Source organism: Ursus maritimus, unplaced genomic scaffold (assembly GCF_017311325.1).
Source record: "Ursus maritimus isolate PB19 unplaced genomic scaffold, ASM1731132v1 scaffold_11, whole genome shotgun sequence".
NCBI lineage: Eukaryota > Metazoa > Chordata > Mammalia > Carnivora > Ursidae > Ursus > Ursus maritimus.
Genome location: NW_024423453.1, coordinates 14675842 through 14747930, shown reverse-complemented (window position 1 = coordinate 14747930; position 72089 = coordinate 14675842). Strand labels below are relative to the sequence as shown.

At 40.2% G+C, this 72089-nt stretch overlaps 1 protein-coding gene across 1 annotated transcript; it reads left to right on the top strand.

The window, feature by feature from the left end:
• The first annotated feature begins 22746 nt into the window (after window positions 1-22746).
• On the top strand, window positions 22747-63472 carry NDNF (neuron derived neurotrophic factor). Its single transcript, XM_008689478.2, has 4 exons — window positions 22747-23061; window positions 49578-49766; window positions 59361-59485; window positions 61455-63472. Exons 2-4 carry the CDS (start codon window positions 49579-49581, stop codon window positions 62846-62848), a joined length of 1707 nt encoding a protein of 568 aa, XP_008687700.2. The 5' UTR covers window positions 22747-23061; window position 49578; the 3' UTR covers window positions 62849-63472.
• Window positions 63473-72089: the final 8617 nt, after the last annotated feature.

Genomic DNA, 72089 nt, shown 5'->3' with positions numbered 1-72089 from the left:
TTCTATGGTATCGAAGACAGTTGGTGAAAGGGCAAGAATAATTACCCTCTGACTCCCAGACAGGAGACTTCCAAGGGCTGAATCACTGAAGCACTGTTTTACAATTGCAAAGTGGCATTTGTCACCACACAAATATATGGGAATCCCAGGAGGGCTACTAGCTCACATGCCTAAATCGAGACTAACATCAGGAATCCCTGGGATTGGTTCCAATATGAACAAAAGAGGTACAGAAACACGACTTAAGCGAAGGCTACCTTGGTGCTCAGTGTGTGTGCTCTGGGTTGAGCCAGTCATAGTCAAGTTAGAGAAGGGAATACAAGCGAGTCAGAAATGCCCTGCTTAATCCGAAGACCCTTGCACCTGGACACACAGTCTGCACGTTTTAAACGATTTACTCAGACCTTAATCATTTTAATTTTAAACCAAAGTAAATAATGATTCAATCAACTGTTTTGCTCTTTTGAAATGAAATTCGCAATAGGTCTATTTAACAGAGCCATTCACAGAAGAGTCAGGTTTTAAGTTCAGGAGGAAAAAACAAGAACTGTGACTTAGGCTTACTTTATTGCAAGTGTTTAGAAGTTTACTCTGTAAGCCTTCAATCTGCTTTTAGAGATAATGTAATTAGAAGTAACACTGCCTGATCAATTTAAAAACCCAACCATATTGATGCTTAGGGAAACGTCCAGATGATTAATATTTGAATGAAACATCTAAATAGATGGGCTCTTTGTCTATTGTGTTGCAAATTAAGCCATTCTCAGAGGTCAAGTTTTTATATGCCCAGTAGTTCGTACTGCCAGTGATATCGGTAGGTAGACCCTCTGGTGCCCTAGGACTAAAGCAGCTGTCAGTATCCTAGGTGCTAGAAAGGACCAGCCCAGAGCTGACGTGGAAGCCAATAAATGCTTTTGCTGAAATGAATAAATAAATGAACGATCTCCACTGCTTTTACGTTTGAAAACACCTGTACCAGACTCATCTCAGTCACTCCGTCACTCCAGTGCCATGGAGTTTGGGCCTCTATGCTGATGAAATGAGCCCAATCTTTGCAGAATTTCTCTTGTGTTCTTAAGCACAGGAAAATGTTTTCTTTACAAGTAGACATTTTTGTGTTTTCCAACGTAATCGTTTGGTTTCTAGTTCATTGTTTGTGAATCTGATATTTAAAACAAAGTCTCTCTGCTATTATTCCAGTTATTTTTTTCTAATGTTGATTTTGTTAAAAGGAAAAAAAAGAAATAAAAAAAAAACCCTAGCATTTGGAATCAAAGGTTTGTTTCTAAGTAAAATGTCCACTAGATGGAACTATTGTTTCAAAAGAATGAGAGCGATGCCTTGGAAAGCCCATTTCCAAAAACTTTCTCACTGGGAGTTACATCATAAAAACAGATAGAGAATGCCCGTTCTTTTTCTGTTGTTGTTGTTGTTGTTGTTCTTAACAATTTTTTTTATAAAAATGACAATAGCACTTAAAATGAATCCTGTTTGACAACTTACCTTCTGAAAACCTTTGCATCTCTAAGACTTTTTTAGTTAAGATGCCTCAATACTGAGTTCTATTTTTTAATTTTTTTTCCTGTGTATTTCACAGGTTTAATGAAAACAAATGAAAATATCTTCGTTGTAAAATCTGCCTTAAAATAAGAATCCTGGGAACTTGCTTAATGAGTCAGAAATAATTCACAAAACTTAAATAAAAACCCTAAAGCTAAAGGGCTTAGCAAAAAAATTAATTAATTAATTAATTAATTAAAACCCTCAAGTGTGGAAACACACACACACAGAGATTAAATGTGAGTGTCTATTAGGTATGTCTGTCAAGTGCTCAGAAACACAGTACTGTTGTCCATTCACATACTCTTGTCCCGAGTACACAACTGTATTTAAAGGGCCTGTTTCACTATTTGTTAAGGCAAATGACGCAGTGAAGTTGCAAATTACATTCCACTCCTGTTTGCAGTTTCTGACATGAATATAAAAATTCTCTTTATTAACTGAAATTTGTCATGGTTCGCCCTTAGTTTTGTATACTGAAGGCAGCTTCTAAAGCATTTTTGTTGTTTTCTTACTATAATGTTTATGACTGATATTTTTTAAGTGTTTACTTAATGTCTTACGGCATATTATGTTCCATAATTAAACATAGCTTTCAGGTTAATTATTACCTTATCTTTAAGAAGTGTAATTCTGAGGAAACCAAGTTATGATACCGTAGAAAAGCATTTTAGTTAGAGGCTTCAAACCTCCACCCTAATGACAAGCTTCCTCTACACGTCATCCCACAAGTGTAATACTTTCAACAATTGCTAAAGAGAAATCACTCAGCCCCTCGGCAAACTCTTTATAATCGGAAATATCAAAGAGTAGGTATTTCATACAGCAAGTCTGAGTCACCATGATGTCATTGAAAATACTTTGGTTCTTTTTTGCTCTATAAAAGCAGAGGGAAGTTTTTTAAATAATTAAACTGAAATAGTTATAATACTTTCTTAAAGTGCTTCTTAAGGCCCTCGCCATTGAAAAACATTTTTTTAAGTCTTAAGAGTAAATATTCTTCCTTGCATAATTCACTTGGCAGTAAAACTTAGCAAATAAATTAAGGTTCTCAAACACTAACATAGTAATTTTATATTCTTCATTTAAATCTTTCATCAAAATGAAGTTTCAAATATTAGGTTTTGATGATCGTAAGTACAAATACAACAGCAATTCGTACTTTATCCAGTTTACTTTTAAAACATCTAGAAGCTGATTTTCCAGTCCTAAGACTAGCCAACTAAATTGCCTAGGAGGGGATTGTGGCCAGTTTGTTACAGAAAGGACTGCACCCCGTTGATGTTTGGTATAAATAGTAGACATAGAGCTGAAGGCCGCCTCCTCGTCCTATTTTAGCAGATAAGTGCAAAACAACACGACCCTTGATTCCAGTAAAGGGAAGAGTACGAGGTAGAGTACGTTTTGTCAAACACAAATCGCTCGTGTTGGTCATCCTAATGAGCACATTCTGAACGTTCCATTCATGTTATTTTTTTCATTTAAAAATGGTTTTCTGATTAGGTAAGGGCAAATGATTCATGCAAATTGAATTTAAAATTAAGGCAAACTGAACCCAGGGAATAACTGCACGTTCCCTTACTTGTTCATCCATCCAATTACCCCTTCATTCGTTAATCAATAGTTCTCAAATTCCTAATATACCTCGTTTAGCATTCAATGTTTTCCATGTCTTTATATTTAGTATGCTGTCATACCTTTCTAATATGATTCCCAAATATTCTGCTTTTTAAGCACTAAAATACATATATCTTCTATAACTTCCCACTACTCACTGAAAACAAGTCCAACTGCTAAGTCTTGGGTCTGACATGAGCGGCTTTCTTCAACAGAGCTCCCACTTACATTTTGAGATTCGTGCCTACTATGCCATGTATCTTACATTTCACTCAAATATTATCTACTCACTGTTTTCTAAACACCACCTTCACTTTATCGACATTTTCTCTTTGCGTAAACTCTTCTCTTGCTATATAATGGTCTACACCTCTGAGTTTCTTGCATACTTCTAGATATAGTTAGATTTTACCTCCTCTATGAGATTCTACTCCATCCCAAATCAGAAACCATTTCAATCTCTGAGCTACCATTCATTGCCTTTTATTTCTAAGTCATTCATATCATGTATCGTTTTCTACTTAAGAACAGATGTATTTGCATATGTTTTATCTCCCTCCTCTAACCTGAGAGAGGACTGGGATCCTGGTGTGTTCATCTTTGTGTCTTGAAAGCTCTTATCACACTATCTCCTGTTACTCAACAGCCTGGACCATCATCACTCCTTCCTCCTGCTACTTGGAGGGATTGCGTTTTCGTGGTGGAGGCTAACGCTTCCACCACCATCTCATGCCCTCCTTCTCACCTATTTAGGGATCTCCTGCCACTGGCTATTCTCTTCTTTATTGTCTTCTTTGCAAGGGCATCTAATTATGCTTAAGTCTCCTCTAAGGCCTGCTTTTCAATCTGATACATACTTTCAACTAACACTCGATCTCTCTTCTCTCTCTATAGTCAGACTTCTTGAGAGGGTTTTCTACGCATGCCGTCACCACGACTACAGCCCCCACTCAGTTCTGAACCCTATGTGATCTGGCTTCCATCCCCATCACTCAAGTGAAACTGTTCCCACAGGAGACACCAATGACCTTCTGGTTGCTAAATCCAATGGGTACTTCTTAAACCTTTTCTCATTTGGCCTCTCACCTAACATTATTGACCATTCTTCCCTCTTTCAAATGCCCTCTTATCTTGAACTTCTGTGACATTTTGTTTCTGGATTTCCTCTTGTATCTTAACCCATCTCTTAAAATGTGGGCTTCAATCGGTGTGCTGTCCTTGGTCTTCTGTTCTAAGCCTACACACTTTCCCTGAATGATCATCTAATCCACAGCTTCAAATGCTAGATTGGTGACTTGTGTATCTTTGTTTGATCTCCATCCTAGCCTTTTCTTCTGTGCTTTACACTCAGATGTAGATTCTTCTGTGCTTTACACTCAGATGCTAGATTTTTCTGTTTGAATGGTCCTTATGCACCCAAAGTACAACATGTTCTAAGACAAACTCATCATATTTTCTCCCTTCACCCAAATCTGTTGCTTTTTGTTGTTGTTGTTGCTCCTCATCATATTGAAAGGCAGTACCAGTTGTCAAGCTTTCCAAGCCAGAAACCAGAGTATCTTCCCTGGATTGTTTCTCTCTTTTATTCCAAAAAATCTGTCAAACACTGAGCCCTGCTAATTCTGCCAACTACAAAACTTTTGAATATGACCCCTCTTCTCCAATCTTTCTCCCATTACCCTAGTTAAGACCACCATACTTTCTCACCTGGATTTCTACCATGTCTTCTAACTCACTCCACTTCTAGTCTTGGTTTCTGAAAATGCATTTTCCATGCTGAAGGTTAAGTAAAATTGACAAATACAAATCTGATTATCTCCCCTGGTTAAACATATCAATCACTCTAATGACTTGTAGAACAAAATCCAACTTCCTTAAAATCGTTTACAATAGTGTCCATAACCTGAGCACTGCTCACCTCTCTGGATTCATCTGTCATCACACCCCTTCAAGCCCAACATTCCAGCTCTTCTAAGGTCTTCAAGTTCCCTCAACATACCATGCTTTCTCACCTTGGGACCTTTACACATTCTGTTCCTCATGTCTAAATCATCCTTATTCTTACCTCTTAACCTCTTTGAAAGGCTAATTCTTTCCCATCTACCAAGCCTTTCAGCTTATACATCTCTTCTTCCAGAAAGTCTCCATTTACCTACTGCACCTGGGTCAAGTATTTGTCCTACATACCTCCAATGGCATCTTACACTTTTTAGATTATACTTAATTGTTCTTGCCTATTTACAAACACCGGTATGCTTAGGAATTGGTACACAGGGACCGTGTCTATTTTTTGCACTGCCATAACCACAGTGCCTAATAGGGTACCTGGCACAAGCAGTGAATGATACATATTGAAACGATTGTAGGTGTTCAATAATGTATACATATGATGAATTCTGAAAAGTAATCAAACCTACCATACTGGGGAGGAAAAGGTCAACTGTGGTTGGTTAAGAGTTTTTAGTTTTCAGGTGTTTTTTTGCCATGTGACCATAAACAATAGTGATTTCACCTAAGAAGTTAACTACATGGTCATACACATAAGCTCTACCCTGGAGTAGGAGATCAATTCTATCAAATTGTAGTTTGACAAATACATAGATATGCAACTCTACACAGGTTGCCACGTCATAGCATGTGGGTCATCCTATGGTAATCAACAACGACCTTTAATAGGATCAAAATAAATGAACTGGCTAAGAGACGGCCTGTACATTCCATAGATTTAAACCCAGTGTGTGTATGTATTTATACATTGTAACATTTGACTTGAAGAAGCAATTTATTTAGGTTGTACTGAATTACTGGAGAAATCATTTTACTTTGCGCTGGACAATTCCAGTCATTCACAAATTAAAGTGAATTCTTCCGCTCAGTTTATAGATTCACGTGAAATGTAACATTTTTAACTGTCTAAAATAGCTAACTGCATACAAGAAATAAATAAGTAACGGTGTGTTTTAATCCTAGAAAGTATTCAATACCTAATTGGCAATAGCTGGACAAGAGAGGGTCATCTTTCTCAATTCTCTCACTGTATAGATGAGGCGAAAGGGGTCCCAAGAGGTCAGATTTCATTGTTCAGGTCAAGAAGCAAATCCTTCATCTCGTTAGTGGGATCATAGCGAAACCACTGTCACACTTTCCTACGCGGGGCTCTTCCCATCACACTATGTTGTTGTTGACCTCCCTCATTTCCCTTCATTTGCATCTCATGTGAATGTCCTCTGCCAGCTCAGAATTTCTCAGTCTTGCAACACTGAGAATGAATTTCAATAATATGTGTTGTCTGGCTGCGTTTCTTTAGAAATATGATGACTACTAACAATAAAATCTTATCTGGAACCACAATAAGAGAAAAACAAAAACAGATAAAATGAATGCATGAGTTTCCCAAGCAATTTAAGTCTTTATTGTGGAATCCCTGAAGCCTTTTTCGAAGGTCCAACATATCTAGAGAGCAGAGCTGGAAAACTACTCTAGCCTGAGGGCAGTGGATATTTGGCAACTGGAGTCCTGGATTCTGCCATTCTCCTTGAGCTTGAAGAGAGCTGGCTGACATAACAAAGCATGACTTTGGCATTCTTAGGTGCCCTGATAGTGTTGAGGATTGTTCTGTTTTGTTCTGTTTTTATCACAAGCAAGCACTAAGTAATTACCACAATAAGATGCTAGTGTAACTCAGAGCTCATCCAAGACAAAATGAGAGAAAATTGGGGGAGCGGGGCTCCCGTGCTTTCTTTTCCTTCTTTGTTGCCTTATACGCAGTCATTCAACATTTTTTAAATTATTTGTTTGTTTGTTTAGTATTCTTTTCCTTTGAGGGGGTTTGGTCCCCAGCATCTCAGCTATTACTCTTGCTGCTTCGAGACCTGACCTCGGGGAAACAACAGACAAATTTTTCTTTTTATTAACATAGTTTATGTTTCAGGCACTGGCCAGCCATAAAAACATTACACATTTCATCTGCAATGCGTCACTTTCCTCCTATTCATGACTCCAAGTCCACTCCACATTTCAATTTCTCGGTCGTTCTTCAACGCTTATTTCGCATCCTATCTTTCTCATGAAGCCACGTCCTATGCACCCAAAGGAGGCTGAGATTGCTTCCTCCTGTAAACCCCATGCCGTTTTGCTCAGACTTATCATGCTTGGGTTCGTCACACAGCTTTTCAGTACTTGTCTTCTCTCTGCTCTGCCATCCACCTCTCTACAACGCACGCCTCTATTTTTTTCTTAAGACTTTATTTATTTATTCGACAGAAAGAGAGAGCATGAACAGGGGGAGGAGCAAGGGGAGAGGGAAAAGCAGGGTCCCGCTAAGCAGGGAGCCCGACGTGGGACTCGATCCCAGGACCCAGGGATCTGAGCCGAGCCAAAGGCAGGGACACTCAACGGACTGAGCTACCCAGGCACCTTGCACACTTCCATTTTTAAGACATTTGTGCTGTCACTTACCTATGATCCCCCAGAACAACTAGCCTAGCCCAGTGCTTTGAAAACAGAATGGGCTTTGGGAAAGACGAACCGAAGACAAATCCTAGCCTTACAATTTTTTTAACCTCATCTGTTGGTGATGTAACTTTTCTGTATCTCAATTTCCCCAACTACAAAATGGGGAGAAGAGCTATTTGTAATACTTTGGCTAAGACGGCAAATAACACATATAAAGTCCTCAGCCCTGAACTAGGGAGGGAGGGATAGCATTACTTAACGTATTATTGGTTTAACTCACATAGCATGGAGCTTTGGTCTGCTTTCTGGTCTGCAGTTTACTGTGGCTGCAGTAACAGTCTTTCAACCAGGCATCGAGGGATACATGGCCCAGAGACTGGCCTGTAAACTCTGGTTTGTAAAGGCAGATTTTTTTTTTTCTTTCTTTTTTTTTTTTTTAAGATTTTATTTATTTATGACAGAGAGAGAGACAGCCAACGAGAGAGGGAACACAGGCAGGGGGAGTGGGAGAGGAAGAAGCAGGCTCCCAGCGGAGGAGCCTGTTGTGGGGCTCGATCCCAGGACTCTGGGATCACGCCCTGAGCCGAAGGCAGACGCTTAATGACTGTGCTACCCAGGCGCCCCTGGCAGACTTTTTTTCCCTATCCAATCTGTTTTGTAATCCTTTGCACACCTAAGGCAGTGCAATATGATGGAAAGAATAATTTGGAGAAAGAAACCCTTGTTTTTAACCTAAGCTTTAACTGATTGCATGATACTGAGGAAGTCAGACATTTGCATTCTCAGTTATTATATGCATAAGATGAGGAGAATGCTGCCATATTTACCTCACTGGCTTTTTGTAAGGAGCAGGGAGAATTATGGAGGTTGGAGCCATTTGGAAACTGTAGAGAGCAATACAAATATGAATTAAACATTCGGGTTTTTTAAATTTTGAATAGGTAATATATAAACTTTGCATAAATTCAAAAAATACAAATGCACAGTAACAGGCAAGTCCTCTCCCAGTCTTGTTTCCAGCCACTCAGATCCCTCATTCAGGACAAGAGACGTCATCAATTTTTAATTTATACTCCCACAGATATTATATTTATAAGAAATTTATTACGTACCTTTTAAACTCTTCAACTGCCCCCCACATCTTTCTCCAACCGAAGATTCCACTTACCACCTTTAAAGACAGCAACACCCAGGGCTGACACCTATAATTGGCCTACTTGCTCTGTTAACTGTATTCACTACTAGGAGTCACTCAGTCACTGAGAAAAATTCTGTCACAAGTCTGAAAAGACCATCACTCTCGGCACACAATCCCCACAGGGAACACAGGGCGCAGTGAAGCCCAAAGTTCCTACATCTTCTGCTCTGAACCATAACAACTTAAATGGTCCCTATTCTCACACATTCCAACGGAAGCTGCAATCCGCTGGAAATCAGTTGTTTTATTTTTTTTCTACATGCTCTTGCTTAACTTAGATGTATAAAAATGATTTATTTGGATTTTCCCCTCTATTAGCTTGAAACAAGCATTCCTGAAACAATCTCAATCTTTGGCTGACACGCATGTGATATTTATACCCTATCACATTCACAAGATTATTGTGCAGATTAACTAACTGAATTGTCTCTATTACAGAGCGCTTCCAAATCTGGAGGTGAGAAGTCTGCATTATGTTATGTAGTTTTCATATCAGAGAGTCTCCTTAATCTTAAACTACTCCGAATGTGGTAAACCCTGAAACTTCTTACAGATTGGATTCTTTATAAAGCCTGCTGGGAGGTACACCCCGAACTTCAGTGATGGTGCCTAAAATGGTCAAGATTACCGTTACGTTGTTATTTTATCATCTACGTTACTCTTCAGTCACTTTGTTGACAAAATTTCTTCAGTAAGAATGGAGCCGATATAAAAATTTGAATTTCTTTTCAAATAAGTAATAATGTGTGTCAGTCAAGGTTCATCAGAAAACAGAAATTAGATCTGTTCTTTAAAACAGACGGAATTTAACACCGCCAAGTATGAAAGAATTGGAAAGGGCACACCAAGGGCAAAAAAAAAAAGGGGGGACACTGAGGGCTCATAGAGGTAGCAAGTAAGAAAGCAGTGGGTTCCCATGGGCGCAAAGAGAAGAGGTGAAATTGTCAAAGCCGAGAGCCTGGAGTAGAAGCGTGGAGGGTCTCCAAGCAGCTGAAATGCCCACTCTGAGGGCGAGGCCCAGTCAGGCTCACGCTGCTCTCTGACAGGTGGGAGACGGCCCCAGGGGCCTGCGAACCCCAACCCGGACTGAACCCGGACCCCGAGGACCCGCGGCGCTGGTGTCCCTGAGGGGGTGTCACGAGGGTGCCTTTGTGGCCTGGGAACACTGCTATCTGGGGCCAACTGTTGCTACTGCAAAATCCAGCCCCTGCCAAGGGGAGAAGTGGTGCTGGGTGAGGCAGGGAGGCACAGGGAGGAAAGCAGCGGGGGAGTAAAACAGAAAGCACTGAGGAAGCAATGTGCTCCTTTCCCCTCCAGTCTTGCACGTTCCCGCCTTCACCGCTCTGGCAGAGCCCGGAGCAGTGGCAAAGCAGAAGTGGGTTCTGCGCAGTCCCAGCCTCAACACCACAAAACAGGGGAGGGAGAGGGAGGTGGGCACAAAACGGAGTGAAAACAGCTTAATACCAGGCACAAAATCACATATATTATATATGCAACATACACATTTATATATTCGGAAGGGAGCCTCAGATATGTTTAGACTTCAGGAAAATCATCATTTCCAAGCCCTAGCTATGAGGTAAAAAAATGAAAGTTCTCTCATCGTTTTAGGAAGATTTGTGAACTTTCCACTCCTTCTTAAATATTGGTCAATACAATGTGTAAATTACTCTCTTCTCTACTTTTGAGGTAATAGTAACAGTCTGGAAGTGTTCAATGACACACTCTAATATTACTCTTAGTTAAGAATTAAGTGGAGTATAAATCCTTCCTCCATTTCCATTCTGAAGTGGAGCTATTCTTCTACCTTAAATGAATATTTGCTTCTTTAAATGCTTGAATTAGGAGTTTCACCCACAGAAAGATATCATAAAAACAAGACATTTTGTGTTTACTTTAGGCTAAAATAAATTAAGTTGGCCTTTAATTTGGTTCTTCCTATTCATATTATAAAAACGATTTTGTAGTTTGGTGGAACAAAGATAGTGTAAGAAACCTACAATAAACCTGGAGGGGGGTGTGTTTACATGAGTGTGCATACTTATGTCAAATAGGATTCGTGAGAATCCGCATCTCGAAATAAAAACAAGAGTTGGAGTTAAACTGTTTATGCCTCAAAAAAAAAAAAAAACCCAAAATATGAAAATGACTTTCCAGATTCATATCACCTCTTTTGAATTATGTTGATGACTCTCTGTTGAGTTTTTGAGCCTGTGATTATATGAGTCGAGATGGATTTAAAATGGCCACAAATTCTTTGCAGTTCATCCCATGGAAGAGTGGAGTCTTCTTCCTCACTTCTTGACTCCGTGCTGGTTTTGTGAGGTGCTTTGATCAACAGAATGAGACGGAAGTGGCAGTACGAGAGAGACCTCCGTACCAGATGTCAAGGGGCCATTTCCTCATTTCTGCCCCCTCTCTTCCAGGCCTTGGGGCTCACTGCCCATTGCTTTCCTGTATTTCCTGTCTCCTTAGGATCTTGCACGAGGTTCCCAACACTGTAGGTTAGACATGATCCCTCCTGCCTTCTTCTCCTCTTAGGACTATCTCACTTCACGTGTGTACAAAGCAGCAATGGCATGAGATACTGCTTTAGATTGGTTCCATGGCAAATATTTTATTTATTTAGTGTGTATGAGAAAAGAACATAACCAGTATATGAAACAGATATTACTGTTTAGATTGTTAATTTCCCTTTTAAATAAAATATTTAGTAAAAAAAAGAAGGTCTACAGTTTAAACAAATCAAGTAATAGTAGAAGCTGTGTTTAAATACAGAGAACTTTGGGGAAATTCTGCTTTAAGGCATATTGGCTCAAATCCCACTTGGTGCAAATATACAATCCAATTTAGTTTCTCTCCTTTTCCTAAAAGGACTCCTCTACCTTCAAGGTCTTTTCTGCCTCAGCTTTCTATTCCTTTCCTTTCACTCAGACAAAAACCAAGCTCTTCTGTGAAGCTTTTCTAACTGGTAAGGAGACAGAAGTTCTTGAAAAATGCTACCCTGCCCACACCCACCACCAGTAAATGTCACTGTCCTTACTCAGCTTTGTTTTCCGTTATATAAATATTGGCTTTACGGTGTTATCTCTAGATTTGGTGCTAAGTCATGTATCGCCCCTTTTTTACTTGGATTTCTCCACTCCTCTGATGCATTCGCTCTTTCTTTTCTTGCCTTCTTCCCTTGTTAAATCTTCCGCCTCCGAGCCCTCTACCACTGTCCTGCGCCTTAACCATTCTGTTACCTGTCTTTCCTTTCTCATGACTCCCTATTTTAAACTCTTAATCACTGCTCTTTTCTCTTCACTCTTCTCTCCTCTCTATCCCTATTTCCCACTGCCTTTCTTCTCCTTTTTATTGTGTTTCTTCCCCTACATGTGTCTTGCTGGACTTGCTTCAAAATACAGAGGAAGAGCAAGTAGGGGGCTCATAAAGTGTGTGTTCATGCAAGCATAGAGTCAGACATTTTAGCACTTTTGAAGGTCTTTCTGCACTTGGATCCTGCTGGATTTCTTTCACGTATTCCCTTAAGAACTTTCTCAGTCAAATTACAAACATTCTGGTGTAGGATATAAGATCATCTTTAGTCTTTGAATGAGACTCGGTGTTTAACACAAATTACATATTCCTCATAGGTCAGTGTGCAATTTCCCACATAGATAAGGTCATTGAAAAGTTCTTTCAAAATCAGAATGATTTTCCTATGTTTTGACAGATGTACAAATGAGTTTTTTGGAGTTTAGTATTTCAAATGACCTCTGAATTTCCACCCTATTTGAATGTTCATGATGTTATTTTCTTCTAATTGCAGAAAAATGTCCAACCCCTCAGTTCGCAGTTTCTTCACAATGGGATTCCCTCCGATTTTCACTGAGTAGTTTCAGGCTTAGGGACTGGAATAGATACAACACCACTATGATTATCACGTTCAGAGAAATTGACGTCCTTAGAAATACAGACAGAAATACTGACAAAATGCTAGGAAGACAAGAGAGGAAAAATTCAAGGTTCTATGTTGATTATATTCTACAGGGAGAAAATGTCATATAAGGATTAATCCGAAGAATGAAGATGATTTAGGTTAAATCGTCTAAGCTTACATTAGCAAAAATCATAATTTTCCTTTATAACACCAGGAGTTTTCAGAGTCACATCGGACTCTGTTGGAATGAAAGCTGTTTTCCCAAAATATTTCCAGTGATTCAATTACAACTTATTATCCAGAAAAAATGGCTTAACTCCTTTTACATGACCCGAAATAATGCAATCTTTTTCTTCAATAGAGCATAATGAGAGTTGAGAAGTTATGCTCAGAAAATGAGAACCGCCTCTGTTTCTCATTACCTTGAACACACAGATTTTGAATTTTACAGAGTAGTGATTGCTATTTGATCAGTTTTACAGCAGAATCTGATCTGGCACACTGTAGTAAATATTAATACATTTCTTTCTGAGACATGGTATTGAAAACTAGAAATGTGACAAAATCCAGCCCGAACTTCTCTAATCCAATAAGGAATTTAGTGTATTTGAGTCTGATAACACACAAAGAAGCTTAACGGAATTTTTAAATAACGCTCTTCTATTCAAGACAAGTTTTATGTTCTCAAAGGGAAAATGTTTATAAGCAATAGCTAAAAATGGATGTCGATATGACTGGAGTTGACTTGTTCTTTCATTATTTGGTTCATTCCCTACACTTGTGAGAGACCACCTTGAATCTATTCCAAAAGGGGAGAAGACCGTGTCACAGAAGAAAGTGCTGCCTGGGTTCAAATTTCTTCTTGGCAAAAATACGACAAATTCTGACAGCCTCGGTAGCCTCATCTCTAAAATGGGGATCATAATAATACCTCTGGAAGGTGGCTCTTGTGGGGACTCCAAGAGCAGTAGCAGTAGCAGGCATGTAGACACTCACTACAAGGATTAGACAGTCAACGGGTTAATGAGGAGATGCTTTTTTTTTTCCTTAATTGAGCTCTAGGGTTAACAAATTACTAGTAATGAAAACTGGTTGAATCAAAAGTACATATAATCATATGTCTTTTTTTTAATGAGCTGCACATGTTAAGATTTTTTATATTATGTCAGGCCTCCTATCCATCCCATTTTTCATAGACAGCTCATTTGTTAAGTACGTTTAGGGAAGGACCTACACTGTGTCAATAGGATGGAGTTTAAATATGGTTGTCTAGTAAAAGACTCCGACAGCTAGCTCAGTCTGGACTACTCCACCTCTGTCTGGTTTAATCTTCCAGACTTGGGACTGGAGACGTCTGTGGCTAGAACTGATAAATCCGGACGCTTTTGTGGAAACAGTACGTGGGGTTACGTTTGCTCTTATGGAGTGCCAACAAGGAGCCACCAAATCAAATTCTGCGGTAAGATCCTCTTCTAAAAATTGCCCATTAACACGACAGCACCAAAAGGAGAAAAATGAATGTGTGAAAATAGTTGTGGAAAGGCTCCAAGTAATATATCAGGAGAGCCTGGAGGGTTGGTTAAGTGCAGGGACTTGGGATCAGACCCCAGCCTGGCCAGTTATGCCTCTAAGTCTGTTTCCTCATCAGAGAAATATGGAAAATTATGTCCTTTTCACTGGATATTTTAAGGAATAAACTAGATAAAATTTATAAAGGGAAGAGTACTAGATATAGTACATTTTGTCAAACACAAATCACTCGTGTTGGTCATCCTAATGGGCACATTCTGAATGTTCCATTCATGTTATTTTTTTCATTTAAAAATGGTTTTCTGATTAGGTAGGGGCAAATGATTCATGCAAATCGAATTTAAATTTAAGGCAAATTGAATCCAGGGAATAAGAACTGCCAATTATTTAGTACGTATTTTTGTATCAGATACTTTACATATTTAAAACAGTCTAATTCTGACAACAGCCCTATGAGAGCAATTGTATTATCCCCATTTTACAGATAAGAACACAGAACTTCAGAGGGATTAAATAATTTTCCAAGTTCACAGTGACAGAATTATTAAGAGGCCATGTAAGAAATCATACCCAAGACCTCTGACTCAGAAGCCTGTGTTTTTCCCACTCTATCTCATGCTATTCAGCTTCACAACGTTTAAAAAATAACCAGGCTTTGTGTCTGTGTGGCCTTAAGGCATTATGATATCACTGGCATGGAACTGTTGGGCACTTGGGCCAAACTGCCCGCACGGAAGAGTTTTCTTTTTAGCTGTGCCTAAATAAACCACGAGAGATAGAAAATAAAGCAATTTTTTTTAAAGATTTTATTTATTTATTTGACAGAGAGACAGCCAACGAGAGAGGGAACACAAGCAGGGGGAGTGGGAGAGGAAGAAGCAGGCTCCCACTGGAGAAGCCTGATGTGGGGCTCGATCCCAGGACTCCGGGATCACGCCCTGAGCCAAAGGCAGACGCTTAACAACTGCACCACCCAGGCGCCCCAGAAAATAAAACAATTTTTAAATGATCCCACATTATAGGAACATATTAATCACATACCCCTGGACTCCCTGTTATAGCAAAGAATGCATCCTTACCCCTGTTTCTTTCAGCCCTTTTTATACTCCAGACTTTTCTCATCTCTCTATTTTTGTGTGCATATAATTTTACTATCCTTACAATATTGCTACTCGCTGAGGCTTGCACTGTTGGTCATTGTAATTGATCTGGTGCAGGGTACTGAAAACAGCAAACCATGCTGATTTGGTCAACGAGCCTGGACCAAAGAACAGTGATAGGATATCACAGGCTAAGACTCAATGTCATCAGTAGATTCTTTCTTCTGGAACATAGGAGGTTCTCAGGAAATGTTTTCTGGATTGACATTAAAAAATATTTTAGTTTTTCCAGCACATAACTGATAAAGTGTAATATGTCAGAAATGTTGCTTTTACTAATTGATATATTAAAATATATATTGAAATGCACGGCTATATTGAAATGCAATGAATGGATATATACTTTGAAGTAAGACAAATGGGGATATTTTGTAAGAGGAACTCATTTACTAGAATCCAAAGAATGCCTCTTTTACAAACCAGGAGGGCTCTTCTTAAGTGCGGCAAACGGTGCTTGCTTTAATGTTTTATTTATCTAAGTTTTCCCCATTGCTAAGAAGATCAAGTCCAAACCTCTTCTAATATGGTCACTCCAATCTACCCAACCTATGTATCTAATTTCTTTTTCTTTATTAATTCCATTAGCAAAATCCATCCTAGTCAAGCTGTACTCTTCACTGCCTCTTAATGCCTCTTGGTATCTCCTTCCTCTGAACCTTTCCCAACTACTTTTCTGTGGCTTCAATGCTCTCACTCTCTTCTCCATAGATCCAAACCTTTCCCAAGGTGAATAAGTTCTATTTTATGATGGTTACCACTCCCTTGGCAATCACCCCTTGGTGTCAGATGTTGTGACCAAAATTTGAAAGCCAACTAATTATGCACTATTGTGCTGTAAGCTCTCTGCGGGCAGGGGCAACTTCTGTCTTTTTAATAATACAGCCTCAGGATCTGGCAGATAAATATTTATTGAATGTCTAAAGAAAGGAAAGAAAAAATGTCTGAACTCTCCTTGCAGAGTTGTTCTGGGAAAATACTATTCTATGTATTTTTTGGTATCTCTTTCAGCAGTGAGCACAGTGTCTTGAACAAAGTAAGAGTAATTTTCTTTTCCATGTACTAAACTAATCTTTGAAAATCCATGCAAAATTATGTTTGAAGTTTGTAATAAAATTTTAAATATGTTTTAATCCAGTGATGCTTTTGTAAGATAATGGTGATTCTGATTTAAGTTAAATGTATTTAAATGTACTATAGTAATTTTTAAATACACCATTCTACTTCTCAAACAAACTAAAACTCAAGAAAGTTATGCTGAGCTTATCTACACCTTTATAATTAAAGTGATTTAATTAAGGCAATTTTCTATAGTAATGGCTTCTTTGTAATATTCCCTAAATATGTCACTCCCTAATGTAACATATGTCCCCAATAGGTAACATTCCCTAGATATGTTCTTTCTTCCTTCAAACCCTCATTGACTCCACAGCCCCGTCCTGTAGCCCAAGATGACTGATCCATCTGTTGGGTCTCTACTTAGATGTTATTTTCTTCAAGCATCTTTCCCTGATGTCCCATTCCCACCCTCCTCATGGACTTGCACAGCACACACACACACATCCCCCTTATTATATCACATGGTAATTACCTAATTCTCCACTAGACTACAGCTTCTGGAGAACAAGGGCCTTGTTTATTCTTTTATTCTAGCAGCTAGCATAATCCATGGGATATAGTAGGTGCTTAACAAATATTTATTGTGTGAATTAATGCCCTCTGGAAGAATGAAAGGTGACTGGGGCTTAACGTTTCAACTTTACATTGGTTCAGTGTGTAGAGTCATCAAACTAGAGGTAATCATTAATTTCAAAGGAGCTTTAGAGAACCACTTCAAGAATTGCATAACAACCCTTGCCATTGAGAGGGTGGGGTGGGGTGGGGTGGGAAAGGGATTGAAACTGAGCCCACAGACAAAAGAACGCCAATTTCTGATTCAGTGGTATGGCCAGGACTATGACACCGTTTCATCCAAGCTTCAGGATCTGTATGATGGTTTCCACCAGTTCTTTTGTCCCAGTCCCCAGAGTGGAGATGTCAACCACAACACTCTGTGAAGTTACGTATATGTATAGAAAGTGTATGTATATGTGTAAAATGAGAAATATATTATACGGATACAATTAAGGTGGTGGCCAATCGATAGGCAGAATACTTCAGTAGTATTGATGATCTTCAGTCTATTTGATCTTTCAACAATCATCTTTCAGTCTATTGATAATGTTTCAATCTATTTTCATGATTGAGCCTATTGCATATGACAGTGGTTCTCAGGAACGCTTCACAGTCTTAAAGTTATTGAGGATCCCAAGGAACTTTGGTTTACATGGGTTACTGCTATCAGTACTCATTATGTTAGAAATTAAAACATAAATTGTTAAAATATTCATAGATTTATTTTAAAATAACTGTGGTATATCTGCTACATGTTAACATAACTTTTTTTCCCTGAAAATAACTATATTTTCCAAAGAAAATAATTTAGTGAGAAAAGTGGCATTGTTTTACATTTTTGCAAGTCTCTTTAACGTCTGGCTTAGTAGAAGACAGCTGGATTCTCACATCACTTCTATATTCCATCTGTATTGCAGTATGTTGTTTTGTTTGAAGTAGACGAAGAATACCCCATTGCACATAGACATGTAGTTGGAAAACGCAGCAGCATTTTAATAACACTTTTAATAATTCTGGATATTCTTCTTTGATGCTACGCCAAAATTCAACAAGTGGTAGTTTCTTAAACCTTCTAATTGCAGTTCGGAATATGAAACTGTGTCAATTAAATTTTCATACTCCATTATATTAAAATCCTTCAATCTATCTTGTACTTTGAATGGATCTTTAACTCATGAATGATTTTATATCATCATCCGTCATTGGTCATTTGGAAATACTGGTGCACTGAGTCACGCAGATCTTCCAAACGTCAATACATTTCATTGTACCATATCAAAAAAACACATTAATTAAAATGATCACAATCTTAGTACAAAAGACTTTGAATATAGGAAAACTACCAAGCTCTTGGTGGCGGAGACAAGTTTTCTAAATTCTCTATTTTTTACTTGAAAGCCCATATTTTTCATTGAAAATAAATACTTCCAGTTGTTTACCTTGAAGTGACAGGCTCACTTAATTTGTTTTGAAGAAAATATTTGCAAAACATCCAAGTGTAAATAACCGTAGCTTGTCTGTCAGTTGTTCTTTCAAGTAAAAATACGTTTCATGAAAGAAAAGCAACTAATTTAGCTCACAACCCAATTACCCAAGGGTTTTAATTCGAGACTAACACTGTGCTTTGGGAAGCCGCAGAAGAATTTTATGTGTGTCTTCCATTTTGCCACACTGAATATGAAAAGGACAGAGTTAAGGGTTTAAATTTAATAAAATGAATAAGTGTTACTGCTTCATCAAAGACATTCTTAAGTGAAAGTGACATTTGTGGCAGTGGAGACTACAACGACTAGGACAGTTTGGTTCCACTGCCCTGATCCCATGTGAAGGTGCTAGCAGTTTCACCCACCATCGCTTTTGCACTATTAGTGCAAATGTCAACATAGTAAAAAAAAAATAATAACACCTTAGAATTAATATAGTGATAGCTTTGGCCTTGTAGAACTCCCTGAAAGGGTCTCAGGAACCCCTGAGGGGTCTATGGACAGTACTTGGAGGATTGCTGCTTTAAGACGCAGGCTTGAACGAGGAGTTCTCTTACACAGATTTTAATTATATTCTTAATTTTATAATCATTTTGGGCTTTCTTCCCCCAATTAAATAATAATAAATTTCATAATCTAAAAGTAATTTCATAAATAAATAAATAAATCTCTGCCAAACACTTGAATATGACATACTACCTAATCCTCACAAAACATCTGTTAGTCAGCTATAATTTGTTCCATTTTTATACTTGAAAGACAAAGCAAAACACTGAAGCTCCGTGAGGCTAACCTGTTTACCCCATAGCCAATAGTTGTCTGAGTCAATACAAGTGTGCCTGACTACATAATGCACGTTCTATCTAATTCGGCACATCACCCGAGTCTGAAGATATTGAATACATATACATTTTTTGAGAAGACAGGGTATATTGATATGTATGCAAATCTTGATGTTCAAAACAGAAATATTTTTCGGAACTTTCATAAAACTATGCTTCACAGAGTTCTTATCACATAGATTTGGTCTGTCACGAATTGTCTGCATTAATGCTAAGTCACTTTCACGCCTTTTGGACTCCATTTCTTCCTAATGGCAATTTTAAAGTACTGTCTCAATCTCTGGTTTACTCAAACTCCCCTCTAGCTCTGTGAGATTCACAGGCAAGCTGGAGTGCGCTGCCCATTCTGACGAGGGAAATGATCCTCCGAGAACTCCATAAACTTCTCGGCCTTTCCCTTTCCACCTGCTTTTCCCTCAGGATCATGCAGTTAAGACCAAGTGTCTCACATAAGAAAAACAAACAAAAGCACAACCTCTACTTTTCTCCTTTCCCTCAAGGCCAAACCGCTAGGAAAATGAACTTGTGTTCTCTGTCCCCATGACCCCACCTTCTCTACCTGCTATGATCTGGATCCTTCACACACATATACCATAAACTACAATTGCTTAGGTGAAGATCACGGAGACATTTGTAAGAAGCAGCAGTTGCTTCTCAGTCTGGCTGTCTTGATCATTCTGCCACATTCTGCACCGGTCAACAGTCCCTTCCTCTCTCGGCTTCACCAACCTTGCTCTCTCCTAGTTTCCTCCTCCTTCTCTGGGTTCCATCTCTTTCTTTTGCAGGCTCCTCTTCTTCCATCTACTCCCTACGTGAATAGAATGTTGGTGGTCTGCCATGTTCCATCCTAAGTCTCTTCCTGGCTGCCTTCTTCTTCTCCCTGGCTTTAAGAAATACCTGAATGCTGATGATTCCTGATGGATCATCTATTTTTGATCTTCTCTCTTAGGAACACTCCTTCCAACAGCCTACACAGTACTGAACTCAGACATCCCACATTTGCCCCCAACTCAAGAAGTTTAAAACAGAACTCATTACATTCCTACCAAAACTATTCCTTTCTTTTCTTGTTCATCTTGGCAAATAGCACCGTCTCCTGCCTTCTTGCCCCAACCAGAAACCTCCATGTCAGTCTAGACTACTCCTATTCTCCATTATCCTCCATATCTGATCAACCACTAGGTCCTGTCCGTTCTGTTTCTTAAATATCTCTAGAGCTGCCCCAACCTCCCAACTGGCACTTCCATTGCCTTTAGTTGAGCCCTAACTTTTTCTTTGGAAATAACCTCCTCACTGCCATCTCGCTCCTATTTGTCTTCCACAGCAATGGCAGACATAACTTTTTAAAACTCTTATTGGATGACAATTAGAAACCTTAAAATCTGTCCTCATGTAAAGCCCTTAATAGTTTCCCAGCCATGCACCACCTTCAGGAGAATTTTGGCCCTTTGGGCCCATAGAGCCTAGTGTGGCCTGGCCATGCTTACTTCCAGCAGCAATCCACCCATGCCTACCTTCTAACACTTTCCTAACCTCTTCACTTGCTTTTCTCTATGGAATGCCCTTCCCTCCCCATCCTTATTTGCCTGGCATTCTCTTCCTCATCCTTCAGAACTCTACACTAAAATCTCTATCAAGAGTACCTTCTAAAGAAGAATTAGCTATTTCCTTTCCAATGGTCCTACACAGAAACATACCCAACAGGTACATTTATTATAGTGATAATTCCACTTCCATTAACGCTTCTGTCTCCCCATCAGGCTATGAGCTCCTTAAAGTCAGCATGCACTATGTATTACCTTGAAATCACAGCGCAAAGATATACATAGTACACAGTAGGCACTTAATAAATGTTTGTTAATGAATGCCCAAGGACCAGCTCTGGGTCATATCTGTTAAGTAAGTACTGGAGTCACTTCTCCAGATCTTCTGAGCAGTGACCAAGAGATCCCCTTTTCCCACCTCATTGTCTCATACCCTAAATAAATAAATAAGCGTCTGAACATTCTATGGCTTTTACAAAACTATTTTGTGGAGTATAAACAGTTTCATAAATCCATCTATCGCAGTATTCTCACCTAGGAGCCACAAAACTTCGGGAGCCTCATTGCACCGCCCTCTGTGACCAGGTATTTAACAAAAAGACCATAGTTGTTCATATGACCTCCGTAAGGCTGATTTTCATTTTATTGATCTCCATTTCTCTGTGGCAATAAGAAGAGGGCAAGTATTTTTCATGCTTTCAATACTGACACTCTATCTTAATAAACTATTCTCTGAGAACTTAAAATTTGAGAGTATAAAAACCAGGTTTGCTGGAAACTGGGTTCGCATTTGGGAAAATGAGATCACTAAATCACTCGGTACTCCCCCCCGCCCCCCCCTTTTTTCTCTGCCCTGGCCAGGTTGCTAATTAGGTAACTTCTTATCATAATTACCTAGTCAGCCTTAATGGCTTCACACACTCTGCTCCGTCTCTCACTGGTCCTGCAGGGCCGCTTTTCAATTGTTAAAACAGCTGCTGAGTTTCAAACCGGAGGAGGCTCGGTGTGCACCGAGGGGGAAGCGCTCCCTGAGTGAAGGCTGTGGTAGGCAGGCGGTCGGGTGAAAAGTGGGACATGAATGCACAGTTTGCACGCTCCGCTTTCCGCCTCCGACCTTCTGGATTTAGCTCTTCGCTCCACTCCCCACCCCCCCGCATCAACCCCAGAGATCCCCTTATTGTGCACCCGGGTCTCCCTGACGGTGCGATGGCCCCGCGTACTCTTCTCCCTAGGTTTTGTGGCTTTTAGGGGGTCTCGATGGGCCTCCCTCTCCTTCCTAGAGACAGGCGGGGCTGTAAGGACGGCCGGGTGTCCCCCGAGATGCCGCCCGCGAGGGTCCCTGTTTGGGGAGCGCTGGGTCCTGGCGTGTGTGTGTGTGTGTGTGTGTGTGTTTGCGTGCGCGCGCGCGCGCGGTGGCGCGCAGCGGGAGGGAGGGAGGAACTGGGGGGGGGGAGGCATCGGGCAGAGGAGGGAGGGGGCGGGCGGGCAGCGGTGGGGCGGGAGGGGGAGCGGCTCTGGGCTTCAGCAGTGACACTCGGGAGCGAACACACAGTCCCCGCTCGGAGCCGCGAGAGAGCGGAGCGAACCGAGCCGCGCACCCGCCGCCGCCGCGCGCCCGGCTCTCTTCGCGTCGCACTCCAGCCAGGCGCCGGTGCCCCGAGCGGCCGCCCGCGGAGCCCGCGACAGCCCCGCTCGGCTCGGCAGCATCCTCCCGCCGCCCAGCCCCCGCACGCTCCCCGCCTTTTAAAAGGACCTCCCGCCACTTCCCCGCTCTGTCCCGGGATCCCCCAGCCCCGCGCTTCTCCCTGCTCCACTTCGCAGCAACTTCGGCTGCCGCGCGCCACCAGCCTCGCCCGCCTTTGAAGTTTGCAGCGCCCACCGCAAAGTTGGGACACTTCGGCGGGTTTAATTTTTCTCTTTTATCTGCCTCCTCCTCCGCCTCCCAGCCCCTTCGGTTCCTGAGTACTGGTGCTTAGCATCTTGGCCGGTGCCGGGGACGTGGACTGTTTGGCACACCACACCTCGGGGAGGGATTTTTCCTCTCCCCATCCCAGGAAAATCAAACAGATTTTTGTAAGGTAAGTAGCGAGAGGAAAGCAAACTCCTGACGCCTCCACGCCTTAGCCCGCCACCCCAAAATCTGGCACAGGGAGCGTTCACACCCGAGGGCTCATCTGGGATGGGGGTGGAGGCGCGCGTCCCCTAACTCAGAGGGGCCCAGCGAGGTTCTCCGTCACCGCTGGACGAGGGCGCCAGATCCGGAGGAGCCGAGGGCTTAAGGGGCGTGGAGCAGGTCTCCCTCGGTTTTCCACGCTGGCTTAGTGGCTGGGCGGCGCGAACAGTGTTAGGAGGTGGAGAGACCGGGGTGCACAGGCCGGGGACACTGGGTTCCCGGTGCCCAGGGCGCGGCGGAGTCCGGGAAGCCACAGAACCTTTATCCCGGACTTGGCCTGGACACTTACTTTGCCCGCCTGCCGGAGGGTTTGCTGCCTCCCTCTACGGTTCATGCCCTCCACCCTTGGCTGGAGAAAGTCTGCGGGACTGGGGTCTTGGAGGCGCGTGAGTGCGGGACGAAAAGCGAGGGGTCTGGGCTGCTCATGGGGCTGGCTCGCCGGCGGGTAGGGCAGGAGCGGGTTCCTGGCGGGCGGCCCCCAGCCGCGCAGCCGGGGCGCTGGCATCTCGGTCCGCTTCGGCCAGCCGAACCCCCACCGCTCTGGCTCCTGGTAAGTCTTCTGCCTGCTAGCCGAGCATCGTTAGGGAAACTTATTCGAGCTGAGCAGGGAGGCCTGGGACCTGACCCTACCTCTTGCCTGGGTACCAGAGCAGCCACCAAGGGGTCCCTCCCTCCAGCCCCAGACCCAGCGGCAGGGCGTCGTGCCCTAGCCCTGTCTGTGCACCAGTCGGTGTTCGCTCTAGTCGGCGCTACCTTCAGTACCACCGAGCTGAGAGTTGGGGTGGCCCCGACACTCAGGAATCCGAACGAGTGGTTCCAGGTCCCAGCTGTTCTCCTGGGACACTTCGCAAACTGCAGAATTTAGGGTGCGGTTTCGTTTAATTGTGCGCCCTTCCTGCCCCCTCCCCCCCGTACCCCCGCCCGAGGCTGGAGAATTCGCCGCAGCCCCCCGCACCAGGTCCACGCCGGTCGCCGCGGCCCTTGCTTGGAGTTTGCCGCGGGCACCTCTACAAGGGCGCTGAGCTGTCCTTTGGGCCAGGTCGCGGTTCCCCTCCCGGTCCCCTTCGGGGCGCTGTCCATCTCCTGCTCTGGGTACAAGGAGCTCCCTGAAACCAAGACCTTGAGCGAGAAATGAACCTGAGAAAATGTCTCTGGGTTTGATTTTTTTTTTTTTAACATAGTTCCTTTCAGCAACTTAGTTGGGCTGGTTAATTTGTCTATTTCTCATCATCATTCGATCCTGCTGTATCAAAAAACAATTTATTTTTTTATTTGGTCGCTGACCTCTCCAAACACATTACCCTCTTCCCCCCACCGCCCTCGCCCACCCCCACCCCTTCTTTTGCCTCGCTTCCTGAACCCTTTTTCTTTTCTGAAGGAGGGAATCTCCGTACCTCCTCCCTTTTTCCTCCCACCCGGTCCCTGAGCGCCTGTGAGAACCAGGGGAGTCGTCAATGGAAATAAATAGGACCCCCGCTCCATTCTCCGCCCCCTTTAAACAAGTAAAATCCTCCCTGGGCTCGCAGAAGTAGAGATAAAACATCCCTCCAGAGGGAGCGGTTTTGAGGATTTGATGGGATTGAATTGTTTTATTATCCTGAAAGATGTGATGGATGGGTGCGAGAGCAAATATGCGTACAGAGCAGAGTGAACTGAGGGCTCTCGTATTTATCATTATTAATTATGGTTTATTAAGGGTGATAATAAGGCCGTACCCTAGCTGAAGACAGTGTTTATGTTTGGTTTTGATTTTGTGTCAGTTTCTTGTTACAGTGGTTTCAGAAAGTGAATACACCAAAAGGGTATTAATTCCTCACACTCGTTCTGCATATGGAATTAATTAAATGTCAAAAAGATACTGTCATTTTACCAAAGTTTTAACCCATGAACTTTTAGAAGGTTGCACTCTTATGAAATGCCCTCGTTTGCCTCAGTCTGTCTCCTTAAAGTTAAAAAAACTTGGCAACATAATTAATTATGGTCCCAATTCCCATTTTCAATCTAAACCTATATGAAGGATTCCATTAAAATATCCATCATTTATCCTTTAAGAGTGACTCTGATGAGTTTAAATTCTTCAGGAGGGGCAGTCAGCTGGGAATGAGGGGTCCAGAAGTTAGAAAAATTAGTGACTATTTCAGATTTCACTAAAAAATCCTCTAATTCTTCCTGTAAAGAATGAAATTAACAAGTGTTTTCTCTGCATGATTCTTAACTTCATCGAATGTCCTTAATCTTTACCATACACTAGAAACACAACAGCTTGCAGCTTTGCCTGCATTGTTTTCATTTCTATGTCAGGACCTTTTATTCATTAAACCTGTATGTGGAAGTCACAGGCTCCACGTGGCAGCAGCACTCTGTTTTAATTAGTAACTATCGTAAAAAAGAAGCTAGAACTCTGTAATGGGCCTAAATTGCTAGGAATTATGTGTGGTTTAAATTACGCATTTATTTCGGCAGAAATGAAACCATGAATATAAAACATCTTTTAATCACTTGCAGATCCAGCTTTTATCTCTTAAGATGTAACAAAATATATAATTGAAAAATATCCTTCTAAGAATGAGGGTAACCCTGACCCTCATTTTATTTGTCCTGGGTCTGTTGAACATTCATGTGGTAACATGAATAGTAAAAAGCAAAGAGTGATGTCATAACCTTGGCAATACCATGCTGAGGGAATGCTTACATTCAACGCAGCCATCGCAGCCATCGTGAATCAGGCTGCAGATAACTTAACATAGGGACTTTTTCAACTGACTTCATGAACCTGGTGATTCACATATTAGTTTTCTCACTTGGATTTATTGCCCAGACTCCCCGTGTGATAAGGGAAAATTTGTGTTGTAGAACTCTAATTATTTGGAATGAAGGAGGGAGGGCAGAAATAAAATGTACCTGACTGCTGTTATCTTCCTGTGTTTGTTTCTATAGTATTTCTATTCAGTGTATTAAGAGGCCAGAATTTTTATTTTCAAACTGATTGTGTTTTCGTTGTCATTGTTAGGACAGAACTTATTTTTCATTTTGCAACGACAAATGAGTCGATATTGGAAATGTAAGGACTGTGCCTGAGTCAGCAGATAGCAAGGAGTAGTGTGAATTCCACATAATGTGCACCGACTAAAATTATTTTAATCTTTCTTCCTTAGTTATTCCAGTAATAAGGTGGTTGAGTCTAGTGACTAAGTGGTGCTCTCACACTTCTTTTGCTCCCCATCTCTGTGTCAGGTCTTGTTTCGGGGAGCCCTGCACTCAGGGTAGCATCCAAGTAATGAATGGACCTCGCCAGTGTCAGCTGTCATAATCTTAATCACCAGGAAGAAAGCATATCCCATAGCCATCCATACTGGGTCAAAAGCAAGTGTAATCTACAAAAGTCATTCAGATTATTCACTTGACCTCGAAACAATGTCTAGAACCTTTAAATTGGAATAGTTATTCCAAAGAATATAATTTATTCTTTTCCAGTTGGTTCACAGTCATTCAGTAGAAGCAACAACTAAACAAGTTATAGTTGAGTAGTAAATAGTAAATCACACTAGATCTTTACTTTCAAACTGATTTCAAAATTAAAGTCCTCCCATATTTAAATACTCCATTTAAAAATGCTTTGCAATTTAAACCCTGAAGTTAGGCTAAATTCTGCCTCATTTCAACGTTATATTACAATGCAAATTGACACCTATGATGCCCACACACTCATGCTTCCACACGTTAATTTTCACCTAAGAAGAAAAGTATATGCTTTGCTGTTATTGTTAAAAATAATCACATAGCGTGACATAGAAAAACAAAACTGCTAATATTTTATTGCATCATCTGGTGGCATGCTGATCCTAAATTCAGTTAATATTTCTGGGAAAAAACACACCATTTTAGGAGGAAGCCGTGTTTGGATATGTGTATAGATCTCTTGCCTCTTCTGAGATGACACCTGACATTTGCTTTCTGTAGCCCGCCAGTGCCCAAGCCAATGACAAATGCAAGTGTATCCCTGACTGCTTACTTCCTGAACACATTTCCTAAATCCGAAGATGCTACAGTCACATCTTCCCCCTTCCTTTTGGTATGTTACTAAAAACTGCAAACCAACTAATCCATGCATTTTAGTATTTGGAAATACTTGGAAATTATAAAATATACAGTATTAATTGACCCAAGATTTTAAAAGGTATTACTTCTTTACATTTTAAAAATTCAGAGAAAGGTATTTGATCAGTATGGAATAAAAGCAAACTGGCAATACGTTTCTGCAAACTTTTCCCTTTGGGATAAGAGACAGAGTTGACCGCAGAACAGCTGGATATTGGGTCCTGTTACAATGTCAGTTTTTTTAAGAACTCACTAAACTAAATGTGATTTAAACTTTAAAGTCCACAGACCTCAAGTTTTTAAATCTAGAAACTTCCAAGATTACATGTCATTATTCCTTCAACGATTCCCGGATCCCTTGGAAACTGATTTATTTTAGTAAGTTGGTGAGTAGTTTTTGGTTTTGATTTGTTAATTTTTCCTGTATCGAATTTAAAAATGACACATATTTAATATTGTATATATTTCTCTGAAGTATTTATTTTTAGTTTCACTTGTGAAAACTCTGAATGAATCTTTAAAAAAGAAAACTATGGCAGAATATATATAGTTAACTTTTCCTATGTCCCTTGGTTGTTCTTTTGAAAGAATTTGCTGCTATCCTTTTGAAAGAATTGCTTCTATATAGTTACAAGAAAAGAAAAAAAAACATTTTAGAAACAATGGGTTATATAAATTTTGGAAGGAACTTGATCAAAACATGATTACACATGATTAGAAATCGACTCATTTGAACGGACCTCTTAGACCCTGCCTCTGCAGTATGGAGGTTTTAAATATAATAATCAAATAACAAAAATTGAGTTAGCAACATGCACTCATGTCTGTTTTCTAATTGGAATGATTACAGCCAATATCACAAATAGTGGTGACTGTCTTAGTAGTATATGGTAACTGTGCAAGTTTCTGTCTTCTCCCTGACATGAAAGCAAGGCACACACTGTCTTCTTCCAGCTGTGTGCTCAAAGGACATATATTCCACAATCTAAAGACATAGCCAAAAAATAGGGACTATATTCAAATGGGTGTCTTACCCATAACTAAAAATCATCATAACAATGTAGATCTTGTTCTCTGAGGCAATTGTCCTCAAGCACACAGATCTAGGTAAAATGAGACTGGGTTTTATCATTTTCTAAAAGAAATAGTAAAACCTGAACTCATAATTAGAAGGATTTGTGAAGGGCGATATCTTATTTTTAAAAATCATCATGACCGTTGTTAAAGTTATAATATAGAAACTATGAGCAAGTGTTTATTTGTAAAGATAGAGAATACCCCGTCTGGATAGTGAACAAACAAAATGAGGGGCAAATTTGTGATACTTACTTGAAAATATTATGTTTAAAAGGGAAACATTAGTGTGAAAAGGCTTGATTTATTTAAGGTTAGTTTCTCTGACTTAGGTGCTACAAGTGTTAGGTGTCTCCTGGAGTATAGATAGTTACAATTTACAGCACATCGTAGTGAGAAATAAACCTCAACAATCCATATGAACCTAGGAGATGGCTTTGATTACTCCTTTTTGTTCAGGTCATGTGTACTCGAAGCTCACGGGCATTGCCAAATGTAACACTATGCATTTTATTTCTGTAATAAAATCTGTTTCTGGTTAAATTATCCGAGTCATACCCCCCAAAAACCCAACTTACATAATCATAAATGTACTTAATCCTTTTTAGTTATCTTGTTTAAAATACATTTAAAGACAGATAATAAATACATTTTAGCCATAAGAATACCCTAGTAGATATGTCTTGGTTGAAATCTAAATATCATTCATATGTTGATTGCACTCAATAAATGTTGTATTTCACATTAAATCACAGCATTCACTGAAATTCACTGTATTATCAAACGCTTCAAGCTGGGGTTGATTCAGAAGTAACTGGATCCTGTAATTGAAGAGCTATTTGTTGCCAACAGTAGTGACAGAGATCAGAAACAGCAGTGGGAGCTAGAACACCTGGCAAGCTGAGGAAAGACAGCGATCATTTCTCTCGTGGCCTCTGCAAGTCTCAGATATTTTAGTTCTAGGGGTGATCCTTCGAAGTTTGCTAAAATGTGCTATGAAAATATACTACTTTTTTAAATGGAAAATGAAACTGCCTCTTAGATAGACGATAAGGATTTGACCCTCTGACGACCCCGGTAGTGGGCATAATCGTACCAGTAGATGGACAAGCAGGCAGGTCCCATGAGAGACGGCCTGAGGTATTCGGGAAGCCCGCCTGCTCCCAAATGTTACTGAGGCCTCTTACGGTACTAAAATGTTATCTGCAAAAAGATGATTGTTCATTTTTAAAGTCATTTTGTTTTTCAGTGTCCGCTATAAATGTGAAAATACCCCTAGGATGGGAAACAGGGTAAGCTGCCATCAGCTAACAGCTTACAAAGATGTTAATTGCTAGATAAAGCCAGATTGGAAGAAGGCTAGTTTAAGACAGAATTTTAGAGAAGGGAGATACTGATCTTTGGATCTCTAAGCCTCTTCTTTGGACAGCCTACCTTTAGAGCACACCTATTCTTTTTTCTCTTCCTCTGATAATTGCTTCTCAGTTTCTTATACTCTAGAAAAAGTTATACCCTGGGCCAGCTTCGTGGGCCACACCTGGAAGGGCCCTTGTGCTTAGTTGAATGCGTTTTTTTCCCCCAAGATTTTTATTTATTTATTTGACAGAAACAGGCAGCGCGAGAGGGAACACAAGCAGGGGGAGTGGGAGAGGGAGAAGCAGGCTCTCTGCTGAGCAGGGAGCCCGATGCGGGGCTTGATCCCAGGACCCTGGGATCATGACCTGAGCCGAAGGCAGACACTCAATGGCTGAGCCACCCAGGTGCCTCCCAGTTGAATGCTCTTCTGTCACCATCTTGCAATTCTTAATTTTTGAACAAAAGGTCTTGCTCTGAGCCCCACAAATTTTCATTTTATACTGGGCCCGCAAAATATGTAACTCATCTTCTTTCTACCTTGATGTAAATTTAAGATATGGAATCTTGATGTTGAGGAATTGGTGAGGACATTTGAGATTATCTTTGCAAGGTTAGGTCTAGTGAATATTTGTAATTAAAAACTTATCTTTTCAGTAAGGTAAAGAAACAGAATACTTCTTTAAACAATTGAGATACTGAACAGAAATCTAGCCTTTGGTAGTGTTGATCTTATAAAGCAGAGGTCTCTAAAAGGAAGTGTCCTATTTGCCTCACAAGATGTCTCCTTATGATGAAAGTAGAAAATATCAAAACTCTATTTACACTTACTTTTATGTATAAAGAAGGAAAAGAAGTTTTGTTAACATTATGTAATATATCTATCGACAAAGGCACTTTGACTCAGCATATTGGATGGTCATCAAAAAATCAATAATGATAGAGGTGACAGCTTCTGTGAAGAAAGTAAAGGTGAAAATAATGACATTTAATCAGCTCTGACAAGAAGTCGGCCCTACCCACAAGTTAACCAGAAAAAAAGGTGCGCAGTATAGGAGTTCATTCCATGTAATCAACTATGCTACTCATCGCAGTATAGAATGCCGTAAGTTATGTATATATTAAATCCCAATTCTAAAAGATTCGAAGACAACACATTAGAGAGCCAGAGGTCTTAAGCAGAAAGCTGAAAGAGCCCTCAAATAAATTAGTCACCATTATCTTCAAGTATTCTTAGTTATATATATAAGCATTTGATAATTCCTCTGTTACCAGTAAATAGATAATACACTCTATTATGTTCTGAAAAATTCAGTATTCCAAGAGTTTAAAAAAAAAAAGTTATCTAGCCTGCTTAATGCTCTCGTAAAAATATATATTGTGTTACATTTTGAAATTTTATTGTCTCTCAGTAACCTTGCCTGTTATTAACTTATGTTAAAGTTGTTTTTGTGCTTTGGATTTCACAACGTGAATGGAAATTTTCCTACTTATTAACAATATTATAAATGTGTAAAACCCTCAGCTCTTTACAAGGTACTGCCACATCCATCATTTTCCTTAATCTTCACAGGAACCCAGTGAGGAAGATATTAATCCTCCTGCTGAGAAATCTGAGACTCAGTTTCAGAGACTTCACAAACTTTTTAAAAATAAAGTGGGGACTCTGGTTCCAGGAGCAAAATTGATGGAAATGTCAAAAACTTTCAAACTGAGATTAGTTTCCAAATTAATTTGTAAGGACACAGTTTGTTTGGAATTTTTTTTTTGTTACAATTTAATGATTCAAAAAATATCATTAATTTAGTCTAAATTCACAAGACCTTAATCTTAGACATTCTATGTGCTAAATGTTTACTGGTTTTGGTAATGGCTAACTTATTAGGTAATTTTGTCGAGGAAGATGATTACACTTTTCCACTTTTAAATGAGTATTATTAAGGTGCAACACTGAAAAATTAAGAATCTGCAGAATCCCTTTTTAAATTAGTGGTAATTCATAATAATTTACCTCTATAGTCATTCCAGTATTCTGGTAATAATGCGGCATTTTTAAGAGATAAGATTTGAAGTTAGATCTGTTTTAAACATTTTTAAATAAATGATTTCCCCCCAAACTGGGTGAAGTTATTCATTTCAATGGAATAATGAGAGTTATTATAGATGTAAATGATAGGATATTCTAAATATTCTAAATATTTAAAGCCCTTTAAAACAATGAGGAATGAGTAAGCTCCAACAGTGAAAATATTTATACACACACATATTAACACTTCAGCCAGCAAGTTCAGTCTATAATTGAAAAAAAAGCTATATTTAAAGTTTTATTTCCACTTACAAAGCAATAACAACAAAGAGACAGTTTTGAAACATCTTTTTCTCTCAGCAGGCTCTATGTTGTGTAATGACCACTGATCACTGTTGACCCCCAACACTCACTAGCTGCAGCCTTTCCCTAATGGGTACCTTAAAATTTTGTTTGAAAGAAGAAGAACTACACCTAACTGTGTATCTTACTTTTGGGGGGAGGAGGGGAAGGGGTGAAATAATTGTGGCCAGCACTGTGTGGTTTGTCATCTCTCTGACTGTTGTAGACTTGTGTGTTTGTGTTATATCATCATAACTTACTATAAACTCTTCATTAAAAGTGACCGTGTGGTCTGCCCGCATTATCTGCCTTCTGAGTGCCCTGTTCTTTAATCATCTCTTAATCCAGAAATAATAATGCAGAACATCCCAGGAACTGAGCCTCATCCTCGGCTCTCTAATCTCCACACGTGCCTCTGAAATCCTTTGCTAGATCTAGTGCCTAAAAGGCCCGAGCACACTCCCCTTTGAATCCGGTTAATCCATCTTTGTTTGTGAAACAATACTGATGCCCTCAGATATGGTCCATCAAGGCTAACAAAAAGAATATTAAGAATTTCCTACTGTTCGTGTGATTATTTTTAAAAACTCAACATCTTGGCCTTTCCTCTGTGTTTCCAGTCAGTCTTTGATGAAATAGGAACCCTTTACCTGATTAGGTGAATTCAGACAGAATAACCTGACGCTGAGACTCCTTCCGATACCTGTTTAAAGAGCAGGTCAAAACATGTATCTTCTGTTGTTGAAAAAAATGTTGCAACTGGTTAGAGAAGCTGTTTTATACTATCTATGGATAACTAGGACCTCTTTTTATTTCAAAAGGGCATTCACATCCAGTATCTTGAACCTCGTAGCAGCCCTGGGAATAATTGTTTCCATTGTGTAGATGAGGAAACGGAGACCAAAAGAGCTGAAGAGCCTTGCTCAAAGTACAAAAGCCAATAAGGGTTTAGTCAGAACCTCTTCAACTCTGATCTTCTTACTCAAAGTCCAGCGATCGTTTTCGGTTTTACTTTGGCAGCCTTTTCACTGTTCCCGAACTTGGAGACATGAGACCAGAGAGTGAGCAACAGAAAGAAGAGAGAGGCGATAGGTTAACTACCCTTTCTTTAGGGTTCTCTCAACTGCGAGATTGTCACGAACCAGTGTCCTTGGGGAGTATTATCTCATCTCTCCAAAGACAGGGCTCTACGTTTATTGTTTGTTTTTGGCCTTGGATTTCGTAAGAGGGGTCACAGAACAAATACATATTTGAAAACTGTTACTTTAACTTTTTTTTTTTTTTTTACAAGAACACGAGAACCGCATACTTGTGTGCCCCGCTTTTTTCTTTTTTTTTTTTTTTGGAAATAAGAATAATTTAGGGTTTAACTCTTTTAACTATTTAATGTTCCTAGAACATCTGTCTCACTCTTCTATCTTTGGATTACATTATCCTGGTTATAGTTATTTTTAAATTAGTACCTTGGTTTTGTCCTGTGTGTTGGCCCTGGAGGCCGCCTCAAAAACTCTTTGAAAACAGACAGGCTTTACTGCTGTCTTATCAAAATAAGGGCCAGCAAGGGAATAAAGAGGCAAAGCTCCAGGACGATCAGGTATTTGGGAAAATACAGCATTGGGTCCATGGAATCAAATGGCAATTCTTAGTCTATGGTATTTATTATTCTATAGTAATGATATCTTCTCAATGGCATCTTATTTCTTAGTATTTGCCAACTCCATTAAGTATATGAACAAATTAGAATCTTGTCACAATCTTCTAAAAATTCCACTAGGCCATTATTGGGCTTTAATATAAACATAGACATATTTCCCAGAGCAAATAAACCTACCCGTTGTCTTCTTCTTCTTCTTTTTAATGTAAAGAAGGCAGAGAAAAGAAAGCTGTAAAATTGTGTGGATGTAATAATAGTACTCAAAAGGACGAAAGGATGTGTATAATCTCCATGTCATCCATGCTGAATAGATGTTGAAAACATTAACATTTGGTAATGAGTAAAAATTAGAATCAAAAAGTTCAAATAGGGGCGCCTGGGTGGCTCAGTCGTTAAGTGTCTGCCTTCGACTCAGGTCATGATCCCAGGGTCCTGGGATCGAGCCCCACATCGGGCTCCCTGCTCCACTGGGAGCCTGCTTATTCCTCTCCCACTCCCCCTGCTTGTGTTCCCTCTCTCGCTGGCTGTCTCTCACTGTGTCAAATAAATAAATAAGATCTTTAAAAAAAAAAAGTTCAGATAATGACAGGAGAGGTGGCTGGCTGGCTCGGTGGATAGAGCATGCAACTCTTGATCTTGGGGTTGTAAGTTCAAACCCCACGTTGGGTGTAGAGTTTACTTAAAAATAATTTTTTTTTTAAGGTGAGAATAGTGAAAATACTGGAGAAGAAAATCATAGTGCCCCCATCACCAGATAAGTGGTCATGGGATTGGAGGAGGCAGAGCTACTGAAAGTGCAGCCCATGGACTTTCAGCATCCGCATCTCCGAGGCGCTTGTTAGAGAGGCCAGTGACCGGGCCCACCCCACACCTTTTGAATTAGGTTAAGAGGAAAGCTGGGTCGTGTGATTACACATTCAGATTTGAGAAGCACTGGTCCATAACATTTGTTCCTATTCTCTGATCAGAGTGTATCCCAACCAAACCATATTCTGCATGTTTTCAGAGGAAAGAGGGCCTCCATGCACTATGTTGTTCTTACTAGGACATGTCTGGGTTTTTAAGGACAGAAAAAAACCACATCCTTCTACCAGGCTCCTGGGCCATCCACCAATCTGTAGCAACCAGCCAACAGGTCCATGAGCTTCCACCTCAAAAGATTAAAGAAATATTTCCCAAGTTTTTAAGTTTTACAAAGTAACCTACTTTATACCCATGAAATTGTCAAAAGCATCCATCCCTTATTTCCTGTTTAGCTTATAATCTCTCTTGCGAAACAAATTTCATAAGTGAGCAATAATAATCAATTTTACTCTTTTCAATTTCATGTATTTGTTAGCCACCAAATGTCAGGAACATCTGCTTGGTGTTTGGGTTCCGTGGTCAGCATTATAACTGGTGTAAAGATAGCATCTCCGTTCTGCAGAACCTGGGCATCTCAGGAATAAGTTACACGGTCTACAGGAGACACAGGCACACGGGAAGGCACACGGCTCACGTGCCCTGTGCCGTAGGTGCTCGAGTCCTGTAGGTGTCTGGGGCCGGGGAGGCGGCAGAGACAACAGGCGGCCCAGGGCGGCCGGCAGCCGGTGCTGGGAAGGGGAAGCGAGTGTGGGGAGTTGTAGGAAACGAGTTCGGTGGAGCCGAGGAGCGAGGTCAAGGACCGCGTGTGCGCGGTGTGCACCCTCCAGTTCACGGGAAACCATCTGACGTTTCTCCTTCTGTCTGCAGAGGAAGGAAACATTTTGGTTTACAAAGATGATGATGTCCGTGCTGTGCGAAATGATCACGGAGAGGTGTGGGAAGTGGGCGTGAGAAGCAGCAAGCGGGTCGTTTGGGGGACTGGCCCTGTGGATAGAGAAGAGAGAACCAGTTTGAGAGAATGTGCAGCGGGAAGATGGCAGGATTTGTGGGTTAGCGGGGGACCGAGATCGAAAACAAGCGGCTCCCGCCGACGTTCCCAGTGTGGCACCTGGCAGGCCGGGGCTGCGAGGTGACACTCGTGCGTGCTGGTTTCCGGGCAGCACTGGTGACCCTTCAGCAGCCTTGCTGAGATCGACTCTTCCATTTCAGTCAACAAACACGGGAAGAAACCAAGGCAGCTCAGGAGTGGTCGCAGTGACTTAATCTGCCATGGACTCGACGGTACAGGAGTGTTCTGGCGGAGGAAGGAAAAGGGCCCAGATTCGCATTCCAGCCCGAGTCTGGCTTGCTGAGGCCAGTGCTGAGCCACCTCACACCTTTGAGCGTTCGATCCTGGACACCAGGAGGAAAATGCGTCTGGAGCTAAAAATCAGCCTTGAGGCCTTGGCAAACCACCACCCCGGCTTCCTTGCTTAGTCCAGAGTCTGATGGGAGAGATTTCAGATCACCTTACTCTTCGCAATGAACTTCTTAAAGTCAGTATAATTAAGCAAATATTTATTTAGTGCCTACTTGGTGTAAGAACTACAGAAGTCTATAGAAGAGATAGAAAGATGAGTAAAAAATCTTTTCTAAGGGGCACTTACTTGAGTAAACTCATGTTATGAAAGCCTCGTGAAGAGCTTTTTTTTTTTTAAGGGTGAGAAAAAAATATTAAAATAGCTATAATTCAAGTGAGATAAAAAAACAAGTACCATAAGACTCAAAGTCTCTGGTTTCACTGGACGGCCTTGACTCTGTCTTATCTGCCTGTGATGTCCCCACGGAACTTGCAATAGGCACTTAACAAACATGAGTTCACTGACTGGCAGTGTACAGAGAGAGCTCAGATAGCAAACCATCCCAGTAAGGACCGCACGGCTGCAATCCTATTAAGAATCTTCCTGTAGATTTTGTACTTTTTTTTTTTTTTCTTTTGGTGTCTCGCTCCAGAAAGTCAGGAAGCATCCTTCCTCTGTCAGAACACCTCCTACTTTTTAAGCTACTCTGTTCAGTTTAACGGCTTTGTCAGAGAAGTCTTTATTTTACTGAGTCCCGAACTCCTTCCCTATAGTCCCGTGCCAGCCGCTGGGACTAGCTGGGCCAGCCAGAGTGCTTCCAATCCCTCTTTCATCTGATAACAGACCTTAAAACAGCTGGCGTCACGGCCCATCCCAGCATTCCTGGATTTAACACTGGCCAGTCCTTCCTCACCAGATGTGATTGTGGCTGCCTCAGTGAGTCAGGACTGTCTTCTGGTCTCTGTGAGTTGCAATCGTGTCCCTCTTAGTGGTTGAGAGTTATGGCTAAGGCACAGGTGGGGCAGATTCCTGGACATACAGTGCAACAGACCAAATAGGTCCTTTCCCTCAGTCTCCATGACTTACTCCTCTCCATTCAAGTCCCTGCTGAAATGTCACTTTCTCAGAGAGGCGTTCCATGACCACTCAGCCTAGAAGGGCTCCTTCCCCCGCAACCTTCCTCCTGTGGCTCCCGTCCAAGCTCTTCGCCTGTTTCACTTTCTTCCCTGTGCGGCTGCTCTCTGGAATGCTTATATTAGATGTTTGCTTCTTCATCCCCTCCCTTACCTACCGAAGTGCAAGATTTGCAAGCACAGGGACATCACACATCGTGTCCTCGGCCATATACCCAGCATCTCAGGCAGTGCTTGGCACAGAGTAAGTGCCCAATGAGCATTTGTTGGATCAGCCAATGAACTCTGCAATTCCATCACGCTGGCTCTTTGCAAAAAAGTTCCTGTTGTCACTGCCTTGTTGATGAGTACCACTTTTTATTACAGCGCTAGAAGCTGGGTTATAAAGATTTCTTTGATCAAAACTTTATGGAAGATTCGGCCCATGTGTTGAGCAGACATAGCTGGCAGAATTACCAAAGCAATTTTTGAAACCAGGTTTGTCATCAGAACAGGAATATCCTTGAGCCTGAGTAATTAAAGTACCTGGTTTTGTTAGTATGGTAAGTAGAACGGAAAAAGCTTTTTAAATTTTGAAGGTCCTTTGAGAAGGTAGTATGTCTTCCCTGAGATAGATGGAAAATATGTAAAAATGTAAGGTTGCTGCTGATGGATGAGTGAAGAGATTGATTATCTTTGGAGTCTTTGTTCCCACTACAGTGTTTTGTTTTATCCTTGCTGTCACTAGCACACAACACTAGTAATGATCTCCTTTCAGAGGGTGTAGTGATTCTTCAGTTTGGTCCACTGGTCAGTTGATATTTAGTAAACCCTCACTCTGTGTATTACAGAATGTCTGAAAAGATTGCTGACTTTCCTCCTTAGAGTATTACACTTCAAAGTTTGGTGTCTGTTCTAATGACCCCGCCAGAGACCTGTTTGCTTTCCCTAGCCTGCTTTTTCCTTGTTTAAAAAAAGATTTTATTTATTTATTTGACAGAGAGAGAGAGACAGCGAGAGAGGGAACACAAGCAGGGGGAGAGGGAGAGGAAGAAGCAGGCTCCCAGTGGATCAGGGAGCCCGATGGGGAGCTCGATCTCAGGACCCTGGGATCATGCCCTGAGCCAAAGGCAGACGCTTAACGACTAGGCCACCCAGGCGCACCCCCCCTTTTTTTTGCTTTTTCCTGCCTGTCCCTGAGCTCACCACCTGCCTTTTTCTGCTCGCGCCTGCGCAGTTCCCCTCATTCTCCTGCCAGCCCGCCATCTTTCAGATTCCTCCGTGGAGGGCGGTGCTCTGCAGAGAAGTGCCCAGGAGGATCCGTTAGGTGGCACTGGCAGATGTGGGCTCATAGGAACATTCCCAAGTTTTACTTAGCCTGTCCATTCAGACACAGCTTATGAAGAGGTCTGGCTATATGACAAATTGCAGTGGTTTTTTGGGTCACATTTTCTTCCTAACTTCCGTATCTGTTTCTCTTAGCTTCCTCCTCACTGACCATAAACAATCTCTTACCAGAACTGTTGACAAATTAGTTCGCCTTGGATGTTATTCACCATTCACTGGAAATCTAAATTCGAAGAAGCAGCTACTGGTGTGTGTGTGTGTGTGTGTGTGTGTACACATACACTTGTTGCCTTTCCCCAGTATGTCTCATCCACCTTCCCTGCATCCAACAGATCCCCTTTCCCACCCTGACAATTGAAATCAATATTTTTGGTTTTTCAACCCAAACATCTTGCTACTTCCCACCTTGGCCGGCGCACCCTTATGTTTCTCATTAACAAGAAGAGTGTCTTCCTTTCTCATCTTTTCTAATACTTTATCCAGTATATGAATTTGCTTTTAAAAACTGCGTCTAACATGATCAGCCATTCATGAATTATTTGATGCCACCTGGAAATTCTGCCTGACTAATTTCATTTTTCTCTGATTTCTTCCAACGTTTTGTTATTTTATTGCGCCTATGTTCCTGTAATCAAGGAGATATCTTTGATCCTTCTCTTTTCCTCACTTCCTGCCTCCAACTCACCTGCACATTCTGGTGACGGTGACTATAAGACACAGCCCATCTCTCCACTACTCGCCATCTCCCCCACCAAGTTTAAGCCACCACCACGTCTGCCATGGACGGCTGCAGTAGCCTTCTTCTGATCTTGCTTTTACAAAGATGAGGTTGGTTTTTGCTTTTATAGTTATCCCTCCCCTAAAATCTGTTTTCTACAAAACAGAGTTATTCCTAAGAAACATGGATTAGATCATGATCCTGAGCTTTTTTTTTTTTAGACTTTATTTATTTGACAGAGAGAGAAAGAGAGCACACACAACCAGGGGGAGCAGCAGGCAGAGGGAGAGGGAGAAGCAGGCTTCCCACTGAGCAGGGAGCCTGATGCATTGCTCAATCCCAGGACCCTGGGATCATGACCTGAGCCGAAGGCAGATGCTTACCCCACTGAGCCACCCAGGTGTCCTGATCCTGAGCTTCTTAAAGGCTTCCCCTCATACTCAGAATAGAATCCAAACTCCTTAATATGGTTTGCAGAACTGTATGTGATCTGCCCTCTGCCTTCCACTCTCCCCTCTGCCCACTTTGTCCTGGACTGATACCCTTTCCTTCACCCATACTCACATCTAGTGCCGACTTTGGGCCTTTGCACCAGCTGTCTCTTGGCCCAGAATGCTCTTTCCGTTGACATTCATTTCACTGGCTTCCTCTGGTTCATATCTCGGAGGAAATGTCATTTCTTCCAAGAAACCTTCTCTAAATATTCCACCTGAAGCAGCCATCGTGTTCTCTCATGTGGGCCTATTTCAATTCTCTGTGGAGCAGTGAATGCCAGCCACTAGTGTTTTCTTACTGATGTTTCTGTGTATGCACCGTCACCCCGACTAGAACATGGCTTCATGAGATCATCAGTGTCCTTAGAAGAGTGTCTGGCACGTAGCAAGGACTCATGACAGATATGTCGAATAAAAAAACAGTGAATGAGTGAATATACTGACATTATTGGATTCTGCTACTTAAATATGTAAGTTTTGTTTTTGTAAGTAAATTATAAATTCCTGGGATATGTCTTTTGAGTCCTCATATTTCCTAGTTTGGTTTGGAATATGGAGTCAGTGCTTGGAAAATTCTTATTCTCTTGATTTTTAGCTCTTGATCTTATTTAGTTTTGGTGTCCTAACAAGTCTATATATGAAATGGATGGACAGATTTCCATAGAAGTAGGTTGGTTTTTCTTCACTTCAGACTTTAGCCTGTCCTTTTTCGTCTTAGAATTAAATACAGAGGAGCCCAAGTCAGAGTTTGCATCTTTGTGAAACTTAGTTAATGCCTTACGTTGCCAGCTTTTAAGGTACGACGCGCTCACCTAGCCTCTCAGGGGTTCACAGCTGCAGGGCACCAAGGAGAACGTCTGGGCCAATAAGCCACCAGTGTGGGTAGTTCTCATGCCTGCAGCGGTGGTGTCCTGAGTATCTGTGATTTTTCCCCCAAACCATGCTTCCTAACCTTGGGGGTGTAGGAGAGGGAAACTCTGTGTGGAAAAGAGAAGTTTCGCAGCTAGTACTCTTTGAAAAAGTGGTCTGTCTTGAGGAAATACTTGTTCTTGTCTCCATCCTCTTTCCCTGTGGTCTTAGGACACGATGCGGAACTGTGGGCCCCTCTTCAGAATTCTTCCCAGAATTTCAGCAGTTGCTAAGAAACCTAGATAATTACCTTTTAGCTTTCTAAGTTTTCCCATCCTTTATAAAGGGATATTTTGCTTTTATGAACCTTCACAATTAGTTCCCTACCGATCTCTCTCTATCTCTGTCTAAAAGTATTTTCTTCCTCACTTCTTTCTAGACCATAAATACCTCAAGAAGAGAGGATGTCTTATATAACTGGCACGTTGTTCAGTGTCTTGCACAAAGGAAGTGCTCAGTTAACATTTGTGTATTAATGCTTACTGATGCAGTTTTGACTTCAGCCTCTGAGCTCCCACCTCCATCTATCTCCCTTCCCCGCACCCAGCCCTTCTCCCCTTATCCTACTCTCTCTCTGAGTCTTGCTCTGTCTCCACTCCGCTTCTGTTAAGCACTTATTATATGAGCCACCTGTTTCCTGTTGGTATATGTGTTATCTTACATTTCCGGGTACTTTTATCTGGAATTAATGTCCACTCAGCTCAATTGTAAGCAACAGAACAGTCTGAATCTATATTAAACATCTTTGTACTTTCAGTGTGTTACACACAGCAGGGACTCAGTATTTGTTGCCCATGACAATTCATGTCTTATCTTCTAGGCTGATAGGTGCTATTGCTAGATGCTGCTGGCAGGCTGCCATGTTACATCTTTGCTACATTTCAGCCGGGGATGGGGTGTGCAGTTTGTTAACTGCTTTGGGGAACATTGCACAGGAAGTCATTTTCATTTTGTTGCAGATCAACAGGAAATAAGGCTTAGTTGCCAAACTAAAGTAAGAAAAGCAACCAAGCATATTATTTCTCCCTTAGGGGCTTTCATTATTCCAGGAATCATTAGCTTCTCCCAAGATAGTGGAAATTATCCCAGCTATCTCAGTTGCACATGCAGAGAAAACTTTGATAGGAAGAAGATATTCAGTTTTTTGCTCCAGTTTTACTTTGCATTATCTTCTCTGTTGCTTTTGAATTTATCATATCTTCTAATCACCCATCAGATGCATTTTAGGGCATCTGCTCCTTCCTTTAGTAAAATGGGTCTGGCTTCCCGGATCAAAGACTACTCTTATCTATAGTACACTTATTTTGGCCATTTCTCTTGTTCATTATTCTTTTTTATTGGCATTAGTGATGATGAGAATACAGGATTACTTACTCTAAAATCTGCTCCTCTTTCAAGTTTACTCCGTAGGCACGACCGTCTTTTAAAATTAGAGTGCCCTAGCCTCGGCCCCGCTGTGAACTACACACCATGAGGATCAGAGGGGAGGAGATGAGAGAATGGAAACTTCATTCAGATCTTTGGCATGTTTTAATTTTACGTTGCTTTTTCATACTAATTTAATTTCCTTCCAGAATGAAAGTTGGCAATCATTTAGAGAAGTGGTAGAGGAGGTTGGAATCATTGCAGTTGAAATGCATGTGAGGGTCCCTAATCCATAGATTATTGACATAATGAACTCTAAAACTCTTAGTAATCGTTCCACTATGTAATGACAGCCTGCATTTGGAGGCTTTAGCTGGTGGATTGTGTGGCTAAGTCTGGCTCTGCCGTGTTGGGGCCAGCGCACTGCAGCTGTGCCCTGCAGTCATGTCGGAATTAGAGCTCACCTAGCCCCCTAGCCCGTGCCGGAGAGCACGCCTCAGTGGGAGCGCTTTCCTCCCCTCTATTCATTTCACCCTTCACGCAGCTCTAGAAACACCCCAAACCACAATATGCCCTATTTCCCTCTAATTTTCAACCTTAGCAGGGGATATTTCTATATGGCTAAGAATGACCAACGAATTTCAGCTATTATTTTTCATATTTTTCACGTTTGCAATTTTCATTGTTTGCAAAAGACAACAGAATAGGATGACTCCTGGGAATTCAGCTTCTTTCATTGCTCAGTGTCAGCCTGGAGGGCCTCTGTATGTCCCTGCTGGGCATCGTGCTCTTCGAGTGCACAGACAGACCCCCTCGCTCACAGAGCAGACTGTGGCAGACACGGGGCCGGTCCCCCAGTGAACGCTACATTTTTTTAAATTTACAGCTAGATTAAATGCTTCAGATTTATTATCAGATGTGGCATGGATGATTCAAACAAAAACAAATGCCCTTGAGTTTAAAAATAGAAGTTGAGAGACTAAATATTTGCACTTAAAAAGGAAAGGAAAAGAACAGAAATCTCTGCGGCCGACCACTTCTTGAAGTCATCCTCACTCAATTATAATCATGCACTTTCCACTCCCTGTAACTAAACATTAGATTTCATTTACTCCAGATGCATTTGCCTCAAATAAATTCAGAATGCCCATCCTTCTTTCTGGTGATTGTAAATTTATTTCATGTTTGTGGCCTACACGTGATTGGGTGCACTGAATAGTTTTTAAGTGAATCTTAATGGCATTATGGGAATTAAAAAAAAAAATCTTTTGCTTGGTGTGGCCTATGTATACAAATGAATCTGATCTTACTGAGTTTTGCAACATTTAATAGCTGTAAGAGCTTGACAACATTTTTTACAAATATGTCACATGTTCTTGCAAGGAACTTGCAGGCCCTTGGTGGTTGGTGGTGGAAGAATGGAGGGATTTGCTTTGAACGTGTCACTCACAGGTAGGCTGAGCTATTGGCTGCTGTTCTGAGGAGTCGACAGTGCTGAGAACGGTCACAGTATCTTTAATATATACATGACACTTTCAATTCAGAGAGCCTTGGACAGTTCATGAAAACCTCAACTTTTTATTTACCAGACTTGCAAATTCCTCATATTAGTGAGATGATACAGCTAAACAGTAGTCTATAAATACAAAAGGAAGCTTTTTAGTGGCTTGAAATATTTCCCTACTCTTAAGACAAGATTACCAATTAAGATTGTGGTTAAGTACATCTAATATATTTCTTAAAAGAAGTAAAAAAATTAACGAGATTTATTTACTCATCATCATTGTTTACACAATTTCAAATAATAAATTTTTATGTTCACTAAGTGACCCAGTGGATTAACCCAGATGGTAAATTGAGTAGCCCATCTTATGTAATTAAAGAGAAATCTTGCCAAATGACAGTAGCGAAGCTGTGGCAGACGCCCCCAGGGCAAGTTTTATTGCTTTTCCGTATACTGTGTTTTTGTGGTGGTAGTGGTCATTCTGGGTGTTTAGTTGACACATTGGTAAATTATTCGAGCTCCCTTTAATTTTTTTCCTGCTTACCGTTAGACTGCTTTACAGTTCTCAAACATTCCCACAGGTTTGTGGTAAAAGGATATGCCAGGTCAGTTTGACTATTTATTTTCACTGCACTAAAAGCTCGATAGAGTAAAATGTTTAAGTGAATGCTGAAAATAAAATCTTAGAATGAGTGGCAGGTTTTCAGTTATCCATCCGATGTTCTACTCCCTACCCCTTAGGAAACAACATAAATGTTTCATATCTCTTCATTGGCGTTTTCTTCAGAACTGGTCTTGAGTTCATTCCCTGCGCTCTTTACTGTTCCCTGTCTCTCTGTGGGCTGGGGGAGCAGAGAGCCCTGCAGAGAAGGTGGAGGAGAGGAGTGGGAGAAGCAACCTTGGTCCGCATTCCTAAAACATCCCAAAGAAAACCACACTCCACCCTTCTCGATCCATAGCTTTTACCCACTGGCCAGAGAGGGGGCAGCAAATATAAAAATAACTTTTTATCTGTAAAAGATTCTTCTTTTAGAACCACTGCTCATTTACCTTTACTCTGACGTCAACTGACTGGGCTCATATAATGTTTCCAAATAGTTTGATCTTAAATGTGTGTGTGTGCACCCTATGAATTAATTATGTTTAAAGCTATTTACTTTATAGTGCACAGACCTCTCTCTAACTTTGTAAGTAGAGAACATACGGTTAATCTTTGTACAATTGTATTTCAAAAACCATTTCTCCTTTTAATCTAGGGCACATGGGCTTTCCGAAGTATAAAACTACCCAATAATCTAGATTACTCATAATCTAGACTAAAGGTTCGGGTATATCAAATCGTTAGACCATTGTTCTTTCCTCACTCAGTCTTAACAGCATCCGAAAGTGTGTAGCAAACATGAAGATGCCTCTGACAACATGGACAACATCCTTTCGGATTAGCATCTATATTACTTGATTCGTTAGAACTTTTTAATTGAAACAAAATCAGTCTTCTCGAACACCATCTAGTTTTTCTGGGCTGTGAATAATTGTGGGACCAAGCTGACTGATCCGCCGAGACAAATAAAACTATTTGGAATCATCCTACCAACTTCCTCCTTCTGTTGGGACTAGATCCTTCATTATAAAAAAGAGCAAGGTTTCTTGCTATACAGATAGGTTGCCGAGATTACCACCAGACGCCCGCGACAGAAGAAATAATGCTGAAAGAGAAATTCTGAGAAATGTTATTTAACTTCAACTTTAAATCTAAATAAGCTCTGGATACCTAGAAATAACAAAAATAAATGAGAGGAAAAGTTATGCCATTAGAGGGCACTTTTGTAATCTTAGAAGAAAAGTAAGTTCGTATAGACTGGCTTACCCAAGTCTAATTCTGAAGAGGAATGTATTTTTAGTTGTTTATTTGAAATGACTGATTCTTAAGCTGAGTGTCCGAGAGAGAACATTTTATTGGTGGGGGGGGGGGGGAATCTATAGGATCTTAAAATAATCTTTTAAACAATATCTAAGTAAAGCTTTAAACCTGAATCAGTGAATAGAAGTTGTAAAAATATGTACACTCCATCTGCATAACTGTTTTGATTAGCTCCTTTCAATGCTTCTTTTAAATACATTTCATTTAAAATAATTCTGCCTGTAACCTGATCAAATTGAAAAAATGGTTAACTTTCTGTAATAACTGAGTATGCTTTTCCCCAACAGTGGATGAATGTTATTAGATAACATTTTGAAAAAGATATCCTGTAGAATGTAAAGATCCATGCTTTGAGATCATACTAATTTTTTCCAGTTTTATAGAAAAATAGTTGTCATATATCACTGGGTAATTTTAAGGTGCACACATGATAGTTTGATGTATATATATTATGAAATGATTACCACAATAGGCTTAGCTAACATCAGTCTTCTTATATAGATACAGAGGGAAAAGAAGAAGAAGAAAAAAAAGAGATCATATTAATTTTAAATACTTTCCCAAAGTGTCTGTTTTGCCCATAATATATGGCAATTAAAATGGCTAAAATTGTTTCAGATACAAAAAATTGACCCCATAGAATTTTAGCTGAAGAAATAATGATTTTTTTTTTTTTAATAAAGAAAGCAAAGATAGGGTTGAGTCCACTCCCTGTTGTGGTAATTGAAATAAAAACTTCTACCTGAGCCAGTAAAGTAGATAAGCCAGTAAAATAATTAAGTAAGTAAAACATCGTGTCAAGAACTGTGAAGAGTTTGAGATTTGACTCTGCTTGTAAGCTAACACGTTAGCCTGTCATCCATCGTTTCATCGATGCTGGATGGCATGAGACTCGTGGGTCAGAGACAAAAACAGTACTCAGAGCAACTCAGAGCCATAGCAGAACCCACGGTGTTATCGTTTTCCTCCCACTGGCTCCCTGACCCCCAATTCCCACAGATGAAAAGAGGCCAGATATCACCAGCCCCAAATAGGGTTTTTTGTTTGTTTTGTTTTGTTTTGTTACAAGAAGAACCCTGAACTTGGGGAGCCCAGGTCTTCATTGGTGTAGTGATCATGCTTGCTCTGGGCTCCAGAAACTTCATCTTCCAAGGCTTTTCGTTACACAAACATCCTTGAGAAGATAATCTGAAACAAAGGCAGTGAATTCTTCTGCTCCCAAATGTGCAAAAACAACCACAGAGACCCTTGGAGAATTATCTTTCAACACTTACTTTGTAGAATCTTATCTTCTGAAGCTGTTCACCATTATTTATTTATTTGTTTGTTTATTTATAAATTAAAAAGCTGATATGGAGAATATGCAATAATCCTATTTTCCATGTATTTGAACTTACTCATGAAAAATAGTTTGTATTTCTTAGATCAGGTTGTATTCACTATGTGATCTTACCTGTCCTAGCGTCAGTGTGATCATTTTTGAAATGAGAAAATAATAGTGCCTACATCATAGGGTTGTTGCTAGCATCACATGAGATAATATATATAAAGCACTTAGAAGAGTGCAGCGTGTACAAAACAAAACTTTAATATTGTTTTTAGTTCAAATTCATTTCTTATCCTTCACTGATTTAATAAAGAGAAAGTTCTTCCCATGGATGGCTAAGGAAGCTGGGAAGATTCTCCCCAATCATAACTAGCTACCTCCCTAACTCTGGAGCAGACCTAAATTTCCCAGATATCCTGGGGCATTGGGCAGCCTGTCCTGCTCGGTCGTACCTCTGTGCTGTGCAATCGACAGCTTCCTGGGCAAACGTAGAGCCTCACGAGGTAAGGCTGCCTGCGAGTGGTTCCAGGGCAAAGACACCTGAGCATCTCTTACTCCAGGGCGGCCGTTGCATGTTTGCTCTAAGTACACTCCATCTGCATAACAGTGTTTTGGAGTATGGAGAGCCAAATCCTAACCATTTCTGAAGAGACCAATTTTATTACCTGGCTGCTTCTGCTCTCAGAAGGCAAAGTTTCTGGGGTGCTGCTACAAAGTAAACAGGATATATTCCATTATGCTAAAATAATTTCTTAACGGGCAGCCAAGCAAATTCTAGCATATCAGATTGGTCATTTCTGTCAGCTACTGGGGGAAGGGCATCAGAGGGGAGGGTTAAGGGTTGCCAGCCGAGGTCCCATTCTGTTTAGTCAACCATGTCCGTGTTTGTTTCAAATGGGTTCACTGAGTTTTGATTTGATCCGTCTAGCCATCTCTTGTAGTTATAAGCTTCATCTGCTATTAGTAACTAATACGAGCTCCTGTTTTCCATCCCCAACTCCCCTTGGATTCCATCCTGACAATCATGTGAATATCTGAGGTTCAGATTGCTTAATGAAACTTAAGAAGACCTGGTCTTATTCCGAAGCTGCTAGCTAATTGAGAGGAGGAGTTGAGGATTCAGTCTCAGAATCATCATTTGTTTTCAAAGTTTAGAGATCATCACCTTAACCCTTCAGAAAACTGAGGTCCATCTGGAGTGGTTAAGTGCATTGCCTTAGATTACACGTCTTGTTAGTGCCGCAACTAGAAAAGTCAGATTTCTTACCTCTCAGTCAGTTTTCATTCAATTGCAATACAATTGAGAAATAAGCATGAGAAATAAGAGCCCCCTGTAAGAAATTACAATGGCTTTCGGGGATATTACAGGGGACAAACTTTTGGGCTCTGCAGTCAGATCCACCTGAATTTATAATCCTTTCTCTGCTTATGTAAAAGGAGGTTTACTCTTACATGAGAATAGTACCTACTTCACAAGGTTATTGTGAGGACTAAATGCAACAATGCAGCTCGTGGGTTTAGCGCCTTGTTTTGCACATAGTAACTCTCAATTTACTGCAGATACCTCATATGGAAAACTGCAGAACACATGGCAAAAACAAAACAAAACAAAAAAACCCTGTTTTTGATAAAGGAAGTTAAATTTACTATTTGGATAAGCTCACTTACTTCTCATACTCTCATAAAAAAGAAAAGCTTATTTCCTTCAAAAAATATTTTTAGTTGTATGAATCTATTTTTAGTAGCACTCCAAGAAAGATACAATTAAAGTCAAATGATAGTTTAAGCAGAGGTGATCTCATAGCTGTAGTAATGGCCCTTTAGAAATAAAACTGGCATTCGTTTCATTTCAAATTATTGCAAATATTTTCATTTGACTTTCTCACTATTTGAAGCACTTAAGTGTAAACACACTATGTTTCCCTAATGCTTGAAATCCCTGATGTTCCTTGTCAAAGAGGTAAGGGAAAACTACTTCTTACAGAGTTCTTTTTGTGAGGGACAAAGGCACCAAATCCTCAGAGGAAGCAAAGCCTTTCACCAGGACTTGACATCAAAAGAACTTGTCTACCTGAGGCTTCCTGTTAGGGACACTGAGACATGTAGAAGATGGTGTCCTTGACAATATCCCTACAGCAGTGTGCAGTAGAGAGAGAGCCATAATCACCTATAGGATTTCTGACGAAAGTCAGTTTGAAGGCCAAAATGTAACTCAATGAAAATACTCTCCTGGAGTAGTAAATATGTAACTCTGCTGGAGGTTAAGACAAACGACCTAACTATCCAGCTTTCCAATGGTCTCACTTGATCCGAGAGTGGGAATCCAAGCCCACTTCTAATATGGCAAAGGTTTAAATTGAAATGTTGTGTTGAAGAGTTTAGTCATGAATAATAAACATCAGCAAATAACTTATCTGGTGATTTTGGATAAATTGCTTAACCTGTAACAAAATTAAACTTTATCATCTTTAAAAGCTTCTGATTTATGAAAATCTGATTTTGGAAACAAGAATAATGCTATACATGTATAATCCTTAGTCAATTTCAAGGAAGAATAAAAATGATTGTGCAATGGTAATTTTCTGGCTCTCAGTGTGTCTCTTTATGCTATGGTTCAATCTTTGAGACATTTATATACACATTTCTACAAGAACCATATTGGCTTCTGCCATATTGAGGTGGGGATTTTCTCTCTGAATATCCGGAGAAGTTAATGCACCAAGAGTCCTTTCATTTCAAAATCTTTTTAGTATCTGAAATTCTAGTGAATTTGTTATCAACTCCATGGAATACTTTGGGGAAAAAAAAAAAAAACAAGAAAGTTGTCTTCAAGATCATGTCTGTATCCAAAATACCTAATACAACTCTAATTTTCTGTCAAAACTAAAATATTCTTAATGCTTTAGAAAGTTTGCAACTTGCTCAAGTGTCTACCTGCAGAACTAATGTAAGCAATCATTTCTGTTGCCCCAGGATGGTGCCTCTCCACTGGTGTCTGCTGTGGCTGCTATTACCACTCAGCTTAAGGACTCAGAAGTTACCCACTCGAGATGAGGAACTTTTTCAGATGCAGATCCGGGACAAGGCATTTTTTCATGATTCATCAGTAATTCCAGATGGAGCTGAAATTAACAGTTATCTCTTTAGAGACACACCCAAAAGGTATGCTCTATGCAGTACTTTCTTTTTTACTAAGTTCATAAAGGGGATGCTAAAAAGCAAAGTAACCATTTAGACTTAGATAGATCATTTACAATCAACCTCTGAATAGTATTGCCTATTTTCTCTAAGAAAAGAAAATGACAACGCAACTTCTAATCATTAAGTAGAGACTGTTTGGTCCTTGCTGATTGTGATCTCTTTTGGGGTGGAGAGAGCAATTTTTGCCATTCTTACATTTTAGAATGATTATTTTCTTATCTTTGGGATAGCAGGAAATTTCTAAGAAGGATTCTGTAGGATTAAGATGAAATTAATCAAGAACGGGGTTCAAAACAGGACCATAGGAAGACCCTGAGTTCACCTCCTCCCATTAACACAACAAAACTACAGCTACATATAGGACAATTCTCTCTGAAAAAGATCTGAAAACTAGTTAAACAGTTCCTCTCCACAAAGGATAAAAAGGCCACATAGAGATGGATAGGAGAAGCAGAGGCATGATCTTGCCAAAACCCTACCTCTAGTGTGGTAACTCACAAAAAGGAAGACTCTGACAAATACAGACCACGTCCCTGAGGAACAAGGGGTTTGAGCCCCATATCAAGCTCCCCAACCCTTGGGAACTGCACCAGAGAGACAAGTTCCCAAAATATCTGGCTTATGTCTAGGAGACCCAAAAGGCTATGAGAAACTAAGACTTCACTCTTTTTGTTTTAAAAGGTTTATATATTTACTTTACAGAGAGAGAGCGAGAGCAAGAGAGCATGGGGGTACAGGAGGGGCAGAGGGAAAGAATCTGAAGCACACTCCCCACTGAGCATGGAGCTCAACGTGAGGCCCAGTCTCACAATCCTGAGATCATGACCTGAACCAAAACCAAGAGTCGGCCACTCAACAAACTGAGCCACTCAGGTGCTCCATAAGACTCCACTCTTAAAGGCATATGCACAGACTTACTCACCCAGGACCCAGTGCAAACACAGTAAGTTCAAAAATGCCTAGACTACATACAAAGGAGATTCACTGGCTAATCTTAAAGTGTCTTTTAAGACTTAAGATTTAAAAAGTCTTAAAGTGTCTTAAAGGGCAGGGGTCTCTTGGAACTCTTTTGAGGCATGAAGGTGCTGGCAAGTATCATTTTTGCACTCTCCTTCTACCTTGTTATCACCGTTTGCCCCACATCTGTGCTCTCCTATGGCCCCACACTGCTAAACCTGGCAGGTAGGCTTGCCCCAGCCTGGCACTCCACCACAGCCCAACCAAAGCCAGAATGTGTGCACAGGCCACACAGGGGATCCCCCTTGAATTCCTGGCTCTGGTGACTAAGGTCATTACATTTCTGCACCCTGTTGGACTGAAATAGTCAGAAAGACAATTCTTGGCAGGTTACTACCACCAGGACACTGCAGAGACTAAGCCTGAGACACCCCCAGTCTTCCTGTGACCAATCCTTCAAGACTGGAAGAGATAGTTCTTTCACCTAATGCATAGAAACCAACACAGAGAGTTGAACAAAATCAAAAAACAAAAACCAACCAAACAAACAAAAAACCCAGAGGAATATGTTCCAAATGAAGAACAAGATGAAACCCCAGGAAGGAAGAAGAAAGAAAAAAAACCTTAATGAAACAGAGATAAGTAATTTATTGATAAAGAGTTCAAAGTCGTGGTCATAAAGATGCTCACCATTCTTGGAAGAAGAATGGGTGAACACAGAGGGAATTTCAACAAAGAGATAAAAAATATAAGAAAGTAGTAAGACAGAAGTCATAGATCTTAAAAATACAGTAACCAAACTGAAATATACACTAGAGGGGTTCAGCAACAGACTAGATAAAGCACAAGAATGGATCAGTAACCAAGAAGACAGGGCAGGGGAATCACCCAAACAGAACAGGAAAAAGAAAAAATAATCTGAAAAAGTTAAGATCAGAGGGGCCCGGGTGGCTCAGTCAGTTGGGTGTCTGCCTTCAGCTCAGGTCATGATCCCAGGGTCCTGGGATCAAGCCCCATGTCAGGCTCTCTGCTCAGTGGAGAGCCTGCTTTTCCCTCTCCCTCTGCTTGCTGCTCCCCCTGCTTGTGCTCTCTCTCTCTGTTGGAAAAATAAATAAAATCTTTGAAAAAAAATGTGAAGACTGTTTAAGAAACCTATAGAACAACATCAGATGGAAAACATTTGCATATTAGAGGTCCCAGAAAGAGAAGAGAGAAGGAAAGGGACAGAAGACTTATTTGAAAATATAATGGGTGAAAACTACCCTAACCTGGAGGATTAAACATACATCCATGTCCAGGAAACCCAGAGTTCAAAATAAGATAAACCTGAAGAGATCCACACTAAGATATATTACATTAAAATGTCAAAATTCAAAGATAAAGAGAGAATCTTTAAACCGAGAGAAAAAAATTGTTACAAATAAGGGCACCCCCACAAAATGATCAGCAGATTTTTCAGCAGAAACTTTGCAGGCCAGAAGAGAATGTCATGATATATTCAAAGTGCTGAAAGCAATAAACTTCCAACCAAGACTACTCACCCAGCAAGATTTTCAGAATTGAAGAGAGATAGAGTTCTCCAAACAAGCCAAAACTAAAGGAGTTCACCACCACTAAACCAGCCTTACCAGAAATGTCAAAGATGTGTCTTTAAGATGAAAAGAAAGGGCACTAACTAGTATCAAGAAAATGTATGAAAGTAAAAATCTCCCTGGTAAAGGTAAATATATATTAAACGTAGTGAACTAATTATAAAGCTAGCATGAAGATTAAAAGACAGAAGTAGAAAAAACAAAACAAAACAACTAAACTGAAACTACAACAATTAGTTGGGGTATATACACAAAACGATGTAAAATGTGACATCAAAAGCATAAAGTGCGGGACTGGGGAATGAAAATGTAGTTTCATAATGTATTCATATTTAATTTGTTACCAACTTAAAATAGACTGGTGTATATACATAGGCTTATATTGGTGAGTTTCATGGTGACCACAAAGCAAAAACCTATGGCATATACAAAAAAAGATAATGAAAATGGAATCTAATAACACTAAAAAAGCCATCAAACCACAAGAGAAGAAAGCAAGAGAAGGAGAAAAAACAGAAGAGAACTACAAAACAGCCAGAAAACAACTAACAAAATGGTAATAAGTATACACCTACCTATAATTACTTTAACTATAAATGGACTAAATTCTCCAATCAAAAGACATAGAGTAGCTGAATGGATTTTTTTAATTCTACATGCTCCCTACAAGAGACTCACTTTAGATGTAAGGGCACACATAGACTGAAAGTAAAGGGATGGGAAAAAATGTTCCATGGAAATAGAAACCAGAAGAAAGTTGGGATAGCTATGCTTTTATCAGACAAATAGACTTTAAAACAAAAGACTGTAATAAAAGACAAAGATGGGCATTACATAATGATACAGGGGTCAATCCAGCAAAAAGATATAACATTTGTAAATATATTTTTTAAATTTTTTAACATTTGTAAATATTTATATACCCAATATAGATAGGAGCACCTAAATATATAAACAAATATTAACAGACCTAAAGGGAGAAATTGAGAGCAATACAATTATAGTAGAGGGACTTAGTACCCCATATTCGTCAATGGATGGTTCATCCAGACAGAGTATCAATATCAATATGGAAACACTGGCCTTAAATGACACATTAGACCATTTACTAGATTTATATAGAACATTCCATCCATAAGCAGCAGAATATACATTCTTCTTCTTAAGTGCACACAGAACATTCTCCAGGATAGATCATATGTTAGACCACAAAAATTCTCAATAAATTTAGGAAGATTGAAATTACATCAAACATCTTTTTAGACTATAATTGTATGAAACCAGAAATCAATCACAAAAAGAAAACTGGAAAAATCACAAATATGTGGAGATTTAAAAACATGCTACTGAAAAAACAACAGGTCAATGAAAAAATTAAAAAATACCTTGAGATAAATGGAAGTGGAAATGTAACACAGCAAAATTTATGGGACACAACAAAAGCAGTTCTATGAGGGAAGTTCTTATTGGTACAGGACTAACTCAAGAAATCAGAAAAATCTCAAATAAATAATCTAATTTTACACTTAAAAGAACTAGAAAAATAGGAATAAATGAAGACCAAAGTTAAAGGAAGGAAGAAAATAATAAACATCAGAGTGGAAATAAATAAAATAGAGACTAAAGAGACAATAGAAAAAGCAATGAAACTAAGAGCTTGCTCTTTGAAAAAATAAACAAAATTTATAAACTTCTAGCTCACAAAGAAAATCGGAAATGAAAGAGAGTAAATTACAATTGATACCAAGAAGATTCAAAGGACCTTCTATGAGACTAATATGAGGAATTATATGCCAATAAATTGGACAAACTAGGGGGGAAAATGGATAAATCCCCAGAAACATAGAACCTTTAAGACTGAATCATGAGAAAATAGAAAATCTGAATAGACCAATTACTAGCAAGAAGATTGCTAGTCCCAACAAACAAAAGTCCAGGACCAGATGGCTTCACTGGTGAATTCTACTAAACATTCAAAGAAGATCTAATACCTATCCTCCTCAAAATATTTCAAAAAATTGCAGAAGATGGAATACTTCCAAACTCATTTTATGAGACCAACACTATCCTGATACTGAAACCAGATATAAGGACACCACAAAGAAGGAAGGAAGGAAGGAAGGAAGGAAGGAAGGAAAGAAAGAAAGAAAGAAAGAAAGAAAGAAAGAAAGAAAGAAAGAAAAGAAAAGAAAAAAGAAAGTAAAGAAAAAAGAAAGAAAAGAAAAGGAAAGAAAAGAAAAGAAAAGAAAAGAAAAGAAAAGAAAAGAAAAGAAAAGAAAAAGAAAATTACAGGCCAATATCCCTAATGAATATAGATGCAAAACCCTTCAACAAAATATTAGCAGACCAAATTCAAATAATACATTAAAAAGATCATACACCACCATCAAGTAGGATTTATTCCAGGGATGCAAAGGTGATTCAAGATCCACCAGTCAATAAGTGTGATACCACATTAACCAAATGAAGAATAAAAATCATATAATCCTCTCAATAGATACAGAAAAAGCATTTGGTAAATTCAACATCTATCTATGAAAAAATCTCTCCATAAAGCGGATATAGAGGGAATGTACCCCCATGTGATAAAGGCCATATATGACAAGCCTACAGCTAAGATCACACTCAATGGTGAAAAGAAGAAAGCTTATCCTCTAATGTCAAGGACAAGACAAGGGTGCCCATGCTTGCCACTGATATTTAACATGGTATTGGGAGTCCTAGCCCAAGCAATTAGGAAGAAAATTATATAAAAGGTGTTCAAACTGGAAAAGAAGAAGTAAAACTGTCACTGTTTGCAGGCAACATGATTTTATATATAGAAAACCCTGAAAATTCCACCAAAAATTGTTGTAACTAATAAACAAATTTATTAAAGTTGCAGGATACAAAAATCAATATACAAAAATCTGTTGTATTTTTATACACTGATAATGAACTACCAGAAAGAGAAATTAATAAAAACAATCCTGTTTGCAATTGCATCAAAAAGAATAGACTACCTAAGAATAAATTTAACCAAGGAGGTAAAAGAACTATACACTGAAAACTGACATTGACTAAAGAAACTGAAGAGTACACAAATAAATGGAAAGATATTCCATGTTCATGAATTAGAAGCATTAAACTTGTCAAAATGTCCATACTACCCAAAGCTATCTATAGATTCAGTGAAATCCCTATCAAAACTCCAATGGCATTATTCACAGAACTAGAACAAATAATTCTAAAATTTGTATGGAACCACAAAAGACCTAAAAACCAAAGCCATCCTGAGAAAGAAGGACAAAGCTGGAGGTATGTTTCCTGATTTCAAACTGTACTACAAAGGTATAATAATCAAAACTGTATGGTATGGGAATAAAAACAGATACATAGATCCATGGAGCAGAATAGACAGCCCAGAAATAAACCATGAATACATGGTCAATTAATTCACGACAAATGAGCCAAGAATATACAATGGGAAAAGGACAGTTTGTTTAAAAATGTTCTTGGGAAAACTGGACAGCCACATGCCCAAGAATGAAACTGGACCACTAAACTAAATATAGGCAGTAAGCTCCTTGATATTGCTCTTAGCAGTGTTTTGGGTTCTTTTTTCTCTGTTTTTTGTTTTGTTTTGTTTAATCTGGCTCCAAAGGCAAGGACAACAAAAGCAAAAATAAACAAGTGGGACTACATCAAAGTAAAAAGCTTCTGCATAGTGAAGAAAATCATTAACAAAATAAAAAGGCAACCTACTGAATGGGAGAAGGTATTTGCAAATCATATATTACTAAGGGGTTAAAATCCAAAATATATAAAGGATGCATACAACTTAAAAATAACACGTCTAACTGATTTAAAAATGGGCAGAGGATACAAATAGACCTTTCTCCAAAGAAGACATACCTATGGCCAAAGGTACATGAAAAGATGCTCAACATCGTTCATCATCAGGGAAATGCAAATCAAAACCATAATGAGATGCCACCTCACACCTGTCGGAATGACTATTATCAAAAATACAAGAGATATCAAATATTAGCAAGAATGTGGAGAAACGGGAATCCTCATGCACTGTTGGTGGAAATATAAATTGGTACAGCCACTATGGAAGACAGTAATAGTCCCTCAAAAGAGTATAAACTTAGCTCTCATATAATCTAGCAATTCCACTTCTGGGTATCCATCCAAAGAAAATGAGGGGATGTAATGTACAGCATGGTGACCACAGTCAATATTATTTTGCATATTATGTAACTTGATACGGTTACGGGGGAAGGAGACTTACTGTGATGATCATTTCACCGTGTATACATAAATCGTTATTTTGTACCTTTGAAGTTAATATATTTCAATTGCATCTCAAGAAAAAGAGCTTAAATAGCTAAAATAATATGAAATTAAATGAATAGATATGATTCCTCAAGGGTTCACATTGTTTTATAAGAATAATATTTCTGGGGTTCCTGTGTGGCTCAGTTAATCACCCAACTCTTGATATCAGCTCAGGTTTTGATCTCAGGGTCGTGAGCTCGAGCCCTGTACTGGGCTCCATGCCGGGCGTGGAGCTTACTTAAACTAAAAAAAGTAAATAAATAATAATATTTCTTTGAACAATATGATTAGGTTCTGAGAATATTAAACCAAACGTAGTAAAAACTATCACGGTTCATTTACCTTTACTCCATCAACAATTTGGGCTCACGTAATGATTCTAAATATTTTGACCTTGAAAAATGATACATATTTGTTTATTCTTTCTTGTTTTTTTTACCCCGCCAATAATGATCAGGGGCTTTGGTATCTACATTTGGATGAAACGTTACCTCACCCTGAGTTGAGAGTTACAGCAACAATAGAAACATCATCTCTAGGAGTGAAATATGCAGCAGGAGGCACTCATAGACACTGTTGACATTACGACTAACGATGAAATTCCAGATAAAATTTAGCAGCAGCGGACAGCTTTTTTCATTACTTATTATTATGTTTACCACATAAATTCCAAAGACTAAATGGCTTATGGAGTGTTTATCCCTCAGCTTTGGCATTATAATCTGGGGCCATCTTTTCTTAGTTATTCATTACATTTCGGTCGGCCTCACCAGCCAGTAAGTATCTGGAGCACACAGATCACGCCCTATTATCAACGATTGCTGTTCTCTTCCCCAAGTGCTCTGTGTGTGGTAGCCAACAAATGTGTGTCGAATTGTTAAGTTTATTCAGATTATCTTTTATCCCTAATCATAAGTGCTTCCATATGAAAATGTTGAGTTAGAGGAACTTGCTGCTGTTTTATATGTACAATGAGTACCTTGTGAAATGCAAGAATTGTTTTGTCATTGGTTGCCTGTGGCCTGTACTTAAGTTAGTAAGATGCAGTTACTTTGGGAAATAAGCTACTTCCTTGTTAGAAATGAGAACAGAAGGTAGTAGATGAACTGACACGTTGATTTCTGCATCAGCAATTAGCTCTGCTACCCACATAAAAATCGAAACCTAGAAGTTTTGAACACTTTTTTACTTACATGATGCCAAACAAAATATTTTGTTGTCCCTATGTCTTTGTAATATAGATGGGTTCAGCTGTGTGTGTATTGTTAATATATCCCATGCAGCTGGCCAAAGGAACCAAATTCTGCTCTCCAAAAAGTAGACTGAATTGAAAATTAAGCCATCTGACACCTGTCTTGAAAGGTGTTTATGATACATATACCTTCCCACCCAGTAAATACTTCAGTCATCTAGTTATTTTGTCTAGATGACGTCTAACTTTACTATTCTATGAGCAAGTTGTTTTTATTTTTATAGAGTCTTTATTTGTCCTCCCACTGCCCTACCCCCACCTTCCTTCTTTCAATTCATATTCGAATGGTGACGGGGGGAAAGTCCTGATAGTGCCGTTCAGATCCTGTATCTTTAGATAGAAACAGACTTGAGGTGTTAAGTCTCCTGGAGCTAGAACAATAAGGTTGGTGCCAGGATTCTTGGGTTCTATTAATTGATTTAATAATTGATCATTCAAAAATATTTATCAAGTGCCTACTATATGCAGAAATCAGTGCTAAAGGCTTGGAATACAATGACATGGCAAATGAACCCTAAGTGGGCCTCTGTAGAGAAAGCGACAGTCAAATAACGCAAATATATAGTCACAAATTTCAATAAGTGCCCCAGGGGAAAGATGCAGGATACTCTGAGACTATCTGAGAACCTGACCCAGAATTAGGAGTCAGAAAAGGCAGCCCTGAATTCAGAAATGACACTTAAGTATGAGGAAGGGCAAATGGGTGCATTTCAGGCCTATGAAACAACATCCCAGAAGTTCCAATGTGGGGTGGATTCTGGGAAACCAGGGGAGCCCCATGTGGTTTGGGCACAGAAGATGAGAGACCAGTAAGGTAAGCAGGGGTCCCACCAGTGAGGAAGATTTAGACCCTGCAAACAATTAAGGACTTTTCCCCAAAAAGCTAAAGTCTAAACTTACTCATCAATTCATTCAACAAATATTTATTAAGAATTATTTTAGTCTGGGGGCGCCTGGGTGGCACAGTCGTTAAGCCTCTGCCTTCCGCTCAGGGCATGATCCTAGCATTCTGGGATCGAGCCCCACATCAGGCTCCTCCGCTAGGAGTCTGCTTCTTCCTCTCCCACTCCCCTTGCTTGTGTTCCCTCTCTCACTGGCTGTCTCTCTATGTCAAATTAATAAATAAAATCTTAAAAAAAAAAAAGAACCTATGTTTAAAAAACAAAAAAGAATTATTTTAGTCTGTAAGTCCTCATCAATGAACCGAACACCCTGCCCTCTTAGAGCTTTCATTCTAGTTCGAGGAGATGGAATTATTATTTTCAGAAGAGTGAAAGAGAGCTTCACGGGTAGAAAGATAATATTTTCCGTAAGGGTAACAGAGTAAGTCTGTTAAATGAATAAAAACGAAACCCGTGATTTTTCCAGCGACTCTTGGTGGTAAGTCCTAGAATGAATGATCTCAGTCTGAATTGGTCCACTTCCCCACAGGTATTTCTTTGTGGTTGAAGAAGACAATACTCCATTATCAGTCACGGTGACTCCCTGCGATGCACCATTAGAGTGGAAGCTGAGTCTCCAAGAGCTGCCAGAGGAGGCGAGCGGGGACGGCTCTGGTAAGCAGCATGACCACTCTGGCCCCGGGCCTCTCGGTGGAGAGCTCAAAGACCTATGATGTGGACGGCCTTCTTTCGCTATGAAAGAGCAGTGTGGATGCATAGGGCAAGAAGCTGGAGACTTCGCAATGGGGATGAGAGAAATGGGGGATGGCTCCAAAGGACAGTGATCTTGGTAAAAAAAACCAGTTAAGGGAAACAGAGGCAGAGCGTGAAGGAGTGAGGAAAATGGAAAGGTTGGGACTAGACTCTCTAGCTGTGGTTTGCAATCTCCCCCAAACATTGGAATCAGCACTAGGGCCTTTAAAAACTACTGATGCCTGGATCCCACCCTTAGAGGTTCTTATTTAATTGTCCTGGCGTGTGATCTGGACATTGGGACTATTAAAAGCTCCCCCAAGGTGGTTCTGGTATGCAGTCAGGATCTCTGGAGAGTAAAGGGTGACACCAAAAAGAGGAGTAAAAAGGCACTGAGCACCATTGAAAGGCCAGGATGACAAGAAAGTCAGTAGGAGGGTATGTTAAGCATTTAAAGAAGATGCAGATGGTGGAAAGCAAATACCAAGTTATGGGGAACGAGAAGAGTCCATAGGAGGCCCCGGGGTGACCTTCTCCCTTTAAGGGGTGAAGGCTTCATAGCTTAAAGGGGAAGGCTTGGTGACTGGTGTCACACAAAGGATGCTAGCAAGATGCGCTACTTGTAGTGACCAGATGACAGAGAGCTGTAAGTAGGAAAATACGGGAAGTACGTCATCAGATAGAGAATAAATAACTGCTTGAGATTTTTCATCTTATGGTTTGGGGATATGAAATTCTACATCCCTCACTAAATTTGCTGAAGCTGAACAATGTACATTCTCACACTGGCTACCCAGTCCTTCACCAAGTCTGTAAACTTATCTGGCATCGATATGATATCTGATATTAACAATAAAAAGATAGAAAAATTTAGTTTGATTTTAATACATTCCTCCCATAATTCCTAGACATGTGTTCTCTACACTGAAAATTAGGTACTTTTACTGGTGCTTTATATTCTATATTTTAATGAGAGACTGTCCAGTACTAGTAACAAGAGAAAAAGTAGTGAAATGGATGGCCATCAAAATGCAATCAGATTGAATCCTTTTGATAAACAGACTGACAGTAGGGATTAATCTCTAAAAGGTTTACAGTCTTTGACCTAAAACTTCCAATAATTGGAGTCTATCCTGAAGCTTTAATTTAAATTCAGAAAAACATATATATATATATACACACACACACACACACACACACACACACACACACACACATATAAGCGTTATCTTAAATTGTCAAAAATTGACCAACAGTATTATTTATATATTTATGAAAACATTGTTTTTTTAAAAATTATTATTTTATTATATAATAATAATTTTAAGTGAGAAAGGCAGGATTCAAAATGGATGTTTGTCTGGGAAGATATGTGTATGAAAATAAATGTTACTAAGTTATAGAGAAAGACAAAAAAATAATATCAATTTACATAAAACTATGTAAAGGACTGAATGGAAATGAATCAAAATATTAATGAAGGACTGTCTCAGGATCATGAATTAATGGATGATTTTTTATCTTATTCTTTTTTCTCTATTTCCCAATTATCTACTGGGAACATTATAATTTTTTAAAGATTTATTTATTTATTTGAGAGAGAGAGAGCACAAAGCACAAGTGGGGAGAGGGGCAGAGGGAGAGGAAGAGAGAATCCCAAGCCGACTCTCCGCTGAGCACGGATCCTGACTTGGGGCTCAGTCCCACAACCCTGAGATCATGACCTGCGCAGAACTCAAGAGTCGGATATTTAACCGACTGAGCCACCCAGGGGCCCCATATTATTATTTTTATACCAGAGAAAGAAGATAGTCTTAAAAATAGAATTTAAGGTGGGCGAGGCACAGCACATACCCTGACATGTAGCTTGTGCTTCTCTCGTGTCTTCTAGGTGACCCAGAGCCCCTGGAGCAGCAGAGGCAGCAGATCACTAATGAGGAAGGCACGGAATTATTCTCCTACAAAGGCAACGATGTGGAGTACTTTATATCTTCTAGTTCCCCATCTGGTTTATATCAGTTGGAGCTTCTTTCAACGGAGAAAGACACCCATTTCAAAGTCTATGCCACCACAACGCCGGAGTCTGATCAGCCCTACCCCGAATTACCTTATGACCCCAGAGTAGATGTCACCTCCCTGGGCCGCACCACGGTCACTTTGGCCTGGAAACCGAGCCCCACGGCCTCCTTGCTGAGACAACCCATTCAGTACTGTGTGGTCATCAACAAAGAGCACAATTTCAAAAGTCTCTGTGCAGTAGAAGCCAAGCTGAGCGCAGACGACGCTTTTATGATGGCTCCCAAACCCGGTCTGGACTTCAGCCCCTTTGACTTTGCCCATTTCGGGTTTCCTTCAGAGAATTCGGGTAAAGACCGCAGCTTCCTAGCAAAGCCTTCTCCGAAACTGGGGCGGCATGTCTACTCGAGGCCCAAGGTCGACATTCAGAAAATCTGCATCGGAAACAAGAACATCTTCACCGTCTCGGACCTGAAGCCCGACACGCAGTACTACTTCGACGTCTTCGTGGCCAACAGCAACAGCAACATGAGTACGGCGTACGTGGGCACCTTCGCCAGGACCAAGGAGGAAGCGAAACAGAAGACAGTGGAGCTAAAAGACGGGAAAGTCACGGATGTATTCGTCAAACGGAAGGGAGCCAAGTTTTTACGGTTTGCGCCAGTCTCTTCTCACCAAAAAGTCACTTTCTTTATTCACTCTTGTCTGGATGCTATTCAAATCCAAGTGCGAAGGGACGGGAAACTTCTCCTGTCTCAGAATGTGGAAGGCATTCGGCAGTTTCAGCTTCGAGGAAAGCCCAAAGCGAAGTATCTCATCCGACTGAAAGGACACAAGAAAGGAGCATCGATGTTGAAAATATTGGCTACCACGAGGCCTAGCAAGCAGCCGTTTCCCGCTCTTCCTGAAGACACAAGAATCAAAGCCTTCGACAAGCTCCGCACCTGTTCTTCGGCCACCGTGGCTTGGCTAGGCACTCAGGAGAGGAACAAGTTCTGCATCTACAAAAAGGAAGTGGACGACAGCTACAATGAAGACCAGAAGAAAAGAGAGCAGAACCAATGCCTAGGACCAGATACAAGGAAGAAGTCGGAAAAAGTCCTCTGTAAATATTTCCACAGTCAAAACCTACAGAAAGCAGTGACCACGGAAACAATTAAGGGACTTCTGCCCGGAAAGTCTTACCTGCTGGATGTGTATGTCATAGGACATGGGGGGCACTCGGTGAAGTATCAGAGTAAAGTCGTGAAAACCAGGAAGTTCTGTTAGTTACCTCGTATGGAGAGATGCTGATTACATAGACCCGCCGGAGAGACGTGGAATCACTTTCAGTATGAACTGACTACTCCCACGGCTGACGGGAGTGGTGACCGGTCCTTGGACTGTGGAGGGGAGGATATCAGCTTGTGTATATTGGTGTTTATGTGAGTCACTGTTGAGGAGACTTGTTCTAGTGTGCCTCAGTGGTACCTGGTGTGCGTCTGCTGCCCGTGTCAAAGAGAGAGGGCATCTGGAAGGAACTGCCATCCCTTGCTTTGACCACTGCATGAACTGCTTCTAAATTATTTTATTACCTGAAAATTTAAAATATGCCATGCATTGCACACATCCACAAATGCAGATCATTCCTCTCTATAGATGCTAGGATATATATAAATTATTTTATAAAGTCTTGTTTTAAATGTCAGTGTTTCTATGATTGTAAACTATTAAATTCTTTCCCTGTTAAAGTACAGATCTAATCTAAGTATATAATTAAGTGGACGGCCCTCTAGTCAGTTCTGTTGCTATTGTAAATTCTTATCTGTTGAGTAAAATGTTTAAATACTGTATGTATCTCATGTACAAAGTTGACATACATTATATTCATGTACATAAAATTAAAGATATTAGATTATATACTGTTCATTTTCCCAAGCAGCTACCACGGTGTATTCAATTTCTATTCTGTTCACAAAACTGCACCCTTATATAATTTGGCCCCAGAAATGACCCTTCTTGTAATAGTTAAGATAGCACACTGCAGCTCTCTCAAGTTACTATGGCATTAGAGATAGTTCCTACAGTTTGCTTTTGGAAGGTGAACTGGAGCCAGGTGTCATGAGAGTTGAGGGACTTCCAACAGACTTATTTTAAAAGAATAGATTAAGCCAAACACTGTAGCTCGATAAGGATTCAACAGGTCGTTCTTAACATCCTAAAATATATTACATTTATTTTAAAAATAAGCATCAATTTTAAGTACAAGATTGGGATATCCCAAGTATTTTCCATCTGCTTGAGTATTAGCAAGATAACGACTTCAATGTCTATCTGAAGCAATCTAGCAACCACCAGTTTGGACTTTATTTGGTAATGAGGAGATGACAGAAGCTACTGTTTTGATAACATTAACAGTCCGATACTTTGATTTTTCACGACTTTTTACAAAGTAATTTAGGCGTTAAGATAAAAGTTAGGCCAATAATAACAGAAACCATTTAACAAAGACTGCACAAAGAGCACCTTTAGATAATTTCATTCTCCACAGTTCTATACGTGAGTTGTCATGAGAACATTAGATCAGGAGTCAGAAGAGTGTAGAATTTGCAATCACCTAAGCTATATAACTTTAGGCAAATCTGTTAACTCCCACTGTCCCCCTTGCCCATTTATAAATTAGGCGGTGACGGATTTGGATAAGATGACATTAGAAGATACTTTGTATAAGACATTGTCTTTTGTAGAATTCTCTGATTCTGAAATTATAAAGCATTCCTATAGCTACAAGTGGGGACAGATGCAATCTCCTGACCTCTACACTGTCCCCTACTTGCTGGTACCACCCTTCATATGGTGGGCATGCGTCAGTAGCGTTCCTATGGAGCGGAGCATTATGCTATGGCTGAGGCAGTATACGCAGAGGTCATTATGAAAGGTCCCCTGATCACCTGAGGATAAAATATCTCTCCTAAAAATCCATTGTCCAACTTCTCTGGGTTATGATAGCAAAAGAAAATTGATCACATCTATATAAAACGGTAATGGTACCTGAAAGATTTTTAAAAAGAAAAAGAAAGGACATGTGCCCAGTGGCCATGTGGCCAGTCAACCTGGAAGGAGAACTTTAAAATTGACAACATCCCAGAGATGTTACAGCCTAAGCTATAAACGTGGTGCATTTGGAAGGAGAATCGACTTTCTCTTATTACTCACAAATACGTTATTATAGAGCAGTGCGCTAAATGGAACGACAGTGGATCAAAGAGTTATTGCAGCTTCCGAAGGCAATGGACTTACTCTCAGATATTGCTTAATGCCTGCAAACCCCTGGGAAGCCGGCCAAGTCAATTTAACCAAGCTTTTACCTTTCAGCCAGCTGCGATGGTGGTTTCTACATAGTCTGGATAAATTTGAGAATTCTTTCATGGCCCCAGTGAAATTTGCCTTTTAGAACTTACAGGAAAATTAAATGCACATTGTGAAACTTCTATCACTCATAAAGAAAGGGAAAAACCTATTAAAAATAAAAATCTCATTTACTAATGTGTTAGATTTTTAGGAGCACTCACGTGAACTGGAGACAACAAAGAGAAACTTTTCTTCATTAACAAAGAGCTAGAAAGTCTCTACTATGAAAGCACCACCTTGTCTTCATTAAAATCCTAGGATAGCTGTTTTGAGAACAGGGCATTTGGAATCCCAAGGATAGCCACAGTATCATTGAGGAGGGAAGAATCTTTAAGGACATGTAGTTCAAGGTCACCATCTTTATTTTTCAGGTACAAAAGAAATTGAAGACTAGAGAAATAAAAATAAAGTTCTCATAGTCCAAACAGATAAGTAGTGGAACTACCCAGATTCTAAAATACTTATCAGAGTATGAATCACTAATTCGTGGGCGGGGGGAGAGTCACTTACGGATCATTTTCCAAAAGGAAATAGATTTTTTGTCTTATTTATTATTGCAAAGCAACTTATTCTTAAAGGCCATTTCGGATTTTCTTAAGAATGTGTGTGTAACCTATAACTGACAACTTCAAACTTGTAAGAAAAAAATATGTTTAGTTATTTTCAAAGACACGAAGTATTTTAGGTTTTCATTCACACACAGACTTGGGGCTATAAGATCATTAATCAATTGTAATGATAAGCCCTGTATTTTTTAAATCTAAAACTATTCAGAATCTATAAAAAATTATACCAGATGAATGTCTTGGTTAAATTACTTTACAATCAATGTCTACATTAATTTTCTAAATGTGCATGGATTAAAGGGTATGTGCTGGAAAGGATATATCCATTTCTTATTTTCGTTACTCAGAGTACCTTTGAAAAAATTATGCTTTTGGTATCTTGAAAAGCCAAATGAAATGACTTCAATAAAAAAAATCACTTAGATGAACTTTACAGTTTGAAATCAGCTTAATGATTCTTAACAGATTGGGAGGTCCAGATGCATTCAATGAAAACACGCAGACACACACACTAAGTTTTGTATACAGTTCCAGGGTCTAATGGACCCAAAACCAATCAGGATCTCTTCCAGTACTTTACCAAACCCTCTTAGAGATCATCTATTTCAACTACGTCATTTTACAGATGAAGAAATTGAGGCCCAACAAGGCTAGAACCCAGATTCCTATACTCCCGATTTAACATTCGCCCTAGGTCTTCATGCTAAGCGTTTCTTTACTCCTCCAGAGTTGGCTGCTTTGTCTCTACTTCGTGGCTGGCTTCAAAGCAAAACAAAACAAGTTAGCATCTAACTTGAAAAACAAGGTCATTTGGAGCATCTCCAACCACTTCTTTCTCCACTTTGATAGGGTGTGATAGAGAAAAAATCATCTGGGAACTTGACATCGGGTTGTCTCAGCAGCACCAAGAGAAGAGACCAGGCCCGACTTCAGCTGTCCACACGTGCTGTGAGGCATCAGGGCACACTCCTCACTGGGTTTTTCCCAGAGAATTTTAGCCAGAAAAACATACAGTGGTTTGGGCTTTGGGCCTTTGTTGCCGCTTTGAAGGTGGAGATTGGGAGAGAGGAGGGCAGGGAGATGAAATAGAGCATGGAGAAAAGTAGGTTTTTATCTAATTTCCTTCTGTAAGGGGTCTGAGAGGACAAGGGCAGTGAGAGACCTACTGTAGCTTAACTTTATAAAGATTTGGGATTCTGTTTTATGTGCAAAATTACACTGGAAAATTTGACCTGGATCACCACTCACTCTATTAAAATTGTACCCGCTGATTGACACTCTCATTTCCTAGGAAGCGTTGATCATGTTATTTGGATAAGATTTTCCGTTCTGTTTATTCACATTCCTCCTTCTCAATCTTTGAGAAACAAAGTTAGTAATCAAAATTTAGAGAGAAAGGTACTGAGAATGGCTTTTCATAGCCACCCTTATACCTCTTTCAAAGATCTTTTTTAATGTTTTCAAAGTGTAAAATAAATAGAAGGCTATTTACTGCCAGCACAGACAAGTAATAGGTACCAAGCTGGAAGAGTGCATGGCCCTCGGCATAGTTACATTGCCGCCTTGTCATTATTCTTGTGATACTACTGAAGATATGATGGCATCAGCTACCCCAGGAGTGTTAGAGGGGGAGGAAAGTAGTGCGAGGAGGAACTTTGAGTCCTCATACAACACTCATTAAAAAAATAGAAATAAGGATGAATGTAATTCATCGTCCCATTAGGCTACAGGGGAGCACTTTCAGGTAAGTGTAAGGTTTTCTTGAAAATTGTCAGAAATGTAAAGTTTAGAGACGTCGAGCCGTGGACACATCAAGCACCCTCCCAGGATGTGGATGTATCCCAAGACTTCAGAATTTTAAATAATATTTGAATTAAGACAAAGGTGTAATACAGAGAAATTGGAGCGTATCAGTTCTCACTGTGGGTGATGAGAATCAGACAGAAGAGTCTGGAAAAAAATAATCATCTTATAATAAGAGATGTAATGAATGTGTTGCTTTACTTCTGAGTCCAACATTGTTGTCAGAAACTGAGTTTTAAGTAGCAATTTCAAAATGTTTTGGTTCTCTCTCTTCTTGTATAAATACCTGCCGAGATTAATGTTGCCGTAATTTGGAAATAAGCAAATCTATTTCTTATCTATAGTTAGCTCTTGGTATAATCCTTCTAACTTGTGTAAATAAGGCAGCACAGAATAATATACACGGGGTTTTTTAAATGAATTTTGAAAAGATTTTATTTATTTAGAGAGAGCGACTGCTAGCAGGGGAAGGGGCAGAAGGAGAGAGACAATCCTCCAGCAGACTGTGCTGAGCTCAGAGCCCAATGTGGGGCTTGATCCCACAACCCTGAGATCATGACCTGAGTCAAAACCAAGAATCAGACGCTTAACCGACTGAGCCACCCAGGTGCCCCCGTATGCAGTTGTTTTAAGATACACTTGACAAAACCCCAAATGTCCATCCTTAATTATAACTCTGACAGGGTTTTGATCCTGAGAAAAACTGTTTATAACAAACAGAACCAAGTACATTAATACACAGTAGGGTTAGAGGTTAGACTGTTCAGTCTCATCCCTTCCTATAAAATGAACTCAGACCTATTAAATAGGATTAATGTGATAGTTGCTTTTACCATTCAGGCGGGAAATGTTCCACAAAGTCAGAACAAGAGCAGTTTTTAGAAGCAGCTTGTTACCCTCAAGAGCCACCGAGATATCCCCTAGGCCTCCGCGTTTGACCCGTCTCATGCTCATCCGTGGATCCGTATGGCAAAGTCACTAGCTTGTGGCTTAACCATGTAACGGTTATAGCAGCAGATCTAGTTTGCTATATGAGCCATTTGCTAAGAGCAACTGGTATAGTCACAAATACGGCCCATTTCCAGTGGCTGAGTTTCCATGTATCCATGTATCCGTAGCGACATTTAACGTGTCCTGCTCTTTCTGGACGGAGTAAGAATGTATACCTGAGACAGGAGGCATGTGAGACAAGCGAGAGAGACAAACAAGTATGCATATACTTTTTAAGTAACCAAATAAAATGTAACCAGTTTTACTATGGTAAAATGTCACTTTAAGAACAATTTTTAAAGAAATCACAGACTCTTTTGGCTGGCTCTTTTTAAATGGTAGTATTGAGTATCTCCTTCCTGCTGAAGAAAGCTTGCCATTCTTTCTCAAATAAAGAGTCCAAGATCTAAATTACAGGTTGTGGAATTTTTGCTTTTTTCCATTACGTACAGGATAACGGGTTCTTTTGGGTTATTCACGGGTGATCTCTTCAGGTATGGAAAAAGACGACAAAGATATGACAGCAGGGTAAGATCACAACATTGACATTTGAATTGCTTGTGTTTTCTGCAAGTTCTGTGGACTAATGGCAGAGAGCCGCGCTTCAAATACAGCTGTGTGCTGAGCAAACTTGACTGCTCTAAATTCTGAACGCCCGCTCCTTTGCCAATTCCATGGGCAAGCATTTCGGGAGGCCTGAGTTGAAATGTGCAGATAAATACTCAGTTCTGGGAGTTTTGGTGCCAAAGCATACAGAATATTTATGCTCTGCTATGGAAATCTTGGAAGCACAGAACTTCTGTTTTTAATGTCTCTGTGGATTTAAGGCAGTGCTTGACTACTTATTACCTTTCATAAAACGTACTCCTACTTTAAAAATCTCTTGGTGACTTACCTATATTAAAAAGAGGAAAAGAATACTTTTTGATTCCACTGAGTTTTCTCTTCTCTATTGAAGTTAAGCTTCTAGGAGAAAGGACAGCCGTGGAAAGAGTATAGTAGAAACGGGACTTTTGGCGTGTGGGTTTTTTCTTTTTTTTTAACTCCTGTGATTTGAGCTTTCTCATTTGTAAAATGAGAAGACTGATGATCTCTAAGATTCGTTTTGGAAAAGCAGGGAAACGAACAACCTTTAAGGACATACTGAGTGCCAGGCGTGGGAAATACAGTTATTTAATCCTAAAAACTCTGAGATGAAGACATTATTGTAGTCTCACTGAACAGACAAGTACCCCAAAGCACAAAGGAATTACATAATGTGCTCAAGGTCACGAAGTGGATACAAGGTGGATACATCTGGCTTCAAAGTTCTGAATCTTTCTCCTTCCACTTGTGCGGTCGCGAGCTCCAGTGCTCATTAGTGAACCAGAATTCCATCAGAAGAGAATACATGAAGAGTAGGTTGATAAAAATGGGAAAAAGTTAAAATACATTTAAAGCTTGGCCTGGACATTTAGAAACAAATGATCTTTGACAGTTAAATACAGAGAGCTGGAGACAGGAGAGAAATCATTCACAAAATACTGCTAAATTCCTTTAACTGGGCAGAATTTTTCCATTTTAATGATGTCTTATACTATGCCACAACAATCTTGCTCGGTATTTGCTTATAGACCGTATTATATATTGCTGTAATGCTCACATATGATATACTGTGTGTTGGTAAGATGATGCCAATAAACGTTTATTTGATGCTTCTGTGTTTTAGCATATAAACAGGTGTCTGTGGTGGTTTTACTTTTGTCTCAATTTTGCCTTTATACATATTTGCCTTCTTTTGTTACAGTTTTTTTAATGGCAGAAACTTACTGAATTATACGTGAAGCCCTGAGCGGAGGCATTATGGCATTAATTCACAGGACAGTCTTAGGAGGTGGATACTATTATTTTCCACATTCTACTGATGAAGAAACAAATCAAAGGTCAGAGAAGTTAAGGTGCTTCCCCAACATCACACAGCTAATACGGGGTACAGCCCAGTGTCAAATCCAGGGTTATAGATAAAGCCAATGCTGGAAGGCATGGCTCGTATACCTTGCTTTTGGTTTCTATGGAATCCACGGGCACACATTCACTTTCACAGTATGTTGGACTTGTGTTCATTTCACCAAGGATTTGCTTTCTTGGTGCATCAGGTACTTGCTATGAATACCCTTCTGATACACTTTCTTACATCTTTGCTCCCGTACAAAGTCTTCCTCCGTATTTCGCACTGAAGAGGCACATAGCTATTGCCTGAGTCCCAGACCGAGAGCTGGCGAGCCCTGTGCCCTGCATGGGGAAGGAGGGAGCTGCTGACGAGTTTCGGGTACTGCCTTTGCGGCTGGGAAGGTAGCTGACGTGGCTTCTTTGGTGGTGCTCTTTCCTAGACAATGCGAAGGAGGGATGAGGGCCCCGCTGCCTCTCTTGCCCCTCCCCCACTTTAAAAATATTTTCCCCGAATTCCTAAGGCAACGTTTGGTATTAAAAAACCCTTCAACATGACTAAAACACATAACATGAAACTCGAATCTTCACTCTAATTTCATTCCCCAAGGAAAACTACTTTTTACAATTCTGTTCACATGCCAATGCTTTTTCCTTCCCCGTACATAAACGAATATTTATTGTTATTATTGATTTTTCTCAAATACGGAATTACACTAAATACACAGTTTTGTAACTGGCTTTTAGCATCGAACTTGATTTTTGGTCCTCATTCCATGTCAGCTTGATCTCATGCTCTTGGTTTACACATCGTTTCTTCCCGGACGTGGCCCTCAGACGTGTGGAGTGTGTATCAGCATAAACACACGGGGGTGACCTACCGCGGTTACAGATGACACCATCCTCAAGGTCAGTGCTGAATCAGCGCCGGCCTCCCCTCCGTCCGCTGTGACACATGAGCTTTCTCTCCCAGCAAGTGACAATGACTCTCTCTGCCCTAGCTCTCCTGCGGCTTGTCATCTGAGCTGTCAAGGCCTGGACTAAAGCTTCAGTCCGGCAGCTTCTGCATAGGCCAGTTTTAGCAAGAACCCTGCTAGAGGGACGGCTTGGTGCCTTCAGCCCTGAGCTCAGGTCATGATCCCTGAGTCCTGGGATCGAGCCCGCATCAGGCTCTCTGCTCAGCAGGGAGTCTGCTTCTGCCAATCCTTCCCCCTCACGCTCTGTCTCTCTCTCTCTCAAAAAAAAAAAAAAAAAAAAAAAATCCTGCTGGAATCCTGTACCCCAGATACCTGATAGCTCTTGATAGCTGACCAAATCCCTCATTCCTCACCACCGCCCACATAATATCTTACTGTCCAGGCTTGCCTGCAGCAAGAATCCCGTTCGGTCCATTTGGCCAGAATGACCAACCTCTCATAGCCGTTTTCCATCGGCAGACCCCTCCCCCACCCCGCCAGTTGGCTGACAACCCCTACTTCTCTTTGTTGTTTCTGGACTCGAGCTGGATCTCTCTCCACGACGGCAAAACCCCACTGCAGTCGTCTCTAGACCTAGTGTAACGGTCTTGAATAAAGTCTGTCCTACCCTTTTAACAGCTGTCCGAGTAACTTGTTCTGTAATACAAGTAAAACACTTTCAGAGCTCGTCTTCTTAGGGCACAGCCGCATCTTTGTGGGAGTGCTCACCCCCACAATATGGAATATTGCTTAGAGGTTAATGCACACAGAAGTCTAAGAAACAGAGACATATACTCAAATGTAGGTTCAAAGGAAACGTTTCTGAAGCCCAGTTTTAGGGATTTTTATGTTAACATTTATATTAAACATTGTTTGGGA

Coding starts and splice junctions, on each gene's coding strand:
- NDNF (XM_008689478.2), top strand. CDS start 49,579: ATGGTGCCTCTCCACTGGTGTCTGCTGTGGCTGCTATTACCACTCAGC. Junction 49,767..59,360: donor TTTAGAGACACACCCAAAAG/GTATGCTCTATG, acceptor ACTTCCCCACAG/GTATTTCTTTGTGGTTGAAG. Junction 59,486..61,454: donor GGCGAGCGGGGACGGCTCTG/GTAAGCAGCATG, acceptor CGTGTCTTCTAG/GTGACCCAGAGCCCCTGGAG.